General features: G+C 45.6%; 2 protein-coding genes across 2 annotated transcripts; one reads left to right on the forward strand and one right to left on the reverse strand.

Annotated features, from left to right (window-relative positions):
* Window positions 1–695: 695 nt before the first annotated feature.
* Window positions 696–5,096, forward strand: LOC116364362 (ADAMTS-like protein 5). The gene is made up of 2 exons (XM_031817551.1): window positions 696–807; window positions 1,169–5,096. The coding sequence occupies exon 2, from the start codon at window positions 1,186–1,188 to the stop codon at window positions 1,510–1,512; it is 327 nt and encodes a 108-aa protein (XP_031673411.1). The 5' UTR covers window positions 696–807; window positions 1,169–1,185; the 3' UTR covers window positions 1,513–5,096.
* A 271-nt stretch (window positions 5,097–5,367) lies between these two features.
* LOC109880832 (serine incorporator 4-like) lies at window positions 5,368–50,306 on the reverse strand. Its single transcript, XM_031817550.1, has 12 exons — window positions 49,825–50,306; window positions 47,186–47,353; window positions 44,783–44,961; window positions 41,317–41,396; window positions 39,366–39,459; window positions 30,056–30,267; window positions 29,352–29,447; window positions 9,683–9,809; window positions 9,177–9,249; window positions 8,734–8,773; window positions 8,043–8,193; window positions 5,368–7,152 (listed from the first exon to the last, which is right to left on the reverse strand). The coding sequence occupies exons 1-12, from the start codon at window positions 49,888–49,890 to the stop codon at window positions 6,939–6,941; spliced, it is 1,500 nt and encodes a 499-aa protein (XP_031673410.1). The 5' UTR covers window positions 49,891–50,306; the 3' UTR covers window positions 5,368–6,938.
* Between the last annotated feature and the right edge of the window lie 931 nt (window positions 50,307–51,237).

The raw sequence follows: 51,237 nt of genomic DNA on the forward strand, positions 1-51,237 counted from the left end.
CTTCGTCTATCCCGCTCTCTACTTCTTCCTTTTAGTTATCCCGCTCTCTAATCTTCTTTAATCTGTCCTATGCTGTCTTATCTTCCTTTATTCTATCAAGTCTCTACTATTCCCTTTAGTATATCCGCTCTCTATCTTCATTAGTCTATACCCGTCTCTACTCTTCTTTAATCGGTACTATGCTCTTCTTTTCCTTTAGTCTATCCCGTTTCTATACTCTCCTTTAGTCTAATCCCGCTCTCTACTCTCCCTTTAGTCTATCCCGCTCTCTACTATTCCTTAGTCTATCCCGCTCTTACTCTTCATTTAGTCTATCCCGCTCTCTACTCTTCCTTAATCTGTCCTATGCTCTTCTCTTTCCTTTAGTATATCCGCTCTCTACTCTTCCTTTAGTCTATCCCGTTCTCTACTCTTCCTTAATCTATCATATGCTCTCTCTTTCCTTAGTCTATCCCGCTCTCTACTCTTCCTTTAGTCTATCCCGCTCTCTACCTCTCCTTTAGTCTATCCCGCTCTCTTACTCTTCCTTTAGTCTATCCCGTTCTCTACTCTTCCCTTTAATCTGTCCTATGCTCTTCTCTTCCTTTTAGTCTTCCCTACTCTCTACTCTACATCCTAAGTCCCCTACTCACTCTCAGAAACTCATCTGTGCCATCCTAACCATTGTGCAATACCCTGATATAAAAAACTATCTGTGCTCAAATCAACTCACTGCTTCTCTTTCTACTCCCGTAGGGCATTGTGGGAAATGTAGGCGGGCCCGCGGTCGAGGGGAGCGCCAGAGGCAGTACTGCCAGAAAGACTTCGGTAAGTCTGAACTTCTTGAATACCTAAAGTTAGCGGTTCAAACACCCTTGTGTGCTTTAAATTCACATGACCCAGTTTACAGCTGGGTTTGAGTTTACAACATCAGGTGATAGTGGTGCAAGTTGACATCTCACTTGAATAGTTTTTTAAAGTAAGGAACGAATGTAATTCGGTGAAACTTAAACAGACATTTTAAGTCAGTTGAAAAATCGCAGCATGGAAAAACAAGCATGGCACAACAAACCTTATTATAAAACATTGTAAGGGCACATACATGCTTGTAAGTTATAACAAGTTTTAATGCATTATACCTGTTGCCTTTATGTAAAGTGTTAGCATAATGTCTTTCATTGGTTGTCAGTGTTCCGTGCCAAAGTCATGAGCAAGCTGTACCGGGGCGAGGAGACGCGCTACGATGTCCAGATCATCCACACCTACCACAATCGCTTCCGCCTGGAGCACCGCGAGTTCCTGTGGGTGCCCAACGTGTGTGACTGCCCCCCTCTGGAGGAAGGGCGCCAGTACGTACTGATGGTGCGTCGCCACATTAACAACGAGCAGACGTTGAACCGGATACTAATGGAGGAGGACAGCTACGCAATACCCTATAAACCTAGAGAGGACGCTCTGTTGCGCCCCCTGGAGGATCTGTGTAGTAACAGAGGGCCCAGGCCACCTGCGGAACTGAGAGGCGGCTATGCCTAGACATAGAGATGTACAGTATACACGTGCACACCTAGATGCACACATACTTTGACTGTCATGACTCCTTAACACTCCTCAAGACTGAGCACTTCTGATGGTGAATCAGACAAACAATGGGGCTGCATGTGTGTGTCTGTGTGTGACATTAAAATCCCGTACACCCCTACGCAACAACTTCCTGCCTCTGGCCCTTCAAAAGACACACAGAGAGCAACAGAACCACTAGAATTCCAAAATGGGGGAACTGAAAATGGCGGAGGCAAACACTAGTTGAACTCTGGGAAGAGACTATACTCAGGGTGACCCAGTAGATCTGCCAGTCAGCGTGATAAGAAGGCAAAGCCCTCAAAGAGCAATGCAAAAGCTGACCAGCTCACAAAGTATAGCACTTTAGGTGGATGTTATCACCCACCTTTAAAACTTACCAAAGAGAAGAATATATCCACTTCAATGGCCAAGAATTTGTGTTTTGTTTTGTTCCCTTTGCTAACTAGATAACTGACTATAACTATCTGCCTGGGTTACTAACAGGCAGTGTTGGGGAAGCTACTCTGAAAATATAGTTTATAGCTTGTATCAATTACTTCACACTGGAAGAGGTTAAGCTACACTTCGGCCTAGATTCAATCAGATCAAGCGTTAACCGGCGATAGCAGACACCTGCATAGCTGATGTTTTGACGGTGCCGGAGATGTAACTGTGTTGGAGCTGTCAAATTGGTGAAGAGCTACTCTTCATCATTGTCACTCAAGTTAGATATTCAGAATGACAAAGTGTAGGCTATATAGAAATAATGACTCTCAAATTGAATATCATTAGCCTAAAGAAAATAATGAGGATTTCTATCAGCTGAATCGAGGTGTAGATCACATCTCATATTCCGTGTTTCGAACTTGTAAATAAGGCTCGCATGCGATTTCACTTAATGCGACTCCGTGCAGCCAATAGCAATGTCCGCTTCAGGTATAATGCCAGGATCTGCTCTAACGCAGTTCCACCTCCGACACTGCCTGAACAACTGCTATGCGGATGTCGGCTAAAGCGGATCTGATTGAATAGAACCATTACGCTACCCTAAAGAAAAATATAGTTGACTTTAATAGTTACTTTGAAAAAGTAGTTCACTACATCCAAACTACTTCGTAAAAATCTATCATATCTAAATCTGAAATGTCATCGACTACACAGTTAAGAAAAATGACTGCAAGAACACATCAATCTGGAGTCAGATGTTAACAGTGTAGTGAGATCTGTGGGACAGCCAGAGTGAGTGCTTTGGGTTAGCCCAGTGGCCAGGGAGAGAGAGAAAAATAAGGGGTAGTTGAATAAATGTAGTGGGCAGTTCCAGTAGATAGCTACATGGCTAAAACAAGTAATTAACTACCAAAGACACTACAAAGATTTGAATGTAGTTACTACAAAATATAGGTAAATTACTAACTGAATTAAATGTAGTGGAACTACTCCCCAGGACTGCTAACAGTTCAGTCTCTCTATGTCAAAATAAATGTGACACTTTACTTTCTTCTCATACCTAAGATGTATAAAACTACATATTGTTCCATATTGTATTTATGTGGCAAAATAATATCTAGATCATAACATTTATATTTGTGTTTTGCTTCTAAAATATAGTATTTTTTTACATTAATTTGCTCTTATACCTGTGTAGTAACCGTGTCATTAATTACACTAGTAGCATTGTAGTTACATGTTATAGCACAGTACTTCATGAATTGCATTGTAATTGCGTAGTGATGGGGTTGAGTTTATTTCACTTGTGTAGTAACAGAAACCGCTCAACTCTACTACTATTACTATGCATTTAAATCTACACTGACATAAGAGCAAGTTAATGTAAAGTGTTACTGTGTTTTGAAATTTTAAATCAATCAGGTTCCCTTAGTCTGTTTTGTTAGGTCTCCTATTGTCTAATTCACATGAATATTTACTTTTGTGAGAAACAAAAATATGTATTATTCAGTATTTTATATTGGTGTGGCACTGAGTAGCTACAAATATAAGAAACATATTTCATTTGAATGACTGGTGAATTATGTGCAGTCTATTCCTATACATTAACTATGCTGTAACAAGTTATTTTTTATTATAAGGTTTAAAAAATTGGCCAACACATTGCTTTCTTTAACACCACCGACACCACATTTTACAAGGCCTTTTACAAGGTCTGTACTCATATGCATTTTTGTGTAGTTTGTATAAGTAGATTACCCTAGAAACATCATTCAAACTTTAAAACCTGCTGAGTGCTTGCATAAAACTTTTTGATAGTTTAAAAAGTATTTTTTTAAATGAAACTATTTTATTTCCCATCTTCATTCAATTCCATGGGATTTCTAAAGATCCCATTGTGACAATATCAACTTCCAGACTTCTAACATTCCATTCACTGCAACTTTTGACAAATCAGCTGACCAGTTTCTCAACAAGTTAGATACATTGGGCATTTGATATCTTCCACTACTTCTCTGCTATTCAAATCTGGAATCAGAACAGAAGTATCTGCTGTTTGAGTTGAGTAGAGAAAATTAGCTGGCTAACTTCAGCTAACAGCTCTCTCATGTCTCTTCATTAAGTCGTTGCTATGGATACTCACACTCTCAGGGAAAGTAAAGCAGAGGGTGAAAAGGGTGGATGAAGAATTGTGAACAACAAGAAAGCAGCTACTACTCCAGAGGTGGCAGCCAAGGCAACAGCGTGTCGTCCTCCTCAGCACGGTGGTGTACATACCTCAACTGGCTAGTTGCCTGTCTGTAAAGAGAAGGGAGGGCTGTATGTTGATCCTGCTGTTCTGATTGGATAGAGTGAAGCTGTCTCTGTTCACTTGCTTCATATTTCACTTGATCACTTCTCATCGCATGTTTCGATCTGATCATTTAGACTGCTGCTGCCTCCTGTTAGCCTGCTGCTATGATAAAGTACATCAACAGGAGAGGTTTGCTAGCGAACTATCAATGTGCTTAATATCTAACAAGCGAAGCGAGAGTAGGGAAAGAAGAAAGGCTGATGCACATTGACTTTTTATTTTTTGTACGTGAAACCTTTTCACACGCAACAACTGTAGTTTAGATATTTGAATTTGAATGAGCGTGTGTAGCCTATTCCGTTCAGTCAGAATACTTTCTGAGTTGGAAAAGGAGTGTGTGTGTGCGTGCATATGTCTACACTTTGTGTAGCCATTAGCAATGATGGTAATGATAAACGTCTTCTGGTAGAGATAGAAAGGCTTTTCCCAAAACCTTCTCAATTAAATGTTAACTACAAAGTAGCCTATGCCTACCTGGCAGAATGATATGATTATTTGCATCAATCCAGTGGCCATTTGTTTTGCAAATTCTGCAATCATATGAGCGCCACAGAAACAACACTAACCAAACAGTCTCTTCCTGGTGCACAGTTGCATTAAAGGGTAACTACACCCAAAAATTGAAATTATTTTCTATTTTTCACAGACCTCAAAAGTGGTGCCCTGATGTGGTTCAAGCATTGTTGTGGACTTGGAACATCCATTTTTGTTGTTATGTGTAAAAAAAATTAAAAGGTGTGATTTCTGAGAGCGAAAACAATTTTTCTTGATTGAAAACGACCATCTAGTTAGGGGCACATTTTGAATTGTGTGAACTGTTAGTTAAACTGGGTTATAGTTTTTTCCCAGCCATGTCATGTGATTAGAGAACCGATCGCCATAACGCTTACCAGAAAAAGTGTAATTTCTGAGAGCGAAAACCTGAAAAATACAAAAGGGAAAAATGGAATTTGGGAAACTAATCGGAATCCAATGTGATTTTAGGGTTTGTTTGCTTACAAAAATATCACACTTTAATCAACAGAAGCTGTGTTTCATTACAAAATGTATTTACAAAAATAACTTCACACACCTGCTATCATAGTAACATGAAATGAGCTAAAAAAGGACCTAAATGCAGTATCGTACACAAAGGTTTTACAGAGTCAAATTATTGGTCATTAACTGTGGAGAAGTCTTCACAGAAACGTGGCTCTCGATCCTCAATGGTTCTTCTAAAACACGGGTGCATTCATTAGTGCACTCCGTAGCGAAGCATTTTGAAATGTGAATACAAAAACAAGCTTTCATATTGGAAAATTCCAGGTAGGTCTCTTCCCGTTTCGGCACATTTGTTTCCATTCTGTTCCTAGCAAATACACCCCAGATCACAGAGAGCCCCTTTAAACCAGACATGTCAGGGTCTTGTAGCTGGGGTTTCTTGTAAAACTTAACTGCCAAAACAATTTTACCACATTTTCCTTTCAAAAACCAATTTAGAAATGGATACACCACTCCCACGATGTTAAAAAGGCATTGCGAAATAAATAATTGGTATAAGAGTATTTGGTAACATTTTACTTAAAGCCGACAGATATAATGCATTGAAATACTTGTCATGAACATCTATGAACCCCTTATAATGTGTTGTAATCAACGCATAATGATCCTGACTATATAAGCCATTAGGTCCGTTGGAAATTTGCTCGGCCAACATAAAACAGAATAGACCTTATTGTAAGGCATTATAAAGGCTCATACATGCTTATAACAAGTAATATAGCATTATACCTGTTGGCGAAAGTGTTAAGTAATATTTTATTTTATAATTCACATTAGCTCCACACCAGAGCGAACATATTCAAACAGTATGAACACACTAATGTGCAAAATCTTAATGTAAACCTTTAGAAATGGTGTGAAACGTTCAGGGAAACTTTCACCGAAACATTCAGGTAAACCTTCAGTTGTTGAAACCACTGAGAAAAGGAATGATCCTACTGACAAATCTACCCCTGGTTGTAATTTAAAAAATGCTACACAGTCCTTACTATAAGAAATAAAATATTCAAAAAGAGTAAAAAGTCAGCCAACATTTCCCTACAGCTCCCGTCGTACGCGAGTCGAGAGCTCATCCTTTTTGTTCCCTTTTGGCAGTCTCAGCATAGTAGTCCATAGTGGTTCTAGCCTGGTTAAACCAGACTGAATACTTCACTTACCGAGTGAAACTAGTGAAATGTTGCGAAATCAGTTTGGATGGCAGGATGTAGTGATTCTGTATAGGGTCTTTGTTCCTGTTTCAGAGCACAGTCTGGTTAGTCCCATGTTTGGAGGTTCAGGTGGTCTGTGTGAGGAACATCAGATTCAATCATTAATCCTCTGGTTAGTCTGTTAGTCTGTCCTTCTAGCTGGAGTGAGTCTCTGACCCATGACATCTCATCTCTGACCGCTGACATCTGACCTCAATATGGCAGACCGGTTGAGGGTGCAAGGGGACATCATCAAAACCACCCTCCACCTTCAGGGTACCACAGCGGGGGCAATTGTCCATCTTCTCCTGCTAGCTGTCCTATCCTGTTCTCCACCCCCAGAAGCCAGGCTCTGGCCCAAAGGTCACAGGTCAGACGCTCACACTGACGTGACTGGAGGAGTTGGCTGAGCGGCGTTTAATGCGGGAACGTCGCGGGCGGTGGGAGTCGGAGCCACAGTGGCAGAGTGGGCTCAGCAGCAGCCAGAGGTAGAGTACCACGCATGCCCAACACGACGACATCTTCACCCAGAACGTGGACCAGCTGCCATGGGTGAACGTGGTCTCCAGCACCGCTGACTCATAGCTGGAGGTGGAGGAAGGAAAGGTGGGAGAGGAATTTTGATTAGCACGGAAATGGCACAATATAGCTGCTGTGTACACCCAGGTAACGGATGAGGTGAGTCAACAAGAATCTTACCCACAATTAAGGGAACTAAAATGTTTTTTTTTACGCTGTACATGTTTTTGTGGCAAACTATCGCTACATGATTCTATATGGTAGTGTTGCAACTTAAGTGCCCACAACTGTATTTTAATGACTGTATGAAGTTTGGTTCTGCGTCGACATGGCAATTTCCCCCAAAAGAAGAGAGACACTCCACTTTGAATGGCTGAGCTGTTGATGCGCTCCGCTGAGTCAGTGCACATTTTTGTTGCTAGGTGACCCCAACCAAATGTTCTGTTTCCCTTTCTAGCTGGAGACTAGCTAGCTATATCACAAATCTCAGTTAAAACCCCCAAAGATTTAATCAACATTCACCAGCAATGATTCAACATCAGCAGCAAGTGAACTAGTTAGATGCAGTCCTCTAGCTACCTAGTTAGCAATGCATCGCTAACTAGCTATGCCGAAAATGTTTAACTCATCCCAGCTACTAGTACTAAATGAATAGCTAGTTAGTTGTAGACATTTACTGACAAACTGATGTTGTTACCCTCAGGCGTTTGGGATGCGGTGTGAAACGCTTTGCTTTGGAAAAGCAGTGTGCCAAATGCGCTGGCACATTGAAAGCTATCATGACTGTTTATGATATCTGTTATATTATGACAGGGTTATATTATGACAGGGTTATGTAGCCCTTATGATTGAGCCATCAAGTAAAGTGTCTTCATTTTCATGTAACGCCAACATTGAGACAACGTTGTGTTGTGTGTTTGCTGGGGTGTCCAATGCTCAGTGAGTGAGATATTGACCTGAACCAGTTGGTTAGGGTCATCATGACGTAGAGCGAGGCCAGGAAGAAGACGAAGTGGAAGAAGAAGTAGCTGTAAGCCACTCTCTGGTTCTCGTTGTGAATCACCTTCTGGCAGCCCTTGATATCTTCGTCAATCACAAACTCCACCTCTGGAAACACCACAGACCGAACATATAAAGTCAATCACCTGAGGGTGATAAAGAATCTTGCTGCTCTCGACAATACCATAGCAGCATATAGAAAACATGCAATTTATCTTTCACAATCATTTTATTTTCCCAGAAGGTGTAAGAATAGTGCTAAATCATTTTGATTTATTTGAATGTCATAACACCAGTCTCAGAATAGGCTAGCACCTAGTCTGTACATAAATTATTTAGACATACTTTCTATTCTACAGCCTTAATACTGGCATCTTTATAATATGGAGAAGAATCCAGATTAAGATAACTACGTAACTATATATTTTATGGGTACCTACATAAGGACATAAGGACTTCATTACATAAACATTCATAAGCACTACATTAACATTCATGCTTATGTCAACAATCACAACTTTTTCGCCAACATAAATGTACTGCTTATTTTTGTTTTATGTATGTTTCATGAATGTGTTACGAAGTCCTTATTCAGGTACCCTTCAAATAAAGTGTTGCTGAGAATTTATTGACATGTAGGCTACCAACCTTCCTCTTTGTCAGGGCAGCAGAAGCAGCATGTGGCTTTCTAGGAAAACGGAGAGAGAGAGAGCGATTCCAGGAGTTGTATCAAACTGCTAGAGGTAAGCAGAGCTCAGGATGCCCATACATTCTCCACACAATGTATGGAGCGTGGAAACATGCCGCTCACACATCACAAATGAATACCAAGATCAGTGAAGACTGCTGAAGGGGGACGGCTCATAATAATGTCCGGAACGGAGCGAATGGAATGGCATCGTGTTTGATACCATTCCATCGATTCCACTCCAACTATTACTACGAGCCCATCCTCTCCAATTAAAGTGCCACGAACCCACTGAGAACAAGATGTATACAGAGCCACAGGAACACAGAGTTGATCCTCCATTATCCATGTTGGCAGTGAATGATCCTCGACAGTAATATTTTTATATGAATTCGTACTTTACCTGGAACTCATAGCGGTAAACTTTGATCATCCAGAAAGGGCCAAAAACCTCTGCTAGGTAGGATGCTTCGTTACTGAAAATATAGCATTGTTTGAATAAGCAACTGAAGTAAACTAATATTAGGACAAGCAATGTATTTTTTTCAAACAGAAACAAAAAATAACCTCAAAATTGCACTCCATTTGTTACATAGAAAGTTAGTAAGTAATTAACCTAAATAAGTCAATAAGTAAAGTACTTAGGTTCAGTCTGTATCGATGAAGTGTTACCGATTGCGCAATATAAATGTAAAGGTATTTTCCGATTGAGCCAACACATGCAGTGTTTACCGACTAACGCAGGACAATTGTCTTTCAATTTCAATCATGCTGTAACGCTGATCTTCAGCGATTCGGATTGAATAGAGCTCTTATTGTTCGATCACTGTGTAGAGAGACTGTACATATGATTCAATGGGAAAACGTTTTGACATTCATTTCACACTCCTCCAGTGATGTGCCACTCACCATGCGAAGAGCACACAGCAGTACATGATGGCAGCTCCTATAATGGCCACCGCGTTGGTCTCCTTGTGGATGCCATCCTGACCCACACTGGGGTAACATACTGTCATATTCACCCCCTGGTACACCACTGGGAAAACAGAGAGAGGGAGCAGAGCAAAGAAAGTTTCATCCTCTGTTTCCAGCTTTTCTTTAGTAACAGTGAACTGTGTGGTTTTACTGAGGGAATAAAGAAAAGTGTGTTTCTCCCTGTCTGTATGACCCTATAGTAGTGGGTGGTTCTCCCTGTCTGTATGCCCCTATAGTAGTGGGTGGTTCTCCCTGTCTGTATGACCCTATAGTAGTGGGTGGTTCTCCCTGTCTGTATGCCCCTATAGTAGTGGGTGGTTCTCCCTGTCTGTATGACCCTATAGTAGTGGGTGGTTCTCCCTGTCTGTATGCCCCTATAGTAGTGGGTGGTTCTCCCTGTCTGTATGCCCCTATAGTAGTGGGTGGTTCTCCCTGTCTGTATGCCCCTATAGTAGTGGGTGGTTCTCCCTGTCTGTATGCCCCTATAGTAGTGGGTGGTTCTCCCTGTCTGTATGCCCCTATAGTAGTGGGTGGTTCTCCCTGTCTGTATGACCCTATAGTAGTGGGTGGTTCTCCCTGTCTGTATGCCCCTATAGTAGTGGGTGGTTCTCCCTGTCTGTATGCCCCTATAGTAGTGGGTGGTTCTCCCTGTCTGTATGCCCCTATAGTAGTGGGTGGTTCTCCCTGTCTGTATGACCCTATAGTAGTGGGTGGTTCTCCCTGTCTGTATGCCCCTATAGTAGTGTGTGGTTCTCCCTGTCTGTATGACCCTATAGTAGTGTCTGGTTCTCCCTGTCTGTTTGACCCTATATTAGTGTGTGGTTCTCTATCAGTGGAGGCTCCTCAGAGGAGGAAGGGGAGGACCATCCTCCTCTGTGAAATTTCATTAAAATAAAAAAATATATAAAAAAATAATAATTTTAAATTGCTTTTGTCTTCTGTGTATATTGACCTCAATACAAAACCTAGGAGGCACGTAGGCCTCACCCCCTTCAATAGACCTGCATGGTAATTTTGACCACTTCCAGAGGACGACCTCCAACCAATCAACATTGATAAGTATGAACTGACATGTTGTCATCCAATCATAGGATTAGGATCAGATGAAGCGAGTGTTGTATTGGGCTTGTGCCACAAAGCATTAGGGTGGGAATCTATGTGTTGAGGAGCTTGGTGACATTATTGGAGATTGAAAAGTCATATTTTTCAATTGAAATTAGTTTCTTCAAATTACAGGACACGGAGGAGGTAGATTGTTTTCTTGGTTTTAGAACATCATTTTTGTGTCCAGTTTTGTGCAATTTATTTCAATTTTGTTAAATTTTTGATGAAGAACCCCTTTTAATTCGCTGTGGTACAAGGAAAAGGTGCTAATTAAAACTGAGGGTCGACCTCTGCCTGAGATCAGTTTCACAAAGAAGGGTGAAAAGGTGAGGGTGTTCAATACCGATTAGTATCAAAAGTAGAGGTCGACCGATTAATCGGAATGGCCGATTTAATTAGGGCCGATTTCAAGTTCTCATAACAATCGGAGATCGGTAATTTTGGATGCTGATTGACGATTTTTAATTAATTAATTTTTTTAATTATTTTTTTTACACCTTTATTTAATCTTTATTTAACTAGGCAAGTCAGTTAAGAACACAGTGTTATTTTCAATGACGGCCTAGGAACGGTGGGTTAACTGCCTTGTTCAGGGGCAGAACGACAGATTTTTACCTTGTCAGCTCAGGGATTCAATCTTGCAACCTTACGGTTAACTAGTCCAACTGTTACGGTTTTCTAGTGGTGATGAAGGAGAGTCGGACCAAACTGCAGCGTGTCGATTGCGATCCATATTTATTTAAACAAAACGTAAACACGACTAAACACTAAACACTACAAAACAATAAACGTAATGAAAACCGAAAACAGCCTATCTAGTGCAAACTAACAGAGAGTACAAGTAAGACACTAAGGACAATCACCCACGACAAACTCAAAGAATATGGCTGCCTAAATATGGTTCCCAATCAGAGACAACGATAAGCAACTGCCTCTGATTGAGAATCACTCCAGACAGCCATAGACTTTGCTAGAAAACCCCACTAGCTACAATCCCAAATATATACACACCAAAACCCCAAGACAAAACACACCACAATACAAAAACTCCATGCCACACCCTGGCCTGACCCAATACATGAAGAAAAAACACAAAATACTTAGACCAGGGCGTGACAGAACCCCCCCCCCCCCTAAGGTGCGGACTCCCGAACGCACCTCAAAACAATAGGGAGGGTGGGCGTCTGTCCATGGTGGCGGCTCCGGCGCGGGACGTGGACCCCACTCCTTTAATGTCTTAGTCCCCTCTCCCTTCGTCCCTGGATAGTCCACCCTCGCCGCCGACCATGGCCTAGTAGTCCTCACCCAGAACCCCACTGGACTGAGGAGCAGATCGGGACTGAAGGACAGCTCGGGACTGAGGCAGCTCGGGACTGAGGGGAAGCTCGGGAATGAGAGAAAGCTCAGGAGTGAGAGGAAGCTCAGGCAGGTAGATATATCTACCAGATCCTGGCTGGCTGGCAGATCTGGAAGAGTCTGGTTGACTGGCAGATCTGGAAGAGTCTGGTTGACTGGCAGATCTGGAAGAGTCTGGTTGACTGGCAGATCTGGAAGAGTCTGGTTGACTGGCAGATCTGGAAGAGTCTGGTTGACTGGCAGATCTGGAAGAGTCTGGTTGACTGGCAGATCTGGAAGAGTCTGGTTGACTGGCAGATCTGGAAGAGTCTGGTTGACTGGAAGAGTCTGGCTGAATGGCAGATCTGGCGGCGCTGGGCAGACTGGCGGCGCTGGGCAGACTGGCGGCGCTGGGCAGACTGGCGGCGCTGGGCAGACTGGCGGCGCTGGGCAGACTGGCGATGCTGGGCAGACTGGCGACGCTGGGCAGACTGGCGACGCTGGGCAGACTGGCGGTGCTGGGCAGACTGGCGATGCTGGGCAGACTGGCGGCGCTGGGCAGACTGGCGGCGCTGGGCAGACTGGCGGGCGGCACTGGCGGCGCTGGGCAGACTGGCGGCACTGGCTGCTCCATATAGGCTGACAGCTCTGGCGGCTTCTTACAGACTGACAGCTCTGGCGGCTCCGTGCTGACTGGCAGCCCCTTGCAGACTGGCAGCTCCGTGCAGACTGACAGCTCCGTGCAGACTGACAGCTCCGTGCAGACTGACAGCTCCTTGCAGACTGACAGCTCCTTGCAGACTGACAGCTCCATGCAGACTGACAGCTCCGTGTAGACTGACAGCTCTGGCTGCTCCATGTAGACTGGCAGCTCCTTGCAGACTGGCATCTCTGGCTGCTCTATGTAGACTGACAGCTCTGGCTGCTTCATGCAGACTGACAGCTCTGGCTGCTCCATGTAGACTGGCTGCTTCATGCAGACTGGCAGCTCGGGCTGCTTCATGTAGACTGACAGCTCTGGCTGCTCCATGCAGACTGACAGCTCTGGCTGCTCCATGTAGACTGGCTGCTTCATGCAGACTGGCAGCTCGGGCTGCTTCATGTAGACTGACAGCTCTGGCTGCTCCATGCAGACTGACAGCTCTGGCTGCTCCATGCAGACTGACAGCTCTGGCTGCTCCATGCAGTCTGACAGCTCTGGCTGCTCCATGCAGTCTGACATCTCTGGCTGCTCCATGCAGACTGACAACTCTGGCTGCTCCATGCAGACTGACAGCTCTAGCTGCTCCATGCAGGCTGGCAGCTCTGTCTGCGCTGAACAGGCGGGAGACTCCGGCAGCGCAGGAGAGGAGAGAGGCTCTGGTTGCGCTGAACAGGCGGGAGACTCCAGCAGCGCAGGAGAGGAGAAAGGCTCTGGTTGCGCTGAACAGGCGAGGCGCACTGAAGGCCTGGTGCGTAGTGCTGGAACTGGTGGTACTGGATCGAGGACACGCACAGGAAGCCTGGTGCGGGGAGCTGCTACCGGAGGACTGGTGCGTGGAGGTGGTGACGGATAGACCGGGCCGTGCAGGCACACTGGAGCTCCTGAGCACCGAGCCTGCCCAACCTTACCTGGTTGAATGCTCTCGGTTGCCCTGCCAGTGCGGCGAGGTGGAATAGCCCGCACTGGGCTATGCAGGCGAACCGGAGACACCGAGCGCAAGGCTGGTGCCATGTAAGCCGGCCCAAGGAGACGCACTGGGGACCAGACGCGTAGAGCTGGCTTCATGGCATTTGGCTCGATGCTCAATCTAGCCCGGCCGATACGCGGAGCTGGAATATACCGAACCGGGCTGTGCACCCGCACTGGAGACACCAGTGCGCTCCACAGCATAACACGGTGCCTGCCCGATCTCTCTAGCCCCCCGGTAAGCACAGGGAGTTTGCGCAGGTCTCCTACCTGGCATAGCCATACTCCCTGTGAGCCCCCCCCAATACATTTTTGGGGCTGACTCTCAGGCTTCCATCCGCGTTGCCGTGCTGCTTCCTCATATCTGCGCCTCTCAGCTTTCTCCGCCTCTAGTTCTTCTTTGGGACGCCGATATTCTCCAGGCTGAGCCCAGGGTCCTTTACCGTCCAGTTCCTCCTCCCATGTCCATTTATCCAGGTGGTGCAGCCTCTCCCACTGCAGCTGCTGCTCCTGCTGCTGCTGCCTCTGTTGCCTCTGTTCCTGCTGCTCCCTTGGGCGGCTACACTCCCCTGGTTTAGCCCAGGGTCCTCTCCCGTCGAGGATTTCCTCCCATGTCCAGAAATCCTTATTGAGCATCTCCTTTTTCGGCTGCTCCTGCCTGTTGACACGCCGCTTGGTCCGTTGGTGGTGGGTGATTCTGTTACGGTTTTCTAGTGGTGATGAAGGAGAGTCGGACCAAACTGCAGCGTGTCGATTGCGATCCATATTTATTTAAACAAAAAACGTAAACACGACTAAACACTACAAAACAATAAACGTAATGAAAACCGAAAACAGCCTATCTAGTGCAAACTAACAGAGAGTACAAGTAAGACACTAAGGACAATCACCCATGACAAACTCAAAGAATATGGCTGCCTAAATATGGTTCCCAATCAGAGACAACGATAAGCACCTGCCTCTGATTGAGAATCACTCCAGACAGCCATAGACTTTGCTAGAAAACCCCACTAGCTACAATCCCAAATATATACACACCAAAACCCCAAGACAAAACACACCACAATACAAAAACTCCATGCCACACCCTGGCCTGACCCAATACATGAAGAAAAAACACAAAATACTTAGACCAGGGCGTGACACCAACGCTCTAACCACCTGCAACACGAAGAGCCCGCCTGTTACGCGAATGCAGTAAAAAGCCAAGGTAAGTTGCTAGCTAGCATTAAACTTAATCATAATCACTAGTTATAACTACACATGGTTGATGATATTACTAGTTTATCTAGCGTGTCCTGCGTGGCATATAATCGATGCAGTGCGCATTCGCTAAAAAGGACTGTCTTTGCTCCCATGTGTACCTAACCATAAACACCAATGCCATTCTTAAAATCAATACACAGAAGTATATATATTTTTAAACCAGCATATTTAGCTAAAAGAAATCCAGGTTAGCAGGCAATATTAACCAGGTGAAATTGTGTCACTTCTCTTGCGTTCATTGCATGCAGAGTCAGGGTATATGCAACAGTTTTGGCCGCCTGGCTCATTGCGAACTAATTTGGCAGAATTTTACGTAATTATGACATAACATTGAAGGTTGTGCAATGTAACAGGAATATTTAGACTGATGGATGCCACCCGTTAGATAAAATACGGAACGGTTCCGTATTTCACTGAAAGAATAAATGTTTTGTTTTCAAGATGATAGTTTCCGGATTCGACCATATTAATGACCTACGGCTCGCATTTCTGTGTGTTATTTTGTCGTTGTCGTTGTGTTCCTGGTTCGAACCCAGGTAGGAGCGAGGACAGGGACGGAAGCTATACTGTTACACTGGCAATACTAAAGTGCCTATAAGAACATCCAATAGTCAAAGGTATATGAAATACAAATGGTATAGAGAGAAATAGTCCTATAATTCCTATAATAACTAAAACCTAAAACTTCTTACCTGGGAATATTGAAGACTCATGTTAAAAGGAACCACCAGCTTTCATATGTTCTCATGTTCTGAGCAAGGAACTGAAACGTTAGCTTTCTTACATGGCACATATTGCACTTTTACTTTCTTCTCCAACACTTTGTTTTTGCATTATTTAAACCAAATTGAACATGTTTCATTATTTATTTGAGGCTAAATTGATTCAATTGATTACTATATTAAATAAAAATAAGTGTTCATTCAGTATTGTTGTAATTGTCATTATTACAAATACATTTTAAAATCTGCCGATTAATCTGTATCTGCTTTTTTTGTCCTCCAATAATCGGTATCGGTATCAGCGTTGAAAAATCATAATCGGTCGACCTCTAATCAAAAGTATAGCTGGATAACAGGGTATTTCATTTTAGCCACCTGTATTTCTGGCCTTGCCTGCTTTTTGTAAAGTCTGAGCCTTGGCCGAAAGGTGGGCACAGTGACCTGAAGAACATTGATCGTTAAGATAAACGGCTAAATAAAAAGCAGGGAGCATATAAATGTCCACATCAGATTCAAGCTTCTGCGAAAAAGTCGCATCGATCACGGCGGATGTCTGGATATTCTAACTGCGCAACAACGAGAAAGAAGAAACGGGGATGTTCTCAAGCGACTTATCAACACCACTGCGTTTTTCGCCATGCAATAATAGGCTTTTAGAGGACACGACGAGAGGGAAAGTTCCGCTAACAAGTGCAACTATAGCGGTAAGTGGAAACCCTACTTGCAGCGGTAATTGCACGTTACGATGCTTTACTTGCTGAACATATGGAACGTTCTACTTTTTTTCTGGGATGTTCTGAATGATTTGATAGCTTCCCACGTGTCATCCATTAAAAGTTAGATGAAAGAGAGTTTGACGCAGAACATTTTCGAGCGCGCTCAAGTAGGGTTTCCACTTTGCTCCGGTATTTATTTAGCAAAGATAACACATAATCACTCCAGACAGACACAAGCAAAAACTCATGACATAAATGTTGCAGCAGCCTAGGCTACATACACCTAAACTGACAGATCTGACATGCTGTATGGGATGAAAACGAGACAATTTTGCAGTCTGATTAACTGTAGGGTACTAATAATAGGTGCTGTATACAGCCTATGCACCCTGCTCATCTGGTTTAGGTAAATAATTGGTAATGTTATGTATTTATAGTCCATTTGTGTGTCAGGAGAAAATGTGAATGTGATCAAATTTGGTTTATATTCAAAATTGGGCTGGCAAAGCTGCCTATACGTTTTCGATCCAAAATGATTAACTGGAATGAATCAATCAACATAATAGTGATGACAGACGTGAGTCATAACGCAAACATGCGTAACGCAAGCTCAGCCCTGTGAGTTCTGTCTATCAATTGTCTGGGTAGAGGAAATCCCCCTCCTAATCTAGTCTAAATATAATTCATATGAACAAGTATAAGGTTGCTGCAGTTTGACATAAAAAACAACAACATGTGACCTGATTAGGAAAAACTGGTGTCACGACTTCCGCCGAAGTTGTTCGGGCGGCGTTCGGCGGTCAAAGTCACCGACCTTTTTATTTTTTTATTTTATTTTACCTTTATTTAACCAGGTAGGCAAGTTGAGAACAAGTTCTCATTTACAATTGCGACCTGGCCAAGATAAAGCAAAGCAGTTCGACAGATAAAACGACACAGAGTTACACATGGAGTAAAAACAAACAATATAAATACAGATACAGTCAATAATGCAGTATAAACAAGTCTATATACAATGTGAGCAAATGAGGTGAGAAGGGAGGTAAAGGCAAAAAAGGCCATGATGGCAAAGTAAGTACAATATAGCAAGTAAAATACTGGAATGGTAGTTTTGCAATGGAAGAATGTGCAAAGTAGAAATAAAAAATAATGGGGTGCAAAGCAGCAAAATAAATAAATAAATAAAAATTAAATACAGTTGGGAAAGAGGTAGTTGTTTGGCCTAAATTATAGGTGGGCTATGTACAGGTGCAGTAATCTGTGAGCTGCTCTGACAGTTGGTGCTTAAAGCTAGTGAGGGAGATAAGTGTTTCCAGTTTCAGAGATTTTTGTAGTTCGTTCCAGTCATTGGCAGCAGAGAACTGGAAGGAGAGGCGGCCAAAGAAAGAATTGGTTTTGGGGGTGACTAGAGAGATATACCTGCTGGAGCGTGTGCTACAGGTGGGAGATGCTATGGTGACCAGCGAGCTGAGATAAGGGGGGACTTTACCTAGCAGGGTCTTGTAGATGACATGGAGCCAGTGGGTTTGGCGACGAGTATGAAGCGAGGGCCAGCCAACGAGAGCGTACAGGTCGCAATGGTGGGTAGTATATGGGGCTTTGGTGATAAAACGGATTGCACTGTGATAGACTGCATCCAATTTGTTGAGTAGGGTATTGGAGGCTATTTTGTAAATGACATCGCCAAAGTCGAGGATTGGTAGGATGGTCAGTTTTACAAGGGTATGTTTGGCAGCATGAGTGAAGGATGCTTTGTTGCGAAATAGGAAGCCAATTCTAGATTTAACTTTGGATTGGAGATGTTTGATATGGGTCTGGAAGGAGAGTTTACAGTCTAACCAGACACCTAAGTATTTGTAGTTGTCCACGTATTCTAAGTCAGAGCCGTCCAGAGTAGTGATGTTGGACAGGCGGGTAGGTGCAGGTAGCGATCGGTTGAAGAGCATGCATTTAGTTTTACTTGTATTTAAGAGCAATTGGAGGCCACGGAAGGAGAGTTGTATGGCATTGAAGCTTGCCTGGAGGGTTGTTAACACAGTGTCCAAAGAAGGGCCGGAAGTATACAGAATGGTGTCGTCTGCGTAGAGGTGGATCAGGGACTCACCAGCAGCAAGAGCGACCTCATTGATGTATACAGAGAAGAGAGTCGGTCCAAGAATTGAACCCTGTGGCACCCCCATAGAGACTGCCAGAGGTCCGGACAGCAGACCCTCCGATTTGACACACTGAACTCTATCAGAGAAGTAGTTGGTGAACCAGGCGAGGCAATCATTTGAGAAACCAAGGCTGTCGAGTCTGCCGATGAGGATATGGTGATTGACAGAGTCGAAAGCCTTGGCCAGATCAATGAATACGGCTGCACAGTAATGTTTCTTATCGATGGCGGTTAAGATATCGTTTAGGACCTTGAGCGTGGCTGAGGTGCACCCATGACCAGCTCTGAAACCGGATTGCATAGCAGAGAAGGTATGGTGAGATTCGAAATGGTCGGTAATCTGTTTGTTGACTTGGCTTTCGAAGACCTTAGAAAGGCACGGTAGGATAGATATAGGTCTGTAGCAGTTTGGGTCAAGAGTGTCCCCCCCTTTGAAGAGGGGGATGACCGCAGCTGCTTTCCAATCTTTGGGAATCTCAGACGACACGAAAGAGAGGTTGAACAGGCTAGTAATAGGGGTGGCAACAATTTCGGCAGATAATTTTAGAAAGAAAGGGTCCAGATTGTCTAGCCCGGCTGATTTGTAGGGGTCCAGATTTTGCAGCTCTTTCAGAACATCAGCTGAATGGATTTGGGAGAAGGAGAAATGGGGAAGGCTTGGGCGAGTTGCTGTTGGGGGTGCAGTGCTGTTGTCCGGGGTAGGAGTAGCCAGGTGGAAAGCATGGCCAGCCGTAGAAAAATGCTTATTGAAATTCTCAATTATGGTGGATTTATCAGTGGTGACAGTGTTTCCTATCTTCAGTGCAGTGGGCAGCTGGGAGGAGGTGTTCTTATTCTCCATGGACTTTACAGTGTCCCAGAACTTTTTTGAGTTAGTGTTGCAGGAAGCAAATTTCTGCTTGAAAAAGCTAGCCTTGGCTTTTCTAACTGCCTGTGTATAATGATTTCTAGCTTCCCTGAACAGCTGCATATCACGGGGGCTGTTCGATGCTAATGCAGAACGCCATAGGATGTTTTTGTGTTGGTTAAGGGCAGTCAGGTCTGGGGAGAACCAAGGGCTATATCTGTTCCTGGTTCTAAATTTCTTAAATGGGGCATGTTTATTTAAGATGGTTAGGAAGGCATTTAAAAAAAATATCCAGGCATCCTCTACTGACGGGATGAGATCAATATCCTTCCAGGATACCCCGGCCAGGTCGATTAGAAAGGCCTGCTCGCAGAAGTGTTTCAGGGAGCGTTTTACAGTGATGAGTGGAGGTCGTTTGACCGCTGACCCATTACGGATGCAGGCAATGAGGCAGTGATCGCTGAGATCTTGGTTGAAGACAGCAGAGGTGTATTTAGAGGGGAAGTTGGTTAGGATGATATCTATGAGGGCGTCAGGGGTACCTTCTAGCCATCGCTGATCCGCTTTTAATTTTCTATTGGTTTTGTCTTGTCTTCCATCACACCTGGTTCCAATTCCATCAATTACATGTTGTGTATTTAACCCTCTGTTCCCCCTTGTTGGTAATTGTTTCTTGTAGTGCTTTAGCACGGTATGCTGGTATTTACCGGGTTTTGTTTGACCCATTTATTGTGTTGTTCTGTTGACAGGTGGTTTATGGATATTAAAGGACACTGTTGTAAATCAGTTTTCGCCCTCCTGCGCCTGACTTCTCTGCCGCCAGTACGCACCTCACTACAGAATTACTGACCAAAACTATGGAGTCAGCAGGAGCAGGTACCCCGGGTATATGGGTGGAGGAGCGTGTCCGGGAGCACGCAGCAATGCTCCACCACCTTGGCACCGCCATGGACCGCGTTGTCCAGACAATGGACCGCTGGGAGAGACAGGGAGTTCTTCCAGCGCCTCCACCAGCACAACCAAAGTCTCCCCTAAACGCCCCTCTTCCTCCTGGTCCCAGTGGGATTCGTGTCTCCCTGCCCCAGGAATACGACGGAAAGGCTGCGAACTGCCAGGGGTTCCTTCTACAACTGGACCTATACCTGGGTACCGTCCACCCGGCTCCATTGGGCCGTGAGAGGGTGTCCGCCTTCGTCTCGTGCCTCACCGGGAAAGCCCTGGAGTGGGCCAACGCCATTTGGAGAGAGGGAGATGTGGCATTGGACCAGTTTGAGGAGTTCACCCGCCGTTTCCGGGCAGTCTTCGACAACCCGCCCGAGGGTAGAGAGGCGGGTGAACGCCTCTTCCATCTGAGGCAGGAGACGAGGAGCGCCCAGGAGTTCGCCCTGGAGTTTAGGACCCTGGCTGTTGGCGCAGGATGGAACGACAGGGCCCAGATCGACCATGACCGCTGCAGTCTGCGCGAGGACGTCCGTCGGGAGATGGCCTGCAGAGACACCACCCTCACGTTTGACCAGCTGGTGGACCTGTCCATCCTGTCCAGCCCTCTGTTGCACATATGTTTGTGTGTCACTTTCCCTGAGTTTCCCCGTATTCCCAGCATAAGGCCCTTGTCGATTCAGGCGCGGCTGGGAATTTTATTGATCGCGCGTTAGCCATAGTTTAGAGATCCCCATTGTTCCCGTGGCTGTGCCCTTCCCCTTTCACGCCTTAGTCGACCATTAGGGTCAGGGTTGATTAGGGAGGTCACCGCTCCTTTGAGCATAGTGACGCAGGGGGGTCACAAGGAGATTGTGCGATATATCTCCTGGTAGACGCTGCACTTCCCAGGAGTCACGTGTATCCCATCTCACAGGCGGAGACGGAGGCTATGGAAACATATATCTCCGAATCCCTGCGTCAGGGGTACATTCGGTCCTCCACTTCCGCCGCCTCCTCGAGTTTCTTTTTTGTGAAGTAGGAGGGAGGTCTGCACCCGTGTATTGACTATTGGGGTCTGAATCAGATCACTGTGAGGTATAGTTACCCGCTACTGCTCATAGCCACAGCAATTGAGTCAATGCACGGGGCGCTTCTTCAAAAAACTAGATCTCAGGAGCGCTTACAACCTGGTTAGTATCGGGGAGGGAGACGAGTGGAAGACGGCTTTCAGTACCACCTCAGGTCACTATGAGTACCTTGTCATGCCGTACGGGTTGATGAATGCGCCATCAGTCTTCCAAGCCTTTGTAGACTAGATTTTCAGGGACCAGCACGGGAAGGGTGTAGTGGTGTATATAGATGACATTCTAATATACTCCGCTACACGCGCTGAGCATGTGTCCCTGGTGCGCAGGGTGCTTGGTTGCCTGTACGTCAAGGCTGTGAAATGCCTGTTTTTCCAACAGTCCGTCTCCTTCCTAGGGTATCGCATTTCCACCTCAGGGGTGGGGATGGAGAGTGACCGCATTTCATCCATGTGTAATTGGCCGACTCCCACCACGGTAAAGGAGGCGCAGCGGTTCTTAGGGTTTGCCAACTTCTACCGGAGGTTTATCAGAGGTTTTGGTCAGGTAGCGGCTCCCAGTACCTCACTGCTGAAGGGGGGTCCGGTACGCTTGCAGTGGTCGGCTGAGGCGGACAGGGCTTTTAGCTACCTGAGAGCTCTGTTTACCTCGGCTCCCGTGCTGGCCTATCCGGATCCCTCTTTGGTGTTCATAGTGGGGGTGGACACGTCCGAGGCTGGGATAGGCGCTGTGCTCTCTCAGCACTCGGGTACACCACCGAAGCTCCGCCCCTGTGCCTTCTTCTCGAAGAAGCTCAGCCCGGGGGAGCGAAATTATGACGTGGGGGACCGGGAGCTGTTGGCTGTCGTCAAGGCCTTGAAGGTGTGGAGACATTGGCTTGAAGGGGCTAGACAGCCTTTTCTCATCTGGACTGACCACCGCAATCTGGAGTACATCTGGGCAGCTAGGAGACTGAACCCTCGCCAGGCAAGGTGGGCCATGTTTTTACCCGTTTTGTGTTTACCCTTTCCTACAGACCAGGCTCTCGGAACGTGAAGGCAGACGCATTGTCCCGGCTGTATGACACAGAGGAGCGGCCCATGGATCCCACTCCCATACTCCCCGCCTCCTGCCTGGTGGCGCCGGTAGTGTGGGAGCTGGACACGGACATTGAGCAGGTGTTACGTGCAGAGCCCGCCCCCGTCCAGTGTCCCGCTGGGCGTCTGTACGTCACCTAACACCGCGATCCTGGTCATTGTGGATCGTTTCTCTAAGTCCTGTCGTCTCCTCCCTCTGGCCGGTCTCCCTACGGCCCTACAGACTGCGGAGGCCTTGTTTACACACGTCTTCCGGCACTACTGGGTGCCTGAGGATATAGTGTCTGATCGGGGTCCCCAGTTCACGACTAGGGTCTAGAAGGCGTTCATGGAACGTCTGGGGGTCTCGATCAGCCTTACTTCAGGGTTTCACACCAAGAGTAATGGGCAGGTGGAGAGAGTGAACCAGGATGTGGGCAGGTTTCTGCGGTCCTATTGCCAGGACCGGCCAGGGGAGTGGGCAGCGTTCGTGCCCTGGGTCGAGATTGTCACAGAACTCGCTTCGCCACTCATCCACTAACCTCTCTCCCTTCCAGTGCGTACTGGGGTACCAGCCGGTTCTGGCGCCTTGGCATCAGAGTCAGACCGAGGTTCCTGCGGTGGACGACTGGTTCAGGCGCGCGGAAGAGACATGGGAAGCTGTCCGTGTTCACCTTCAGCAGGCCGTGATGTGCCAAAAGGTGAACGCAGATCGCCATCGCAAAACCTGCGACCCGAAACCTGCCCCTCCGCCTGCCCTGCCTGGACGCTGGGGCCGCGGTTTGTGGGGCCATTTAAAGTCCTGAGGAGAGTGAATGAGGTTTGTTATAGGTTACAGCTTCCACCCGATTACCGTATTAACCTCTCGTTCCATGTGTCTCTCCTCAGGCTGGTGGTGGCTGGCCCGCTCCAGGAGTCTGAGGTGCGGGAGGTTCCTCCACCCCCTCTAGACATCGGGGGGCCCCAGCGTACTCCGTTCGCTCCATACTGGATTCGAGGCGTCGGGCGAGGGGCCTTCAGTATCTCGTGGAGTGGGAGGGATACGGTCTGGTTGAGAGGTGCTGGGTTCCGGTCGAGGACATGTTGGACCCTTCAATGCTGCAGGAGTTCCACCGTCTTCGCCCAGGTCGCCCTGCGCCTCGACCTCCGGGTCGTCCCCGAGGCCGGTGTCGACGCGCTGCTGGAGCCACGTCAAGGGGGGGAGTACTGTCACGACTTCCGCCGAAGTTGGTCGGCTTTAGCACGGTATGCTGGTATTTACCAGGTTTTGTTTGACCCATTTATTGTGTTCTGTTGACGGTGGTTTATGGATATTAAAGGACACTGTTGTAAATCAGTTCTCTCTCTCCTGCGCCTGACTTCTCTGCCACCAGTACGCACCTCACTACAACTGGTCCCATCATAGCCCTTATAAAACCATTTTACAGCTGAATAATCACTCATAACTTTATAGGGTCCAGAGTTGTCCTGGTTAGGTTAACAGATAAGGAAAAACTCTGGGTCCCAGGGGATAAATTGAATGTTTCCTTTCCAAGCACTGTGAGTACCCCTATCAATTTTCTCTCATTACTGTATGTAGAGTCAATCACACATACACACAAACAATCACATTATTACACATCAATGATTTTACTGCTTGCTTGGACTAACTCCTTCTTAGCTCTTTTGTCTAACTCTGCATTGTGTTATTGTTTTTTGTCTTTCTAGTCAAATCCTGTCCTGAAGTCAAGCCTCTGAACACCTCAACTGATGCCTCATACCCTCATTCAATCACTGCTGTGATCCCTTTCCAACACTGTGTAAGTAGCCCTCTCATTGTACTATACATGTCTTTATTAAATGCTTTAGGTTAACATAATTACTCTTTGACCATTTTTGAAACACACTTTGACGTCTCTGCGTTCTGCACCTATACCATGGGTCTCCCATCCTCTTCCATTTTTCAAGTCACCAGCCTCCACTTTTCTCTATAATCGCCTGGGGCTATACTCACCTCAGAGTATGAGTGCTGATCTAGGATCAGGTCCCCCCTGTCCATATCTTTTTCATTATGATCTAAAATACAAAACTGATCGTAGATCAGCACTCCTTCTCTAAGATGATAAATGAATAGGGGCTCTGATTCAGAATGTCAGATTACGGAGGCCCAGTGTTGTATAGTTGTTTTGATATTTCTGAGGATCCCCATTAGCTGAGGCAACAGCTAATCTTCCTGGGGTCCAAACAGGATTAACACAATTACATCACAACCAAACCTAACAGCCTACACCCTTAACAACACAATACATCATTCAATATATTATTACTCTAATATTACACATTTATAACATGTACAATACTACAATACAATAATAGCCAAGGCAGGACAAGAAAACATCCCTGGAGGTAAGTAAGTGCAATAATAACAATATACTTGACCGGACATTGTTTTCTTTGCCTCGTGTCTATCCCTGGGACAATTGGAAAAATAAAAGTAGAGGGGCCGCTGAGTCTCTGTCTGTGCGTAAGACTAAACAGACTGTCAAACATTGGTTATTTTGTGTGAGATGCAAACTAACACTATTACTGTGTTATGATAAGCATATCTGTGTGTGTGTGTGTGTGTGTCTCTCTCTGTGTGTGTGTGTATGTGTCTCTCGCTCTGTCTCCCTCCCCCAGGTGGCCATAGCTGTGGATTCCAGAGTGGATTCCTGTGTGTTGTGACCAAGAGAACAGATGCCTTGGGTTCAGTGAAAACAATTACAGGGTTGCTTACTGTACACACACACACCAGGCCACCGCAGGGGAGAGGGGACCTGTCCTGCTCCCAGTGTTGTGTGTTTTCAGTCCCACTCCAGACTAATTCCTCCACATAGAAACACAGGGATGTGTGTCTGTGTGCCTGTGTGCTTGATGAGGTCACCCAGCAGACTGAGCCAGAGGGAAACTGAACAGGCAAACATGACTGAACAGGACAGGAGGGAGGACCACTCCCAAATGGCACCCTATTCCCTTTATAGTGCACTACTTCTGAACAGGGCCCACACATATACATGCATGCGTACACACACACACACACACACACACACACTCTCCAGTGTAAATGACTATTTAAAACACTATCCTTACTGGGGATGTTTAGTGTGAGTGTATGTGTTGAACAGATGTTTTTATACACAGTGCTGATTTCCTCAACAAGTTGCAGCATCGCCCTGTACTGCCCCGGGACAGCACGTACCCTTGCCTCCACGCAAAACAACTAGCAGGTACAAAGAATGTACAAATCAGAATGGGTGGAACAGACATTCCTTTTCAAAACAATGTTATGTACATATTCTCAAAGCAATATCACGTTGCAATGTCACAGCAAATCACCGTTATATGATAAAGCATGGCTTGTGAGAAGGAGAGCGGGAGAAAGATACATAGTTAAATAGAGAGAAAGGAAGAGAGAATGTTTAAAAAGAGAAAGATGAGAGGGAGAGGAAATAGCTGGATGTCTGAAGGGACTCATAAATCCAGAAAGAGAGGAATGAGAAAGATGACTGTTGGACTCCCTGGGGGTTGTGTTTGGAGACTCAGTCGGGGGCTGGAGGAGGTTGTGAAAGACCAGGGGGAATTAGCAGAGGCAGGTGGAAGCATAGGAGTCAGAAACAATATTTGCTAAATGTACCGTACTGCATTATAAAGCAATCTGAATTGGAATGAAAGTTTGAGGGGCCAGGTTGTTTGGAGTAGTAGGTGGCTGGGGGAGGATGGGGAAGGTTGCAAGAGATAAGGGGCAATTGGGGGAGGCAGTTTGGAATGGCAGTGAGCTGGTGGAGAGGTCAGGTAGGTAGAGTACAGTTACTGTGCTGCTCCATCACTCATCTGACGTAACGCACTGACATCCACATCCATCCGTTCACATGGAGTTATTGAACTAAGCACATGATGACGGTATCGGTGGGAGCCACAGGTCGGTTCCATCTGAATCTCATACCTTATGAATCACAGCTTGAGACTAGATTGGATACAGATTCAGAAACACTGGGTTGGAGTATTGGATGCATCACGAGAAAATGTACAAGGATTCAGAGGGGTCACAGTGCCTCTCTCACTGTGGAGAACCTCTGGCCTGGTGAAGCTGACAGGAGCTCTACGACAAAAAAAATAGACCCCCTACTTTATCATCCCAGTAATTAATCTTTCTCTTATCTGAGCAGACCAGAAACCTTTCAATATACAGTATACATTCAAACAATACTTTAGAACCATTTAAATATAATAAATTGGAAGGTTGTGCAGGACCATGGTAGATGAAGGAACCAATCTTTTCAGACTGAGTATTTATCTGGTCAGTAAGGCAGGGTATTATGTCTGCTGTTTGTAACAGTTTGTTATATGTAAAAATGTGATTGTATTATACATTGTGGACGAAAAGAGATCCTAATCAAATCTCTCACTCTGTCTCCTGGTATTTTGTGTTGAAACTCCTTTACTTTATCACCACAGTAATGGCAGGTTGATAAAGTATTTGACATGGTGAACTTTACCCAGTTACAGTATGCACAATTAACAAAACCATTCAAACACAATAAAAATGATATTTGATTGATAGGTTGGTTGGTTGATTATTTTATCCCATTTGATGTTTTGAAATGTTACCTGATCATGTCAGAGTAACTGTTCAGCAAAACCTTTTAAATGCTTTCAGAATAACGGACTATTTCATACTGTAGCCACTAGTTTCCATTGAAAAACTGACTGACTGACTGAGACAGACGGACAGGGACTTACTTGTTCACCAAGACAAGGTGTGTAAGAGTGTGTAATGATACTGTCAGGCAGCATTACTGTGTTATGTTGTCATTAGATCCATCAGGAATGTCAAAAAGCCTCTTCACCTCCCTACAGCATACTGTCTCCACTAAGAACAACATGTAGCAGCACATAGTGTGTCGGATGTACAGAGACCTTGTCTTGGAGTGAATGTGTGCTTGGGCATTGCTGTGATTCAATGTGATTGAGTTGTTTGTGGTGCAGTAGAGGTGACTGAAGTGCACATGATGTCAGAAGTGACTCAGGTGAGTGTGTGTGGTGAGGGGTCGGACAGGATATGATGTGCGTGTGTGTGTGTGTGTGTGTGTGTGTGTGTGTGTGTGTGTGTGCCTGCTCACACACGTGCATCCATGCAAGTACAGTTGAAGTCGGAAGTTTACATACACTTAGGTTGGAGTCATTAAAACTCGTTTTTCAACCACTCCACACATTTCTTGTTAACAAACAAAGTTTTGGCGAGTCGGTCAGGACATCTACTTTGTGCATGGCACAAGTCATTTTTCCAACAATTTTGTTTACAGACAGATTATTTCACTTATAATTCACTGTATTACAATTCTAGTGGGTCAGAAGTTTACATACACTAAGTTGACTGTGCTTGGAACATTCCAGAAAATTCTGGCTTTAGAAACTTCTGATAGGTTAATTGACATAATTTGAGTCAATTGGAGATGTACCTGTGGATGTATTTCAAGGCCTACCTTCAAACTCAGTGCCTTTTTGCTTGACATTCTGGAAAAATCAAAAGAAATCAGCCAAACCTTCCACATTTTGTTTTAGACCTCCACACGTCTGGTTCATCCTTGGGAGCAATTTACAAACGCCTGAAGGTACCACGTTCATCTGTACAAACAACAGTGTGCAAGTATAAACACCATGGGACCACGCAGCCATCATACCGCTCAGGAAGGAGACGAGTTCTGTCTCCTAGAGATGAATGTATTTTGGTGCAAAAAGTACAAATATATCCCACAACAACAGCAAAGGACCTTGTGAAGATGCTGGAGGGAATAGGTACAAAAGCCAGACCACGGTTTGCAACTGCACATGGGGACAAAGATCGTACTTTTTGGAGAAATGTCCTCTGGTCTAATGAAACAAAAATAGAACTGTTTGTCCATAATTACCATTGTTATGTTTGGAGGAAAAAGAGGGAGGCTTGCAAGCTGAAGAACCATCCCAACCTTGAAGCACGGGGGTGGCAGCATCATGTTGTGGGGTGCTTTGCTGCAGGATGGACTGGTGCACTTCACAAAATAGATGGCATCATGAGGAGGGGAAATTATGTGGATATATTGAAGCAACATCTCAAGACATCAGTCAGGAAGTTAAAGCTTGGTCGCAAATGGGTCTTCCAAATGGACAATGACCCCAAGCATACTTCCAAAGTTGTGGCAAAATGGCTTAAGGACCACATAGTCAAAGTATTGGAGTGGCCATCACAAAGCCCTGACCTCAATCCCATAGAAAATTTGTGGGCAGAACTGAAAAAGTGTGTACAAGCAAGGAGGCCTGCAAACCTGACTCAGTTACACCAGCTCTGTCAGGAGGAATGGGCCAAAATTCACCCAACTTATTGTGGGAAGCTTGTGGAAGGCTACCCGAAACGTTTGACTTAAGTTAAGCAATTTAAAGGCAATGCTACCAAATACTAATTGAGTGTATGTAAACTTCTGACCCACTGGGAATGTGATGAAAGAAATAAAAGCTGAAATAAATCATTCTCTACTATTATTCACATTCACATTATTTCACATTCTAAAAATAAAGTGGTGATCCTAACTGACCTAAGACAGGTCATTCTTACTAGGATTAAATGTCAGGAATTGTGGAAAAACGTGAGTTTAAATGTATTTGTCTAAGGTGTATGTAAACTTCTGACTTCAACAATGCCCATTTCCCATAGGGAAAAGGCTAGTGTGCCCTACTTTTCTCTGGGGGCCGGCTGGACAGGGCAGACAAGGTGAGATACATGACGTAGCAGCTGATGATGGAAGCCTGCAGGAGCCCTGAACGGGGCTGTTCTGTAGACAGAGAGCGAGAGGAGAGCTTGAGAACTAAGAACACACACACTTATGAGCTCTCACACACACACACACACACACAAATGGACAAACACACACACAAAGTGGGAGGCCAGGTGGAGAAATCGGCATGACATTCAATACATGGTAAAAACATCCTGGTAAAACCCTGGCATGTATAGACAGAGGTCCCCTAACACAGTTCTGTCTGAACAATGATAGAGAGCAGTAGGAGAGATGACAGGTTAGATTATATGGCATCATCCACACATGGATGTTGGCTCAGTGTTCCCTGCTAAGTACTGGAGGACAGACACACTGCCTGTTTCACATTGGTGGTGGTCTTCCAGGCTGCTGTCAGCTTTAAGCGCTTACTGGATGACACCATGGGTTTGTGTCTGTACTAACCCTTTACGGGGCTATAAGACATCCTGATGAAATAGTACCATGAGTGTGTGTTCACGTGCGTGCGTCCATTCGAGAGAAAGGGAGTGTGTGTGTATGTGTATGCCATGTGCATTAGTGTGTCCACATCTTTGTGTGTGTTTGTACACGCATATATGTGTGTGAGAGAGAGCCAGAATGTGTGTGTGCGTGCGACTGCTCACTCTGCTGTACACAGGGCGTGACGGCGATGAAGGACATGATGCCACACAGGGTCAGGTTGGTCCACAGCAGGACCTTGTTGGACTGGCAGGCGGTGGGGTGGGTGTAGTACTTATACATGAAGGTGAAGGCCATGGTGGCGATGCTGTAGAAGAACAGGGTGGCACACATCACCGCCAGGTACCAGCGCTTGTCCTCTGCCGCCCCTGTTAACCTGAGAGGACAATCCAGAAATACACACATCACCATCAACCTGAGAGGACAATCCAGAAATACACACATCACCATCAACCAGAGAGGAGAATCCAGAAATACACACATCACCATCAACCTGAGAGGACAATCCAGAAATACACACATCACCATCAACCAGAGAGGAGAATCCAGAAATACACACATCACCATCAACCTGAGAGGACAATCCTATTTTTTATTCCTATATTTATTTTTTCAATCCTATATTTTATTTTTTATTTTATTTTATTTCACCTTTATTTAACCAGGTAGGCTAGTTGAGAACACCTTTATTTAACCAGGTAGGCTAGTTGAGAACAAGTTCTCATTTGCAACTGCGACCTGTCCAAGATAAAGCATAGCAGTGTGAACAGACAACACAGAGTTACACATGGAGTAAACAATTAACAAGTCAATAACACAGTAGGAAAAAAAAGGGGAGTCTATATACATTGTGTGCAGAAGGCATGAGGAGGTAGGCGAATAATTACAATTTTGCAGATTAACACTGGAGTGATAAAGGATCAGATGGTCATGTACAGGTAGAGATATTGGTGTGCAAAAGAGCAGAAAAGTAAATAAATAAAAACAGTATGGGGATGAGGTAGGTAAAATTGGGTGGGCTATTTACCGATAGACTATGTACAGCTGCAGCGATCGGTTAGCTGCTCAGATAGCAGATGTTTGAAGTTGGTGAGGGAGATAAAAGTCTCCAACTTCAGCGATTTTTGCAATTCGTTCCAGTCACAGGCAGCAGAGAACTGGAACGAAAGGCGGCCAAATGAGGTGTTGGCTTTAGGGATGATCAGTGAGATGCACCTGCTAGTGCGCGTGCTACGGATGGGTGTTGCCATCGTGACCAGTGAACTGAGATAAGGCGGAGCTTTACCTAGCATGGACTTGTAGATGACCTGGAGCCAGTGGGTCTGGCGACGAATATGTAGCGAGGGCCAGCCGACTAGAGCATACAAGTCGCAGTGGTGGGTGGTGTAAGGTGCTTTGGTGACAAAACGGATGGCACTGTGATAAACTGCATCCAGTTTGCTGAGTAGAGTGTTGGAAGCAATTTTGTAGATGACATCGCCGAAGTCGAGGATTGGTAGGATAGTCAGTTTTACTAGGGTAAGTTTGGCGACGTGAGTGAAGGAGGCTTTGTTGCGGAATAGAAAGCCGACTCTTGATTTGATTTTCGATTGGAGATGTTTGATATGAGTCTGGAAGGAGAGTTTACAGTCTAGCCAGACACCTAGGTACTTATAGATGTCCACATATTCAAGGTCGGAACCATCCAGGGTGGTGATGCTGGTCAGGCGTGCAGGTGCAGGCAGCAAACGGTTGAAAAGCATGCATTTGGTTTTACTAGCGTTTAAGAGCAGTTGGAGGCCACGGAAGGAGTGTTGTATGGCATTGAAACTCGTTTGGAGGTTAGATAGCACAGTGTCCAAGGACGGGCCGGAAGTATATAGAATGGTGTCGTCTGCGTAGAGGTGGATCAGGGAATCGCCCGCAGCAAGAGCAACATCATTGATATACACAGAGAAAAGAGTCGGCCCGAGGATTGAACCCTGTGGCACCCCCATAGAGACTGCCAGAGGACCGAACACCATCAACCTGAGAGGACAATCCAGAAATACACACATCACCATCAACCTGAGAGGAGAATCCAGAAATACACACATCACCATCAACCTGAGAGGAGAATCCAGAAATACACACATCACCATCAACCAGAGAGGAGAATCCAGAAATACACACATCACCATCAACCTGAGAGGAGAATCCAGAAATACACACATCACCATCAACCAGAGAGGAGAATCCAGAAATACACACATCACCATCAACCTGAGAGGACAATCCAGAAATACACACATCACCATCAACCAGAGAGGAGAATCCAGAAATACACACATCACCATCAACCAGAGAGGAGAATCCAGAAATACACACATCACCATCAACCTGAGAGGAGAATCCAGAAATACACACATTGATATGTAACTGAGTAACCTAGGGTGGTCTAGCGGTCTAAGTCGCTGCCTCCCGAACACAAATACCGCCCCAGATTTCAATCACTGCCAAAGCAGTGTTCTAGCCAATTGCTCAATCAAAACCATGGTCTTGGTTAAGCAAGGGTCATAGTTACGCAGGGTGACTTGAGTGCCCAATGCTTGCTCTGGTGCTGACAATCAGCCAACATACTATAAAACCTAATAACATCATATTAATTGTAGTGCAGTTGACTGATGAAAGGTTTATGACACTTAAATACATAAACACATACCCACCAGCAACCATCACTACCATCATAAAGTGCTCATTCAATTGGATCATGACAGATTGATGGATAATAAATAACGTTGGTAAATTGAAATAACATCTGGATGCCCATTGCCTAATGGGAAATTAGACAGATCCTCTCTCCTCTGTTCCCCATCCTCTCCTCTGTTCCCTCTCCTCTGTTCCCCATCCTCTCCTCTGTTCCCTCTCCTCTGTTCCCCATCCTCTCCTCTCCTCTATTTACTATCCTCTGTTCCCCATCCTCTCCTCTCCTCTATTCCCTCTCCTCTCTTCCCTCTGTTCCCTCTCCTCTCCTCTCTTCCCTCTGTTCCCACTCCTCTGTTCCCTCTCCTCTCCTCTATTCCCTCTCCTTTCCTCTCCTCTGTTCCCCATCCTCTCCTCTCCTCTGTTCCCTCTCCTCTCTTCTCCTCTGTTCCATCTCCTCTCTTCCCCATCCTCTCCTCTCCTCTCTTCCCCATCCTCTCCTCTCCTCTATTCCCTCTCCTCTCTTCCCCATCCTCTCCTCTCCTCTGTTCCCTCTCCTCTATTCCCTCTCCTCTCCTCTATTCCCTCTCCTCTCCTCTCCTCTCCTCTCCTCTCCTCTCCTCTCCTCTCTTCCCCATCCTCTCCTCTCCTCTCCTCTCCTCTCCTCTCCTCTCCTCTCCTCTCCTCTCCTCTCCTCTCCTCTCCTCTCCTCTCCTCCTCTCCTCTCCTCCTCTCCTCTCCTCTCCTCTCCTCTCCTCTCCTCTCCTCTCCTCTCCTCTCTTCTCCTCTATTCCCTCTCCTCTCTTCCCCATCCTCTCCTCTCCTCTATTCCCTCTCCTCTCTTCTCCTCTATTCCCTCTCCTCTGTTCCCTCTCCTCTCTCTTCTCTCCTATATTCCCTCTCCTCTGTTCCCTCTCCTCTCTCTTCTCTCCTATATTCCCTCTCCTCTGTTCCCTCTCCTCTCTCTCCTCTCCTCTATTCCCTCTCCTCTCTCTCCTCTCCTCTATTCCCTCTCCTCTCTCCTCTCCTCTATTCCCTCTCCTCTCTCCTCTCCTCTATTCCCTCTCCTCTGTTCCCTCTCTCCTCTCCTCTCCTCTATTCCCTCTCCTCTGTTCCCTCTCCTCTCCTCTATTCCCTCTCCTCTGTTCCCTCTCCTCTCCTCTATTCCCTCTCCTCTGTTCCCTCTCCTCTGTTCCCTCTCCTCTGTTCCCTCTCCTCTCCTCTCCTCTATTCCCTCTCCTCTGTTCCCTCTCCTCTCTCCTCTATTCCCTCTCCTCTCTTCCCTCTCTTCCCTCTCTTCTCCTCTCGTCCCCTTTCTCTCCATTCCCCTTTTCTGAAACTCAATATTTTTCCACTCATAAACCCATCATCCCTGACCTGCACACCCTGAGAGAGACAGACTCAACAGACAGGGCAGCTGGTTTAGGTCATTGACAGGGCAGCTGGTTTAGGTCATTGACAGGGCAGCTGGTTTAGGTCATTGACAGAGCAGCTGGTTTAGGTCAGTGACAGGACAGCTGGTTTAGGTCAGTGACAGGACAGCTGGTTTAGGTCAGTGACAGGGCAGCTGATTTAGGTCAGTGACAGGGCAGCTGGTTTAGGTCATTGACAGGGCAGCTGGTTTAGGTCATTGACAGGGCAGCTGGTTTAGGTCAGTGACAGGACAGCTGGTTTAGGTCAGTGACAGGACAGCTGGTTTAGGTCAGTGATAGGACAGCTGGTTTAGGTCATTGACAGGGCAGCTGGTTTAGGTCATTGACAGGGCAGCTGGTTTAGGTCATTGACAGGGCAGCTGGTTTAGGTCATTGACAGGGCAGCTGGTTTAGGTCAGTGACAGGACAGCTGGTTTAGGTCAGTGACAGGACAGCTGGTTTAGGTCAGTGATAGGACAGCTGGTTTAGGTTAGTGACAGGACAGCTGGTTTAGGTCAGTGATAGGACAGCTGGTTTAGGTCAGTGATAGGGCAGCTGGTTTAGGTCAGTGATAGGGCAGCTGGTTTAGGTCAGTGACAGGACAGCTGGTTTAGGTCAGTGACAGACAGGGCAGCTGGTTTAGGTCAGTGACAGACAGGGCAGCTGGTTTAGGTCAGTGACAGACAGGGCAGCTGGTTTAGGTCAGTGACAGGACAGCTGGTTTAGGTCAGTGACAGGACAGCTGGTTTAGGTCAGTGATAGGACAGCTGGTTTAGGTCAGTGATAGGACAGCTGGTTTAGGTCAGTGACAGGACAGCTGGTTTAGGTCAGTGACAGGACAGCTGGTTTAGGTCAGTGACAGGACAGCTGGTTTAGGTCAGTGACAGGATAGCTGGTTTAGGTCAGTGACAGGACAGCTGGTTTAGGTCAGTGACAGGATAGCTGGTTTAGGTCAGTGACAGGATAGCTGGTTTAGGTCAGTGACAGGACAGCTGGTTTAGGTCAGTGACAGGACAGCTGGTTTAGGTCAGTGATAGGATAGCTGGTTTAGGTCAGTGACAGAGGGCTCTATTCAGTCTGTATCAGTGAGGCGGTACAGATTACGCAATAGAAATGTAAAGATCATTGCCAATTGAGGAGACATATGTGAATGAAGTGATTGCAGTCTAGGTAACATTTCCCTTAAATTTCAATAACGCTGTAAAGCTGAACTTCCGCGATACGAAAGAGAGAGAGAGAGAGAGAGAGAGAGAGAGAGAGAGAGAGAGAGAGAGAGTGAGAGAGCGAGAGAGAGAGATTTTTTTTTACAGATAACAGATAAAGGTTTCTGGGAAGAGGTATACTAATCTTGTAACCCGGAACCAAATATTGCATGCATGCTGACCAGGCAGCAACTAGATTTCTGTTATATTACATTGATGTTAAGTCTGCCATGAGAGACTAGGGGAGAGGGAACATGACCGTGTGGGACTGGGACACCATGACAGGGCTTACACACGCTTCCTGGTAACTGTGTGTTTGGCTAGGAGAGGTTCCAGACACAGCAAAGCCTCTTAAGTTGCATTAGCTACAACTCTGACATGGGGGGCGAGGGGTTCAGCATTTAACTGACATGTCACACACACACATACTGTATATATACACAAACACGCACAGACACTCATACGCGCCTGCCTATACACACACACATACTGTATATATACACAAACACGCACAGACACTCATACGCGCCTGCCTATACACACACACATACTGTATATATACACAAACACGCACAGACACTCATACGCGCCTGCCTATACACACACACATACTGTATATATACACAAACACGCACAGACACTCATACGCGCCTGCCTATACACACACACATACTGTATATACACAAACACGCACAGACACTCATACGCGCCTGCCTATACACACACACATACTGTATATATACACAAACAAGCACAGACACTCATACGCGCCTGCCTATGCACACACACATTCCTCACATACAGCAGCGAGAACAGCAGCTGGAGTGGATGTTTTACTGTAAAAATAAGAAAGATCTGGAAACAAGATGCCTGTCAGAGGATGAGAAGGAATGAGGGAGCGAGAAAAATAATAACGAAATGGGCAAGAGAGAAGGAAAGAGAGAGAGAGAGAAACAAAGGGAGAGAGGAGAGAGAGAGAGAGAGAGACAGAGAAAGAGAGAGAAACAGAAAGGGAGAGAGAGAGAAACAAACAGAAAGGGAGAGAGTAGAGAGAGAGAAACAGAAAGGGAGAGGGGAGAGAGAAAGAGAGAGAGAGACAGGGAGAGAAACAGAAAGGGAGAGAGAGAGAGAAAGAGAGAGAGAGACAGAGAGAGAAACAGAAAAGGAGAGGGAGACAGAGAGAAACAGAAAGGGAGAGAGAGAGAGAGAGAGAGAGACAGATACAGAGAAAGAGAGAGAAACAGAAAGGGAGAGAGAGAGAGAGAAACAAACAGAAAGGGAGAGAGTAGAGAGAGAGAAACAGAAAGGGAGAGGGGAGAGAGAAAGAGAGAGAGAGACAGAGAGAGAAACAGAAAGGGAGAGAGAGAGAGAGAAAGAGAGAGAGAGACAGAGAGAGAAACAGAAAAGGAGAGGGAGACAGAGAGAGAAACAGAAAGGGAGAGAGAGAGAGAGAGAGAGAGAGAGAGAGAGAGAGAGAGAGAAAAGGACAGACAGAGAGAGAGAGAGAGAGAGAGAGAGAGAGAGAGAGAGAAAAGGACAGACAGAGAGAGAGAGAGAGAGAGAGAGAGAGAGAGAGAGAGAGAGAGAGAAAAAAAAACAGAAAGGGAGAGAGTAGAGAGAGAGAGAAACAGAAAGGGAGAGGGGAGAGAGAAAGAGAGAGAGAAACAGAAAGGGAGAGGGGAGAGAGAAAGAGAGAGAGAAACAGAAAGGGAGAGGGGAGAGAGAAAGAGAGAGAGAAACAGAAAGGGAGCGAGAAAGAGAGAGAGAAACAGAAAGGGAGCGAGAGAGAAGGAAAGACGGAGGAGAGAGAGCGAGAGAACAAATAAGAGAAGTTGGACAGAGATGGGATGGAGGGAGAGATGGAAAAGCTACAGAGAGAGAGAGAGGGTAAGCAGTAGTAGTGTTGTTTGAGACCCTCCCTTTGAGGACAGTTTTTATTAAAACAAGTCTGTTGGATTTATACAGCGATGTTGGAGAGGGGAGGAGAGGTGGAGCAGAGGAGACAGATAGCAGGCCAGTGAGGGACTGAGCAGGACAGTCAAAGTGATATGCTACACTCAGCCCCTATTACAGGGGCTGAGTCACTGGCTTGCTGGGGCTCTCTCATGCCGTCCCTGGAGGGGGTGCGTCACCTGAGTGGGTTGATTCACTGTTGTGGTCATCCTGTCTGGGTTGGCGCCCCCCCCCCCCCTTGGGTTGTGCCGTGGCGGAGATCTTTGTGGGCTATACTCAGCCTTGTCTCAGGATGGTAGGTTGGTGGTTGAAGATATCCCTCTAGTGGTGTGGGGGCTGTGCTTTGGCAAAGTGGGTGGGGTTATATCCTTCCTGTTTGGCCCTGTCCGGGGGTGTCCTCGGATGGGGCCACAGTGTCTCCTGACCCCTCCTGTCTCAGCCTCCAGTATTTATGCTGCAGTAGTTTATGTGTCGGGGGGCTGGGGTCAGTTTGTTATATCTGGAGTACTTCTCCTGTCCTATTCGGTGTCCTGTGTGAATCTAAGTGTGCGTTCTCTAATTCTCTCCTTCTCTCTTTCTTTCTCTCTCTCGGAGGACCTGAGCCCTAGGACCATGCCCCAGGACTACCTGACATGATGACTCCTTGCTGTCCCCAGTCCACCTGGCCATGCTGCTGTTCCAGTTTCAACTGACCTGAGCCCTAGGACCATGCCCCAGGACTACCTGACATGATGACTCCTTGCTGTCCCCAGTCTACCTGGCCATGCTGCTGCTCCAGTTTCAACTTCCACCTGACTGTGCTGCTGCTCTAGTTTCAACTGTTCTGCCTTATTATTATTCGACCATGCTGGTCATTTATGAACATTGAACATCTTGACCATGTTCTGTTATAATCTCCACCCGGCACAGCCAGAAGAGGACTGGCCACCCCACATAGCCTGGTTCCTCTCTAGGTTTCTTCCTAGGTATTGGCCTTTCTAGGGAGTTTTTCCTAGCCACCGTGCTTCTCCACCTGCATTGCTTGCTGTTTGGGGTTTTAGGCTGGGTTTCTGTACAGCACTTTGAGATATCAGCTGATGTACGAAGGGCTATATAAATAAATTTGATTTGATTTGATTTGATGTGTAGCACAGGAGAATGGTGAGGGGAGGATGGCTTATAACTATGGCTGGAATAGAGTGAATGGAGGGGTGTCAAACACATGGAAACCATGCGTTTGATACATTGAATTCATTCCGTTCCAGCCATTACTATAAGCCCGTCCTTCCCAATTAAGGTGCCAGTAGCCACCTGTGATGTATAGGAAGTAAAGGATATGTAATTGTGCTGCACTCTTGTGCCCAGACCATGCTTTCTGAACTGCCCCTTAAAGTTGTATTGCATTGAGTTGAATCATGAGTTACAGACGACCCCGAATGGGAGAAATGGAAACCCTAGCCCACTGCAGCAGCTGCAGAGGAGAGGAGCAGCTCCTAGCTGAAACAGATCAGTACAGGGTAACGTCCAGTCAAACTGCAGCTCCTAGCTGAAACAGATCAGTACAGGGTAACATCCAGTCAAACTGCAGCTCCTAGCTGAAACAGATCAGTACAAGGTAACGTCCAGTCAAACTGCAGCTCCTAGCTGAAACAGATCAGTACAAGGTAACGTCCAGTCAAACTGCAGCTCCTAGCTGAAACAGATCAGTACAAGGTAACGTCCAGTCAAACTGCAGCTCCTAGCTGAAACAGATCAGTACAGGGTAACGTCCAGTCAAACTGCAGCTCCTAGCTGAAACAGATCAGTACAAGGTAACGTCCAGTCAAACTGCAGCTCCTAGCTGAAACAGATCAGTACAGGGTAACGTCCAGTCAAACTGCAGCTCCTAGCTGAAACAGATCAGTACAAGGTAACGTCCAGTCAAACTGCAGCTCCTAGCTGAAACAGATCAGTACAAGGTAACGTCCAGTCAAACTGCAGCTCCTAGCTGAAACAGATCAGTACAAGGTAACGTCCAGTCAAACTGCAGCTCCTAGCTGAAACAGATCAGTACAAGGTAACGTCCAGTCAAACTGCAGCTCCTAGCTGAAACAGATCAGTACAGGGTAACGTCCAGTCAAACTGCAGCTCCTAGCTGAAACAGATCAGTACAGGGTAACGTCCAGTCAAACTGCAGCTCCTAGCTGAAACAGATCAGTACAAGGTAACGTCCCCCCCCCCCCCCCCACACACACACACACCTCTCCCTGCTCTCCCTCCCCTCTCACCAGTTCTTGTTCCAGGTGTGGGCAAAGGCTGTGATGAGACTGAGCTGGATGAGGATGAAGGCAAATCCTCCCACCACGCCTACGTAGTGCCAGGCTGGGAGAGAGAGAGAGAAATGGAAAGAGAGAGACAGACAGAGAGAAACAGGGTTGCTGTCTAACTCACTTGATGCAGGCCCATTCTGAATGTGAGTGTAGTCCAAATGTATGTATACTTTTAAAATGAAATATACATATACGTACCAGTCAAACGTTTGGACACAACACATTCAAGGGTTTTTCTTTGTTTTTACTATTTTCTACTTTGTAGAATATAGTGAAGACATTAAAATGATGAAATAACACATATGGAATCATGTAGTAATACAAAATAAATGTTTAAAAAATCTAAATATAATCCCTATTTGAGATTATTGAAAGTAGCCCCCCTTTGCCTTGATGGCAGCTTTGCACACTCTTGGCATTCTCTCAACCAGCTTCATGATGTTGTCACCTGGAGTGCATTTCAATTAACAGATGTGCCTTGTTAAAAGTTCATTAGTGGAATTTATTACCTTCTTAATGCATTTGAACCAATCAGTTGTGTTGTGACAAGGTAGGGGTGGTATACACAAGATAGCCCTATTTGGTAAAAGACCAAGTCCATATTATGGCAAGAACAGCTCAAATAATCAAAGAGAAATGACTTTAAGACAAGAAGGTCAAAAAAGTTTCTTCAAGTGCTGTCGCAAAATCCATCAAGCGCTATGATGAAACTGGCTCTCATGAGGACAGCCACAGGAAAGGAAGACCCAGAGTTGCCTCTGCTGCAGAGGATAAGTAAATTTGAGTTACCAGCCTCAGAAATTGCAGCCCAAATAAATGCTTCACAGAGTTCAAGTAACAGACACATCTCAACATCAAATGTTCAGAGGTGACTGCGTGAATCAGGCCTTCGTGGTCGAATTTCTACAAAGAAACCACTACTAAAGGACACCAATAATAAGAAGAGACTTGATTGAGCCGAGAAACACGAGCGAATGGACATTAGACCGGTGAAAATATATCCTTTGGTCTGATGAGTCCAAATTTGATATTTTTGGTTCCAATCGCTGTGTCTTTGCGAGACACAGAGTAGGTGAACGGATGATCTCTGCATGTGTGGTTCCCACCATGAAGCATGGAGGAGGAGGTGTGATGGTGTTGGGGTGTTTTGCTGGTGACACTGTCAGTGATTTATTAAGAATTCAAGGCACACTTAACCAGCATGGCTACCACAGCATTCTGCAGCGATTCGCCTTCCCACCAGCATATGTGGGAACTCCTTCAATACTGTTGTAAACCATTCTTCATGAAGCTGGTTGAGAGAATGCCAAGAGTGTGCAAAGCTGTCATCAAGGCAAAGGTTGGCGACTTTTAAGAATCTAAAATATATTTAGATTTGTTGAATACTTTTTTTGGTTACTACATGATTCCATATGTGTTATTTCATAGTTTTGATGTCTTCACTATTCTACAATGTAGAAAATAGTTTAAAAAATAAAGATAAACCCTTGAATGAGTAGGTGTGTCCAAACTTTTGACTGGTACTGTATATGAGAGTGTTTTCCTATGTGTATGTTGCAAAACACAGTTCCTCATCAAGAATAACATACTGTAGTCATCTATTAAATAATGAACTTATAGCACAGAAGATTCTGAGGCAGAGGAACAGCCATAAAACATGTAGGATATGAAATCAGTTACTGTGTCATGATGAGATTTACTGCTGCTAGCACAACACTATCCAACCACAGAGAAATGAATGGTGGCTTGACTGCAGGGTGAATCTCGTGAGATGATGAGTAGGTCTACAGTGCCCCCATCGGTATTAAAATATAACTGCACCTATTGCCTTCAGCTAGGGCAATTCTGTGTTGAAAGTTTAGCAATGTATTCTAAGAGGGAATCTTGATTGTGTGTCCAGGCTAATCACCATGCAGGAAGGACTCAGTAGGGATGAAGAAGGCAGCAGTACACATCCCAAGCAGGGTGATGAACTTCAGAAACCAGAACCTGCATTAGGACCAGAGAGGACCAGTTATATGGTTGTATGCCTAACATTTGCATAATAACATGTTTTTGATATGTTTGTTTGAAACCACCTAGGGACAACTACCCACCTACAATATATACTGCCCTACATACAGAGGACGTGCAGACGAAGAGCATCTTCGTTAAGAAGCTGCATGACACAAGGGAAGTGAATCGAGGAATAGCTGAGTAGGCAGGTCTAAGGGAAGTGAATGGAGGAATAGCTGAGTAGGCAGGTCTAAGGGAAGTGAATGGAGGAATAGCTGAGTAGGCAGGTCTAAGGGAAGTGAATGGAGGAATAGCTGAGTAGGCAGGTCTAAGGGAAGTGAATGGAGGAATAGCTGAGTAGGCAGGTCTAAGGGAAGTGAATGGAGGAATAGCTGAGTAGGCAGGTCTAAGGGAAGTGAATGGAGGAATAGCTGAGTAGGCAGGACTAAGGGAAGTGAATGGAGGAATAGCTGAGTTGGCAGGTCTAAGGGAAGTGAATGGAGGAATAGCTGAGTAGGCAGGTCTAAGGGAAGTGAATGGAGGAATAGCTGAGTAGGCAGGTTAAGGGAAGTGAATGGAGGAATAGCTGAGTAGGCAGGTCTAAGGGAAGTGAATGGAGGAATAGCTGAGTAGGCAGGTCTAAGGGAAGTGAATGGAGGAATAGCTGAGTAGGCAGGTCTAAGGGAAGTGAATGGAGGAATAGCTGAGTAGGCAGGTCTAAGGGAAGTGAATGGAGGAATAGCTGAGTAGGCAGGTCTAAGGGAAGTGAATGGAGGAATAGCTGAGTAGGCAGGTCTAAGGGAAGTGAATGGAGGAATAGCTGAGTAGGCAGGTTAAGGGAAGTGAATGGAGGAATAGCTGAGTAGGCAGGTCTAAGGGAAGTGAATGGAGGAATAGCTGAGTAGGCAGGTCTAAGGGAAGTGAATGGGGGAATAGCTGAGTAGGCAGGTCTAAGGGAAGTGAATGGAGGAATAGCTGAGTAGGCATGTCTAAGGGAAGTGAATGGAGGAATAGCTGAGTAGGCAGGTTAAGGGAAGTGAATGGAGGAATAGCTGAGTAGGCAGGTCTAAGGGAAGTGAATGGAGGAATAGCTGAGTAGGCAGGTCTAAGGGAAGTGAATGGAGGAATAGCTGAGTAGGCAGGTCTAAGGGAAGTGAATAGAGGAATAGCTGAGTAGGCAGGTCTAAGGGAAGTGAATGGAGGAATAGCTGAGTAGGCAGGTCTAAGGGAAGTGAATGGAGGAATAGCTGAGTAGGCAGGTCTAAGGGAAGTGAATGGAGGAATAGCTGAGTAGGCAGGTCTAAGGGAAGTGAATGGAGGAATAGCTGAGTAGGCAGGTCTAAGGGAAGTGAATGGAGGAATAGCTGAGTAGGCAGGTCTAAGGGAAGTGAATGGAGGAATAGCTGAGTAGGCAGGTCTAAGGGAAGTGAATGGAGGAATAGCTGAGTAGGCAGGTCTAAGGGAAGTGAATGGAGGAATAGCTGAGTAGGCAGGTTAAGGGAAGTGAATGGAGGAATAGCTGAGTAGGCAGGTCTAAGGGAAGTGAAGCTGTAATCGCCTTGTATAGTCTTGATTGAGTACAGTATTTCAAACCTGTACAGGTCAAAACCTGACACATAATTTAAGTCAAAAGTCTGAGGTACAAAATGTGCTTGAATGTTGAGGGTGGTATGGAATAGGAGGTGGGTAGCTTCGGAAAAACAAATGATGTCATGACAATTATTGTTGCATATGGGATATACCTTTTAAAAAAGCTTAACGTAAGAAAAAAATAGTTACTCACACTGATCTCAAGTTAGGATTCTGCCCCTAGTGCGCACTGAGAAGTGCCCAGGAGTTCCAGGGCCCTGTGGCCGACTGTCTGGCTTCTCATTAATAAGAGCCTTATGGGAGATATGCCACAGAGGGCCAGCTAGAGGCCATGCGTCTCTCAAAGGGTAACCCTCCCACCCCCAACCCCCCCCCCCCTAGAGCGCATCACTGCTCTAATTAACCCCCCTAGAGCACATCACTGCTCTAATTAACCCCCTAGAGCGCATCACTGCTCTAATTAACCCCCCTAGAGCACATCACTGCTCTATTCAACCCACCTAGAGCCCGTCACTGCTCTATTCAACCTACCTAGAGCGCATCACTGCTCTAATCAACCCCCCTAGAGCGCGTCACTGCTCTAATTAACCCCCCTAGAGCGTGTCACTGCTCTATTCAACCTACCTAGAGCGCATCACTGCTCTAATCAACCCACCTAGAGCGCGCCACTGCTCTAATTAACCCCCCTAGAGCCCGTCACTGCTCTAATTAACCCCCCTAGAGCCCGTCACTGCTCTATTCAACCTACCTAGAGCGCGTCACTGCTCTAATCAACCCCCCTAGAGCGCGTCACTGCTCTAATTAACCCCCCTAGAGCCCGTCACTGCTCTATTCAACCCACCTAGAGCGCGTCACTGCTCTAATTAACCCCCCTAGAGCCCGTCACTGCTCTATTCAACCCACCTAGAGCCCGTCACTGCTCTAATTAACTCCCCTAGAGCACGTCACTGCTCTAATTAACTCCCCTAGAGCCCGTCACTGCTCTATTCAACCCACCTAGAGCCCGTCACTGCTCTAATTAACTCCCCTAGAGCGCGTCACTGCTCTAATTAACTCCCCTAGAGCCCGTCACTGCTCTATTCAACCCACCTAGAGCGCGTCACTGCTCTAATTAACCCACCTAGAGCCCGTCACTGCTCTAATTAACCCACCTAGAGCCCGTCACTGCTCTAATTAACCCCCCTAGAGCGCATCACTGCTCTAATTAACCCCACTAGAGCGCGTCACTGCTCTAATTAACCCCCCTAGAGCGTGTCACTGCTCTAATCATCCCCCCTAGAGCGTGTCACTGCTCTAATCAACCCCCCTAGAGCGTGTCAATGCTCTAATCACCCCCCCCCCAGAGCGTGTCACTGCTCTAATCACCCCCCCCCCCCCTAGAGCGTGTCACTGCTCTAATCAACCCCCCCAGAGCATGTCACTGCTCTAATCATCCCCCCTAGAGCGTGTCACTGCTCTAATCAACCCCCCTAGAGCATGTCACTGCTCTAATCACCCCCCCTAGAGCGTGTCACTGCTCACAGCACAGCAGTGGACAGTATCACAAGCTGGTTAAAAAAGGACACTGGTGCATTGGTCAGGCAGGTGAGGAATAGGCCCACGTAGCCTCAAATAGACGTGTTGATATTGACGTTAGTACTGTACTAGTGGGAGGGGTGTTACACAATGTATTAGCACAAAACACCTTAAAGGGGTATTACATGTAGAACGCAAACTTTCATTCACATATACGCCATGGTAGTTCTCCTGCGTCTCCCCAATATAAATGAACCTTCAGGGCTACTGCTGACCCATTGTGGATGAGCGCTCTGAAGTCCTGGCTGGACTTGACATCGATGAGGAACAGCGCCATCATCAGGTAGAAGCAGGCAGTGCCAAAGCAGACCCTGTAGACCGCTGAGTAGCCAACCAGCATCTCACAGTGCCCTCCTCCATGGGCCTGGTCACACACCATGTTGAAGAAAGGCACCTGAAACACACAAACACACTCTGTTATGGAGTGTGTGTGTGTGTGTGTGTGTGTGTGTGTGTGTGTGTGTGTGTGTGTGTGTGTGTGTGTGTGTGTGTGTGTGTGTGTGTGTGTGTGTGTCCCCGTTTGTGTGTGCCCATTTGTGAGTGTGTGTGTGTGTGCGTGTGTATCTCTCTTTTTAAGTGTGTGTGTGTGTGTGTGTGTGTGTGTGTGTGTGTGTGTGTGTGTGTGTGTGTGTGTGTGTGTGTGTGTGTGTGTGTGTGTGTGTGTACATGCATGTACAGTATGTGTGTGTAACCTAGAGGTTAGCTAGTAGAAGCCTCCAGGCCTTTCTCTGTCTGTCTTTGGGAGGAAAATAGTGTACTGAAATGATCCTGCAGCCTACTGCATGTATCCTTAGCATAGCGATTAATCAGACGGTTATTGAATGTGACATGACACAACAAACAGAACCAGTATTCTCATTGGCACACATTATGAGTGGATTTACACCACAAAAAGAGACAGGGAGAGAGTAGGTATGCATCCCAAATGGCACTCTATTCCCTACATAGTGCACTACCATGGGCCCTGGTCAAAAGCACTAGTAATCTATGGCAATCTATCGTAATTTTGGTAATTTATACTTGAATAACTTTGACAGAATGTATTCATATATAGTTTTTTTATACATCTGTGTCCATATTGTTGATGAGTTTCTAGTGGATAGAACATACGGTTCAAGAGAAAATAGCCTAAATGAATGGGAAAAGCATCTAACCAACAATGGCATTATTTGTAATTAACTCTGCAACTCTTCCAACTGTTTACTTTTTTCACAACAGCCACCAGTTTGATGCCAAAACACTGACAACAAATACATACATACTGACATAGTCAAATAAATAGAAGTGTGTAAAAACAAATACAAAGGATATTTCATGCTGAACCCCTCATGTTAAACACTAATGGTATTCACTAAGTTGATGGTTTATATTTAGGATAATGTTTTACAGCTTTGTTGTTCTATTTCTTATTTGAAAATCATCTTATTTAATTAATTCGTAACTGTTACGTGATAAGGCCACAGAGGGCCATAGATAATTACAGACACTTGTAGTACCCAAAAGGCCCACTACATGTCTTGTGATAGATTATATCAAATCCTTGAAAGATACCAAAATTCTGGTAGCTTACTAATAAACTCTGAAAGTTTCCAGTGACATACCCTCCCTTTGCAACCCTACTTCTTACTGACTCTTTTTGTGTGTGGATGGGACCAACACTACCTAGTGAAACGTACTTAACCTACTACATACTACACTTGCCTGATATCCAAACGGGAATCCATGTTCTGTTTCTCTCCTAAATGTTTCACTACTACACATTCAAGAAATCAGCCTGGCCCTTGGATGGCACACTTCAGTCTGGCCCTGGGATGGCACACATAAGACTGGCCCTGCGATGGCACACATAAGACTGGCCCTGGGATGGCACACATAAGACGTGGGATGGCACACATAAGACGTGGGATGGCACACATAAGACGTGGGATGGCACACGTGAGGGTTTGGATGGGACGCGTGAGATGTGGGATGGCACACATGAGGCCATTGGAGAGGGACTTGGTATAGTGAAGTGTGGGGATATGTTTTCCCAAATGCAATAGATAGTGTAAGGACCCTTCCCTTTCTATGTCATCCTATTGGTTGTGTGGTGATTAGCAAGTTTGCCTGTGGGCTGGAAAGACCAGGGTTGGAGACCTACAAGGTGCTGCTGTTCAAATGCACTAATTCAGAGCTCTCCAATCCTGTTCCTGGAGAGATACCCTCCTATAGGTTTTTCCTCCAACACCAGTTGTAACTAACCTGATTCAGTTTATCAACCGGCTAATTAAATAGAATCAGGTGCACTAGACTAGGATTGGTAGAAAAAACCTACAGGACGGTAGCTCTCCAGGAACAGAGTTGGAGAGCCCTGCACTAATTTACGCAACAAGACATTTAATTGAGTTACTCTCAAGGTGCACGTTTGCCGGCCTTCGCTAAAGTAGTAATGTACTAACCTTGGTTAACCCAGAACTCAAATCTTGCATATTAAGTAGTCTGACCACAATAGATTACTAATGTACTAATGTAATTGAATCAGGACAGGAACACTTTACAGCACCTCAGAGCAAACAAAGTGCTCAGACATGATGGAACTTTGTTGATCCCCAAAGGAGGACATGACATCAGACACTCACATTGTCCCGGACAGCCTCGGAGACAGTGCGTGAGAGCATGAGACAGGAGACGGCGCAGGCCATGATGTGGAAGAGTGTGTACATGATCCTCGTGCTGGACGATGACTTCACCGGGGGGCAGAAGGAGCAGCACAGTGAACACGGGGCCGGGCCACAGCAGCAACATATCTGTGGAGAGGAGAGAGATATGTTCACATATATATCTGAGAGGAGAGAGGAGAGGAGAGGAAGAGAGAGAGGAGAGAAGATGAGAGAGGGGAGGGGAGGGGAGGAGAGGAGGGTACCTACCTGGAGAGAGGAAGAAACCTATCTGGGGAGCAGAACAAGTGAGGAGTCAGCTCAACAATATAGTGACAATGCTCAATATATCCTAGGAGATGAGGAGAGAGATGCTCAATATATCTGCGGGAGGCAGAGAGAGGGATTTTCAATATAAATGATATACGAGAGCTGTAACTGGGAGGAGGTGAAGAGAGATATGCTCAATATATCTGCGGGAAGCGGAGAGAGGGATTTTCAATATACATGATATATGAGAGCTGTAACTGGGAGGAGGTGAAGAGAGATATGCTCAATATATCTGCGGGAAGCGGAGAGAGGGATTTTCAATATACATGATATATGAGAGCTGTAACTGGGAGGAGGTGAAGAGAGATATGCTCAATATCTGTGAGATGTGTAAATTCAACAATAAAGGGATTATACTGCATTTAACCAATTGGATCAAATCTTTGGTCATCATCAACCACTCCACATATTTGAATGATGGAAAGGAGAGGGGTGTTTAGCATATTTTAGGATGGAGTGGAGTCAACATGTCTGTGAATCAGAAGTCAACTGAACATAGCCTTAGTGCTAGACAGAAAGCTACATAACTGAAGGAAGAGAGAGGTGATGAGTGCGTGAGTGAGTAAGTGAGTGAGTGAGTGAGTGAGTGAGTGAGTGAGTGAGTGAATAAATGCATGAATGAATGACATTGATTATCCCTCAAGAGGAAATTATTTCCATAACTCACCGAAGGTGCACATAACTGCTTCATCTAATTCACTGTAGTACCACAGAGAAAACATGACGCTCTCAATAACCAAGTAATGTTTGTTTATATGAGGGGACACCTTTTACACAGTGAATGAACTCAGTGAACTATTCTCAGAGGAGCTTTACCTTGATATGAGGGTTTTGGGCAGGTGGTTGTTGTGTGTTACATGTGGTTGTTGTGTGTTACAGGTGGTCGTTGCGTGTTACAGGTGGTCGTTGCGTGTTACAGGTGGTTGTTGTGTGTTACAGGTGGTTGTTGTGTGTTGCAGGTGGTTGTTGTGTGTTACAGGTGGTTGTTGTGTGATACAGGTGGTTGTTGCATGTTACAGGTGGTTGTTGCGTGTTACAGGTGGTCGTTGCATGTTACAGGTGGTCGTTGCGTGTTACAGGTGGTTGTTGCGTGTTACAGGTGATTGTTGCGTGTTACAGGTGGTTGAATTTAGTCCAAACACAAAGAATATCTGATCCGCCTGGAGTCAAACCAATTTATAGACTAACAGCATTGTATTGTAATACACTGTGTTGAACTGCTTGTCCTGTTTTAAGTCGTTGTTATCTGGGATTTTACTGGGGGTGGGGGGGTTACTGGATGAGGGAGGAGAGTATAAACACAAGCATAGACTGTTTCTTTGATAAACATCCAGAACTGTAGATGAAAACTATCCTATCTATCGATCGATCTATCTGTATCTCTCTAATTGCTCTAATCTCTCTAATCTACAACAGAAAGCTGGTTCACCAGGTGAGAGTAAACTGTAGAGTGGCTAGGTCATGTTGGATTTGTGGGACAATGACTCACGTCTTTCCAATATGAGATTAACCTGCATTGTTGTATCAAATGTATATCTTGCCAATAACACTTCAGAGTCCAATAGACCTAATATTAATACAGGACACAGCCTCAGGTCTCAAGCGTAGGGGGTGGAGAATGGGGCAAAATAAAACGAGACACAGTATAGACTACTGTACAACGGGTGTATTGATCTCTATCCAACATAGAACACCTGCTGCATTGTAAAACAGATACTGGCATCTGCTAGTTCTGGATCTGATATGTATTAACAACAGGCCAGTTAGGTACAAAACAATAGTCATGAGAAAATGAAGATGTGCTTTATCACATCAACTATTATGTGTTAAAGTTATATTTTAACACAACAACTAATATTACTATGTTATAACACAACAACTAATATAACTATGTCTTAACACAACAACTAATATAACTATGTCTTAAACACAACAACTAATATAACTATGTCTTAAACACAACAACTAATATAACTATGTCTTAAACACAACAACTAATATAACTATGTCTTAAACACAACAACTAATATAACTATGTCTTAACACAACAACTAATATAACTATGTTATAACACAACAACTAATATAGCTTTGTTTAAATACAACAACCAATATAGCTTTGTTCTAACACAACTACTAGCAAACGTATCATGAAAATAGGGGACTCAATGTCTTACTAAACAGACAGCAATCCAAACACATTCTCATTCATGTGTAACGTCTCCATAATTCCTCTTATATGTTCTCTCTTTCCCTCCCGCCAACTCTGTGTCATTCAGGACTCTGTCTCACCTGGTAGGCAAACATGTTGAGGAAGTAGCTGTAGATGCCACTCTGGTGCATCTCCTGGGCTGTCATCCGTTCAGAACCCTCCAAAACGGACAGCGTTGGGTGTTAGATCACAGACCCTGTGAGGATGACATCCTAAAAGTCCCCAGAAAAGGATCCTCTAACATCTAAAACAGGACAAATTGTTTTCCCAAAATAGCGGCGTTACAAAACAAAAGCGCCTCTTGTTGTTGTGAAATCCAACTTCCAACGGGTCAACAGGGTAGTTCTTCTCTGCTATATCCTGGATCACATGTAACACAAAGAAACATCCAACCAACCTTGCTAAATCTCGGCCTCAACCTCAATCCAACTTCGGGGGGATAGAAAGTGTCCAGGTATTTATTTTACTCATATCCTGTGTGCTCTCTTTTTGCTTCTGTGTCGGGCGCTGTCAGAAGAGTTGGAGAGAGAGGTGGTGATGATGAATGCCCTCAACCCCTCCTCCCCCTGCTCCGCTTTACCCTGGCAGATTAGGCAGAGCCAGGGAGAAAGGGAGGCGGGGCATGTGTTAGTCCCATCTGTCCCTCCCTTCCCCCAGGGCCCTTGCTCCACTGCTCCAGAGACAGCCTCCAGGCCACACACACACACACACACACACACACACACACACACACACAGAACAGAGCAGCCCCATGGTCACAATAGGCTTGGGCCACGCTGTTCATTGGGTTACATACCCATCAGAATGGAATTACCCGCAAATTACTGTCATTTTCTTTTTACATTTAAGGATGTTATAAGATACCTTCTGCTTTCCTACACAGCGCCACCCACCGCCCCATGGCACCTCCTTGCTAAACTCTGATACTCCCTGCTTGTCCATAATGGAAAGAGGCCACATCCATAATCCTATCATCATTTCGCTGACCGGCCCAGAAACACAGTACAAGAGGAGTGGGCACAGGCTAGGTCTCTCTCCAGGCAAAAACCTGACGGAACGCAAAATCCATATGTCCATATTTGGTTGATTTTTAGTTGAGTTCTCAACAAACGTGAATTCTATTGTAGTTGAAATTAACCAACCTTTGAAATCCTGTTGTTGATTTGTTGTTGAATTCTGGTTGAAATTAGTGTACTTTGACAACTTTTTGTATTTTCAACACAAAATTCCATTGATGTTCAAGGTCAGTATGTTGACAGATTACATTGATATACTGTTGACGTTTTCCCGGTGGGTTGTGTCTGAGTCAAGAGAAAGAGGACACATGTAGGGTTGTGTCTGAGTCAGGAGAAAGAGGACACATGTAGGGTTGTGTCTGAGTCAGGAGAAAGAGGACACATGTAGGGTTGTGTCTGAGTCAGGAGAAAGAGGATGTAGGCCTCTAGTCAACCCAGTGGGCAAAATATATAACGTGAAATCTTGAAGAAGTCATT

This window comes from Oncorhynchus kisutch, unplaced genomic scaffold (genome assembly GCF_002021735.2).
Source record: "Oncorhynchus kisutch isolate 150728-3 unplaced genomic scaffold, Okis_V2 scaffold1069, whole genome shotgun sequence".
NCBI classification, from domain to species: Eukaryota; Metazoa; Chordata; class Actinopteri; order Salmoniformes; family Salmonidae; genus Oncorhynchus; species Oncorhynchus kisutch.

Coding starts and splice junctions, on each gene's coding strand:
- LOC116364362 (XM_031817551.1), top strand. CDS start 1,186: ATGAGCAAGCTGTACCGGGGCGAGGAGACGCGCTACGATGTCCAGATC.
- LOC109880832 (XM_031817550.1), bottom strand. CDS start 49,890: ATGACAGCCCAGGAGATGCACCAGAGTGGCATCTACAGCTACTTCCTC. Junction 8,774..9,176: donor TTTACCGCTATGAGTTCCAG/GTAAAGTACGAA, acceptor CCGTTTTCCTAG/AAAGCCACATGCTGCTTCTG. Junction 8,194..8,733: donor CTGCCCTGACAAAGAGGAAG/GTTGGTAGCCTA, acceptor TGGTGTTTCCAG/AGGTGGAGTTTGTGATTGAC.